General features: G+C 37.9%; 1 protein-coding gene across 4 annotated transcripts; it reads left to right on the forward strand.

Moving 5' to 3' along the window:
• The first annotated feature begins 252 nt into the window (after nucleotides 1-252).
• Nucleotides 253-50,061, forward strand: SAMD9 (sterile alpha motif domain containing 9). Of its 4 annotated transcripts, XM_082633010.1 has the most exons (6): nucleotides 253-355; nucleotides 15,739-15,815; nucleotides 17,260-17,392; nucleotides 26,637-26,732; nucleotides 35,910-36,175; nucleotides 43,995-50,061. In XM_082633010.1, the coding sequence occupies exon 6, from the start codon at nucleotides 44,003-44,005 to the stop codon at nucleotides 48,749-48,751; it is 4,749 nt and encodes a 1,582-aa protein (XP_082489136.1). In that variant the 5' UTR covers nucleotides 253-355; nucleotides 15,739-15,815; nucleotides 17,260-17,392; nucleotides 26,637-26,732; nucleotides 35,910-36,175; nucleotides 43,995-44,002; the 3' UTR covers nucleotides 48,752-50,061. The 4 variants fall into 4 exon arrangements, with proteins under 4 accessions (XP_082489136.1, XP_082489137.1, XP_082489135.1 ...); XM_082633011.1 differs by lacking the exons at nucleotides 253-355; nucleotides 15,739-15,815 and having other exon boundaries at nucleotides 17,258-17,392; XM_082633009.1 differs by lacking the exons at nucleotides 253-355; nucleotides 15,739-15,815; nucleotides 17,260-17,392 and having other exon boundaries at nucleotides 26,037-26,732.
• Nucleotides 50,062-72,089: the final 22,028 nt, after the last annotated feature.

Here is a 72,089-nt window from a genome sequence, read left to right on the forward strand (position 1 = left end):
TTATTGCTTCCGTTGTCTGCCCTCTGGTGGATGACGCTATATAAGAGGCTTGTGCAAGCTTCCTGATAGGAGGGACTGGTGGTGAGTAGAGCTGGGTGTTACTCTTGTGGGCAGAGCTCAGTAAAACTTTAATCTGCTTGTCTGCTGTTGGGTGGGGCTGGGTTCCCTCTGTTGGTTTTTTGGCCTGAGGTGACCCAGCACTGGAGGCTACAGGCTCTTTGGTGGAGCTAATGGTGGACTCCAGGAAGGCTCATGCCAAGGAGTACTTCCTAGAACTTCTGCTGCCAGTGTCCTTGTCCCCGTGGTGAGCCACAGCCAGCCCCCACCTCTGCAGGAGACCCTCCAACACTAGCAGGTAGGTCTGGTTCAGTCACCTATGGGGTCACTGCTCCTTCCCCCGGGTCCTGATGAGCACACTACTTTGTGTGTGCCCTCCAAGAGTGGAGTCTCTGTTTCCCCCAGCTCTGTCAAAGTCCTGCAGTCAAATCCCACTAGCCTTCAAAGTCTGATTCTCTGGGAATTCCTCCTCCTGTTGCCGGACCCCCAGGTTAGGAAGCCTGACATGGGGCTCAGAACCTTCACTCCAGTGGGTGGACTTCTCTGGTATAATTGTTCTCCAGTTTGTGAGTCATCCACCCAGCGGTTATGGGATTTGATTTTATTGTGATTGCGCTCCTCTTACCATCTCATTATGGCTTCTCCTTTTTCTTTGGATGTGGGGTATCTTTTTTGGTGTGTTCCAGTGTCTTCCTGTCGATGATTGTTCAACAGTTAGTTGTGATGTTAGTTCAACAGTTAGCTCTCGCAAGAAGGAGTGAGCACATATCCTTCTACTCTGCCATCTTGAACCAATCTCCCTATCTTTTCTTATTTAACTTCTACATTTTTCATAATTTCTTGTTGTATTTGTGGATATTATCTCTTCATTTCTCTTTGATAATCCTAAACATGCTTATCAAAATTCTAATTATTTTTGTTTGGAATTTATGTATAGTTAATTTTGTTGTCCGTCTCTTTGACATTAGCTGCTTTCTGTGTTTTGGAATCTTGGTTTGTGAATTCATTTTAAGTGAATTCGTTCTCTCTCTCTCTCTCTCTCTCTCTCTCTCTCTCTCTGTCTCCCTCTATCTCTTTCTTCACCAGCTTATCATTACCACTTTGGCAAACTTGCAGTTGCTTCCACCTGGCATCCAGAATCCCACTGTGGTGATGAAGTTGTCACTGATGGAGTCCTGGGCCAGTTGTGTTGGTTCCGTTCCTGGTTGGTTTCTGGTTATAAGATGATGTTTGTGTTCTCCCAATTCCCTGAGTAGGCTCAGCTTCACAGAGAGCCTGACCCCATCCCTGCCTTATGTGCTGTAGCTGTGCAATTACCTTGTGGCCTTTTCTTTCTGTGTGGGTGATTCTCAGTTTTAGCTAGAGAGTGGCCCATGGGATTTCCTCATAGCTCCCTGGTGGAAGCGATCTTGAAGAGTGGGCAATATAAACTGATCCCCCAACATCACCTCTTATTTATCAAGTCACCTCTTGGTGCTGGCACAGTGGAACCCTTTGCCAGGTCATTTCACAATGCTTGAAATTACAGTCCTTTGGGGGCCAGAGCCTATTCCTTCCTGGCTATCAGCCCTCATGCCCTGGGCTCTACTCCTACTATCCCAGGGAGTAGGAGGGAGCTTCTCCCTGCCCTTCACTCTCTCTCCTGAGATTATCTCAGGAGATACTTTCCTCCAAACCCTTCTCTACCTTCTCCCATCCAACTCCGAGATATCCTTGATTCCAGAGCAGGGTAATTTTTTTTTTAAATGATTTGACCTGATGCCATCTAATTTTAAATTCTCAATAGTCTGCACTGTCCCTTGAAATCTGACACAGGAAAATTGAACTTTTTTGAACATTGAAGCTAAAATGAGTAGTACCTTTTGGTTGCTGGGTTCTAATAGCCACCACCCTCAACATATGCTCCAGGGAAAATGGTGATAATGGATCCCCTTTCCTCCAAAAATCATGATTTGGCTGGGAAACATCCTTGGCAAGGAAGAAAAGTACAGTATATCATTTTATTTTTCCAGTTATTTGTTTCTACAGAGCCTAGCTTGCCATTTAAATAAAACATGCCCAGAAGCTCACATGAAAAGTTTAATACATGCCATGTTTAAAACTGTTATGTTTTCTGAGAGGGTATTAATACATTTATTTATTACATTTAAATCATTGAGTCATCTGCAATTTAATTTAATGTAAGGAGATTTAAGTGATCTAATTTTATTTGGTCCTGTATCAGGAAGCATGCTATGTAATGGACACTATATGGAAGGGGTGCTATTAGCATCATTCTCTTAATCAGGTTAAGCCCAGAAACATTGATTCCAAGAGAGACCATCCCCATCTACCCTGAGATAGATTCCATAGTTATTGTATTTCAAGTATATATACATATTTTTTTCAGAGTATTAGGTCACCTTTAAAGTGCCTTTTTTTTCACTTGACTCTTCATCAACTGTTCTCATTCTCTTCATAGACAAAAAGAGAAAAAGAGATGAAACCTATAGATTATAATTACTGATCTGAACTGTGTGTGAAAAGATAGACTTAACAAAAGCTCTCTGTGTACCATACTTTCCAGTGTGTAATGCCCTCCATGGATCTTACCTATTACTTTCCTTTTTCGTCTTTCATTGCTAGAGATATTTCACTGAAGGAAAAATCGGATTTTTCTGCCATCTCTTTACTCTCTGGTTAGGGTAAGGATGAAGACATTGAGATGATAGGAAAGGGCTTTTTTTGCATCATTCCTCTTGGTTGCCTGCTGACCTATTTGGTTCTCCATAGGCTAATGAAATTTTCCAGATTTATTTTACTCATTCTTCCCTCATTTTGAATTTTAAAAGTAGATGCCACATGTAAATTCTTTTATTATTGTCTCTTTCTCTTCATGATTAACACTTTAAGTTTATGGAATAAGCTTGTACCATTTCCTTTGTCTGTATGTGGTTAGAGATTTTTCCTCTGATTTTTATTTTCTCTTATTCATTTTATTAAGCTTTGAAAAAGGAAAATTCTTTAATTTGGTTTAAAACTTCTATGCACAAAATTTTAAAAGTCCAAAATAGCCAAGACAATTTAAAAAAACACACGCAAGCTAACAGGACTTTCCTTACCTGCCATCAACACATAAAGTTGTCATAATAAAGTCATGCAGGGGTAGTCAATACACAATTGAACAAACTATGAAGCCCGGAGATAGGCCCACAAATATTTTGATACTTGAAATATGGTATGATTTTGCAGGTCAGTAAGAAAGGGATGGATTTTTAAAGATATGGTGCTGGGAAATTTTGTTAGCCACGTGGAAGTGAACCCCTTACTTCATGCCCAGTAGAAGGCAAAACTAGAAAGCATTTACAAAATAACATGGGAAAATATCTTATGACCTCAAAGTAGGGAAGATGTTCTAAATAAGACACAAAAAGCATAAGCCACAGGAAAAGACTCATAAATCTAACCACATTGCAATTAAGAACTTCTGTTTATCACCACAAAGTAAGTGAAAAGAGAAACTAAAAGCTAGAATTAAAATTGCAGCACATATAGTGAATAAAGGATTAGGATTTAAAACATCTGAAAACAAAACAAAACAAAACAAAATATGACCAAACTGATTAAAAAACGTGCAAAGAACAGGAATTAAGAGGAAGCATAAATAGCCCTAAACATATGAAAAGATTTTCAGCCTATTAGTAATGAGGGAAATGGAAATTAAAATCACAGCAAGATGCAGTTTCACACCGACTTGAATGACAAAAGTTAGAAAGTCTCATAATACCAAGAATTATCAAGGACGTAGAGTAAGGAGAACTCTTAATCCAGTACTCATAGGAATGTAAACTTGTACAACTTTGAGAAACACTTGAGTATTATTTAGGAATGTTGATTGCGTGCACCAACCAGGATTCCCCTCCAGGCAATATTTTCTAGAATAGCTCTTGTTCATGTGCATCAGAAGACATGCACAAGAATGTTCAGAACTACATTATTCCACCTTAATATTCATCAACAGAAGCATGGATAAGTCAATATGACAAAGTCAAACAATAGAATATTAAATAGCAATGAAAAAAATTAACTACAGTTACATCAATGTGGATGAATCTCAGAAGAAATGCTGAGTGCATGAGTACATACAATCCAGTTCCAGTAGACAAAACTAAGCAGTATATTGTATGTGGATGTTTTTATGGGTGGTAAAATCTCCAAAGAAAATCCAGGAATTCTAAACCTCAACCTATTTGCATACTGATGGGAAAGATGCCATTTAAAGTGAGAAATTTTAATTTGGAGTTAAGTCCCTGAGAGTGAAGGAGAGAATGAACTTCAGTTTACTTCTTTCTTTTATTGGGGATTATGAGTGTTATTATACAGGTGATAATTGTATGATTCCTTTTTTATTTTTAATAATCACCAACTTGTAACCTACCAATCAAAAACTTACAGATTGATAGGAAATGCAAGGACAAAACTTTTTAATGAACAGTTTGAGTAAGATATTGAATCACCCTCCAGTACTTCAGTGTGTATTTCAACAAACAAGGAAATTCTAGCCACAGTATAAGGAAAGCTAATCACAACACAACCATCCAAATCAAGATGGTTAACTTAGGATGGACACTTTCTTTCTTTTTTTTTGGTTTTGTTATATTTTATTTCTTTTTTTTTTTTTTTTTTTTTTTTTTTTTTTTTTTTTTGCTGTACGCGGGCCTCTCACTGTTGTGGCCTCTCCCGTTGCGGAGCACAGGCTCCGGACGCACAGGCTCAGCGGCCATGGCTCACGGGCCCAGCCGCTCCGCGGCATATGGGATCCTCCCAGACCGGGGCACGAACCCGTATCCCCTGCATCGGCAGGCGGACTCTCAACCACTGCGCCACCAGGGAGGCCCATATTTTATTTCTTAAAAGAAAAATCTGAAGCAAATAATGCAAAATGTGCAGATTTAACAAAGCTGGACTGTATTTGCTGTTGGTTATATAATTTCTGAACACGACACATTTTTTTTCTTTTGAATGCATTCCTTTTATTTTTTATCTTTTTTTTACATTTTATTTTATTTATTTATTTTTTATACAGCAGGTTCTTATTAGTCATCCATTTTATACACATCAGTGTATACATGTCAATCCCAATCTCCCAATTCATCCCACCACCACCACCACTGCCACCCTCCCCACTTTCCCCCCTGGTGTCCATACGTTTGTCCTCTACATCTGTGTCTCTATTTCTGCCTTGCAAACTGGTTCATCTGTACCATTTTTCTAGATTCCACATATATGCGTTAATACACGATATTTGTTTTTCTCTTTCTGACTTACTTCACTCTGTATGACAGTCTCTAGATCGATCCACGACTCTACAAATGACCCAATTTTGTTCTTTTTTAATGGCTGAGTAATATTCCATTGTATATTAACTTAAATATTAATGTTGATTGCGTTCATCTAATCCTCACACTTCATTCAGGTTTCACCAATTGTCTCAACAATGTCTTTTATAACAAAAAGACCCAGTTTGGAAGCATATGTTGCACTTAATCTCCTCCAGTCTGGAACATTTCCTTAACCTTTCCATGATATTTATGACCTTGACACTTTTTAAGATGACAGGCCAGTTATTTTGCAGAACATCCCTCAATTTAGGTTTGTATAATGTTTCAAGATTATTAGAATTAAGCTCTGCATCTTGGCAGGAATATCACAGGAGTGATGCTATGTACTCATTGCATCCCATTATGTGCTATGTACTCATCCCATCCCATGCCATCTCATTTGTCCCATATTGATGTTGTTCACCTCAGTGACTTGAAAATACCACTGAAAAAAGGGCATACAGGCCAAACTTCTCCACTGTAAAGCTAAGTCTTTCCCCATTTGTCATTAGTATTTGGTGGAGAGGTAATTTGAAACTTTGTAAATACACTATTTCTCACCAAATTTTCCATCTATTCATTTACTTATCTGTATGGACTCGTGGTTTTCCATTTCATTCAGTGAATTATCTGATTATTCAGTGGATAATCTGTTACTACACTATTTATTTTGATGCTCCAATTGTCCTAGATTTAACTAGTAGGAGCTTATACAAGTTGACTAGACCTTTTAATGTTGTCCGTATCTTTCTTTGACTTCTTCCTTGCTTTCTGAACAAAAGATGTTCCAAGCTTATCTAATACTTTCTCTGTCCCATCTCTGGAATCAGCTGTCTTTCCAAGGGGCCCTGGTTCTTCATAGAAAAAATGGCATTTAGAAGACACCATCTGAATGCTAGTTGTGTTCATTGCTATTATGGTGTCTCTACTCCCTCTCAGTCAGCAAGCCTAGACAATATATTCACAGGTATATTTATTTCTGTACCTAAAGATATTAAAAAACCATGAGTTCACACAGATATCTCCAATTGTAGTTCCATACTGCAAGTTACTCTCTTCTCATATTTGTAAGCCACTTCTCCAACAGTGAGAAATATGGCTTTCATTTCCTTATATATTTCCTTATTTGAGCAATCCCTCTGTGTAATCAATCTTCTATCTCAATGCCCAGCAATCCCCTGCCCAGCACAGGTGTGTTCCTCTCTCAACTCAGATCTGACTCTTGACCAAAGTGGCCTTTAACGATCCCCTAAGCTTTACTAAACTTTGGACAGGCATCTTCTAGATTATAGGTCCCTGACTAAAGGCCTCCCTTTCCTTAGAGCATTTACTTTAGAGAATTTGTAATTGCAAATTTTTTCTCTGTCCCTTTAAAATGTATGTAAATCTTGGGACTTCCCTTGTGGTCCAGTGGCTAAGGCTCCACACTCCCAATGCAGAGGGCCCAATTCGATCCCTGGTCAGGGAACTAGATCCCACATGCCGCAGCTAAAGATCCCACATGCTGTGACTAAAAAAGATCCCGTGTGCCACAACTAAGACCCGCTGCAGCTAAATAAATAAATGTAAAAATTTTTTAAATATTAAAATGTATGTAAATCTTCTCCCACCCTGTTGCCAGTTTTATAACCCAGGATTGTCTTTCTCAAGCACCAGGGAACCAGGTATTTGAAATGTAAACATCAAAGAAGATAGCACCCCTGTCTCCCAGTATCAGTAGGAGGGTGGAAGCCTGACTTGGATGCACATCAACTAGCAAACCCAGGTGGCCTAATCACAGAGAAAAACGTTTGCAAACAGGAGCAATCCATGCGCTTGACACACCCCACTGACCAACCTACCTGATAGTACTCCAGTTCTTTTCCACTAGTTCATTCCAGGGCTTAAAAACCTTCCCATGTTTTACTTCAGCTGAGTTGAGTTCAGTCTATCTCCCTTCTACTACCATAGTCTTGAATAAAGTTTTCCTTGCCTGTTTAACTTTGCTCAGTGCAATTTTTGACATTCTTCATTTTAGGATCTTCTCCCAGAAGAACATTGTCTTTTCTGCTTGAGCTCTGATATCCCACACCAGGCCAACTCTCCATTTAGACACTTTGCTCACTGTGCTTGGGCTCTGACACCCACACCAGGCTGCCCCTGTATACCCTCCATGCCTCCTTCAGGCTCTTATTCCCAGCACTGGCTCACTCTTGCAGGTGGATACTCCCTTCACACTGTCCAGTTTCTGACTCCTCACTCCAGGTCACCTCTCTTCCTGGGCCCTGACTTCCCCACTCTCCTACCACAGACACCTACCTTTCTCTGCATATGTAATGATTTTAGGACGTAATTGTTTGAAAATGGAAGAGAAATAAAAAGGTAAGGAAAAGAAAGGGGAAGAGGAAGAGTTCATTTTATTCCAGACATTCTTGCCCTGTCTACATATTAGAACTGCTTAGGAAGCTTTTAAAAATTTATTGATATTTGGCCCTATCGCTAGAGATATATGACTGCCCAATAGCAGTCCTGGGCATCATCTGCCTTTTTTTTTAAGTATTTCTTTTTTTTGGTTGCGCCAGGTCTTAGTTGTAGCTGGTGGGCTCCTTAGTTGCGGCAGGAAGGCTCCTTAGTTATGGCATGCGAACTCTTAGTTGTGGCATGCATGTGGAATCTAGTTCCCTGATTGGGGATGGAACCCAGGCCCCCTGCATTGGGAGTGCAGAGTCTTAACACTGTGCCACCAGGGAAGTCCCATCATCTGCTTTTTTTGAAAACTCCCCAGATGACGTTATTGTGGAGTCTGAGTTGAGAACTGCTCTAGTAGGTACGGAGAGGAATGTAGGGGCACAGGTGGGTTTAGGGATCTGGAGAATGGAGCATGTGAGAAAGCCCACCTGATACCTTCAATTTTGTCCATTAGGTAGGAAGAGTTGTCATCAAGTGAGAGTGATGGAGGTCAAAATTGTCAGGGGGTGGGAAGTGGAGAATCCAGGAAACTATGCTTATTGAGAGAGGGAGACAAACTGAAATAAGAACGAAAGACTCTGAAAATAATGAATTTGACAAAAACTGTAGCAAGAGTCTTACTGGGGTGAATTGTTCATCTTTAGAATGTTGTAGTACACAGGAGCATGCACATTCTGAAAACCCATGCCTCACTTGGCTTTTAGAACAGCCAGCCAGTTTGGTAAAACAACTGGGAGTATCAGACATTATAGCACCTCAAACAGCTATAAAAATTATCTTCATTTAATAATGAAAAAATGTTCAAGACATTCTTAGAGAATTTTGTTTCTTAACAAGCTCACCAAGATTGTGTGTGTGTGTGTGTGTGATTCAGATTTTATTGCTTATTAATTATATCATTCCATACAATTTTAAGTAAACAGTCTGAGAAAATATACTGGGAGTATTAAACAGCTGATGGCAATATTGATGAGAATGTTCAAGTGTTTTACATAAGGTAGTAGGAGGCATCACTGCCACTATCACCCCCCCAAAATTTGTGCATTTCATATAAAGGAGTAAAAATCATTCTTTGGAATTTAACTAGCATTATTCTTTGTAATCTATGAACCACGATACACCTGAACAATTTCAGAACTTCAAAGCAGAACAAAGCATTTTCTTCCACTAGCAGATGTAACAGTTTGTTTCTTTAAAAAAAAAATTAACAGGGGCTTCCCTGGTGGCGCAGTGGTTGAGAGTCCGCCTGCCGATGCAGGGGACAGGGGTTCGTGCCCCGGTCTGGGAAGATCCCACATGCCACGGAGCGGCTGGGCCCGTGAGCCATGGCCGCTGAGCCTGCGCGTCCGGAGCCTGTGCTCCGCAACAGGAGAGGCCACAACAGTGAGAAGCCCATGTACCGCAAAAAAAAAAAAAAAAAATTAACAAAAACTGTACACACAACCCCAAAACAAAAGTTGGCATATTCCAGTGGTCCTGAATTTTGATGTTCATATCATATTAATTCAAGAAATAAAATGTAATTCAGCTTTTACCAGGCACTGTTCACTACCTATTTGAAGTTATATGTTTCAAGGTTTGGTAAAATTTCCCAAATATTAAATTTATATTTTTTTAATGTATGAATAGAAAAAAATACAATGGAAAATAGAGATTACATTTGGATAATATGGTTCTCCCTGCTTCTTTCCATATTCTGTATTTCTTAAGTTTGAAAATGAATTTTAGCCATATTCATAATGAAAAAACTAATGTTTTAATTTTCAAAAAATAATGAAATTAATGACGACCCAGCACACAGAAGTATTAGTTTGCTGGAGCTGCCATAATAAAGTACCACAGAATAGGTGGCTGAAAAATCAGAAATTTATTTGCTCCCAGAGGCTAGAATTCCAAGATCAAGGATTTGGCAGAGTTGGTTTCTTTTGAGGCCTTTTCCTTGATTTATAGATGGCTGTCTTCTCCCTGTGTCTTCATCCAGTCTTGTGTGTATGTGTGTGTGTGTGTGAGAGAGAGAGAGAGAGAGAGAAAGGGAGCATGCAAGTGCCAATCTCTTCTTACAAGGAAACCAGTCATATCCGGATTAGGGTCCACCCTAGTGACCTCATTTTAACTTAATTAACTCTTTAAAGACGTTATCTCCAAATACAGCCACATTCTGAGATACCGAGGGTTAGGGCTTCAACATGTGAATTTGTGGACGGGGCGCAATTCAGTCCATAACAGGCACTTGGATCACAGTGAGTTTTTAATATTTTCCCAGTGTTTTTTTCTATAGGTGTTTTTTCACTTTGATTTCTTAACTCTTATAACTTGAAACTCTGGTGTATAGTTTCTCAGCAATGGTTCAACTTTATTGGTAATTTTTTGTGATGTTAATCTTTTAATATTTTATAACCATTAAAATATATTTACATATATTATAAATATATTTAATATTTTATAAACCTAAATAAATACATTCTGAAGCAAAACTGAAACTGTTTGCATTTCTACTTCCTCATTCTGCATCAGCACAGAGGCAGGGCATCAGGAGACCAGTAAACTTCACAACTTAAAGGCTTATTTTTTTAAAAAGGATCCTTACAATCATACATCTCCTACCCATTAGAAGAGGAATAAGAAAGTAAAGATTAAAAACCAACTGTTTGAAGTTTCTGACATAAGAAGAGGAAGTTTTCAGAAAAATCCTGGTAAGTTTCTGAATCATTACCCTTTTATTTTTTATGCTTATGAGGAGACAGCTATTTTCATAAACTCCAGCTGTACTTCTTTTTATAGTAAAACGTGTTTGTGCATAAGCCAATTTACTTGTAAAACTAATGAAAGTAATTAGACATTTCAATGGGTTAAATGCATATCAGTATTTCTAACTGAAGCTAACTTTGTAAATGCTCTTCTGCAAAGAAATGGAACATTAAGTATACATAAGGTGGCGAGAGTGTTTCTGGTCATGTAGGGCAGTGGGAAAAATGATACAGAAACAATGCAAAGAAGTTCAGGAAGTTAAGCATAAAAGATTGTAAAGGAACCTGTGGTTGTGTGCAATTATGCAAAATTCTGTCTTCCGGAACTTGAGATGTTACTAGAAGTTTTACATTTAATCAGAGATAATGTCCCACAGAGGCTATTTTTCAATGTAAGTGCTTCCTTAACATCCATGTCATACAACAATCTGGTTTAAAAATTAAAATAAAAACTTATCCTCAGGAAAATAAAACCTAACTTGGCTTATGTGTGGTTTCAGTTCATCAGACCATCAGAGGAGTGTGTGTGTAGCCTTCCTGGGCAAGAGCCAGGATTCTGAATTGTCTCTCCCCACTATCAGCTCTAAGTCCTGTGGAGCAGAACAACTCCTCAGGGCATGGATATCTGGGGTGCTACTGAGGATGCCCCTGAGATGAGGGTGGGTGGACTTATCCCTAAGAGTACTTGTCCCTAAGAGCTCTGCTGATTTGTTACTTCTTGTTTAATACCTCGAGAGAGAAAACTGGAGGAGTCACTTGGGAATGGCATCCTATAGCTCCCTTGCCAATAATTAATGTTACTACTAATAAGAAGATTTGTGTTCGTGATTATTTCAAAACAGGAAGATGAGGGCCCCTAGGAAGCCAGGAGTTATATCAAGGCATTCTCAAAATTTGTCCACACCAGTCGTTTTAATCTTTATTTAACTCCAACAATATATGTACATATGCTTTTAAAATTAATAAAGTATAAACTAGTTTAAAAGCATTCCTGATAGGACTTCCCTGGCAGTGCAGTGGTTAAGAATCCTCCTGCCAATGCAAGGGACATGAGTTCGATCCCTGGTCCAGGAAGATCCCACATGCCGTGGAGCAACTAAACCCATGCGCCACAACTACTGAGCCTGTGCTCTAGAGCCCGCGAGCCACAACTACTGAGCCCACATGCCACACCTACTGAAGCCCGTGCACCTAGAGCCCGTGCTCCACAACAAGAGAAGCCACTGCAATGAGAAGCCCGCGCACAGCAACGAAGACCCAATGCAGTCATAAATAAATAAATAAATAAATTTATTTTAAAAAGCATTACTGATAGAATATGTTCAAATCATTATATGTTCACAACAGCTCTCATGTGGGGAGAGGGGAGTTGAGCAACTTTTGACATTATAATCAGTCCAAGGATATTATTGAAGAGTTTAGTATATAATATTGAGACCAGGTATTCCTGATGTTTCCATTTAACAGAAGAAAAGACTCCATACTTGAGGAATAAATGTCAGTGACCTTATTTGAGAAGAATATTTCTATTTCCCTGGTATCTATTGGCAGAATCAGAACAAAAGGAAGTAACAGAAAACTGTCCCCTGTTAGATGGCACAAAGTTCCCTTTGCAGCATCCCCTACATTAGACACAGCACACAGTGAGTCACTGGTGGTATAGAGGCCAAAGAGGTGTAAGAATAAGGGATGGACTGCAGAGGGAAATTCCTGATGCGCTGCTTCATTTCCAGAAGGTTGGGCCCTATTGGACTTTTGTAGTCACTGGTTAAACCAAAAGAGAAAATCTGGAGTCTGTCCTCTCAGTCTTTAGGATATGCAGAGAGAGGGGGGATGGTTAAATTACTGAAAGAAGACTGTGGCTAAGAGAAGGTATGGCATCAGACCTAAACAGAGTGTGTCTGTGGAAAGGGGCAGGCCCCTCACCTGGAGATCAGCTTCCCAGAGCAGAGGCAGGAGATTAAAACAGCAGAGGTGTTGAGGACCCAGAGGAAAAAGGAACCCATGCCGGGGAAAACCTGGTATGACAAATGACTTCATTTGGGGACTGAGAATGACACAGCACAAAACTGATATGGGGTATTATGGAGCTGGGGTACCTAGAAGGACTGGGGGAGGAAATATATTCATTTTGTTTTCCTTTTGATAAAAACTTTTTTTTCCTTTTATTTTTTATATCTTTATTGGAGTATATTTGCTTTACAATGTTGTGTTAGTTTTTGTTGTACAACAAAGTGAATCAGCTATAAGTATACATATATCCCCATATCCCCTCCCTCTTGAGCCTTCCTCCCATCCTCCCTATCCCACCCCTCTAGGTGGTCACAAAGCACTGAACTGATCTCCCTGTGCTATGCGGCTGCTTCCCACTAGCAATCCACTTTACATTTGGTAGTGTATATATGTCAATGCCACCCTCTCGCTTCATCCCAGCTTCCCCTTCCCCCCGTGTCCTCAAGTCCATTCAATAAGCCTGCAGCTTGGCTCAGCGGCCATGGCTCACAGGCCATGTCTCTTCAGACGGCTGCTTGCCAGTGAGATTTTCTGAATACCCTATTTAAAATTTCCAGAATTTCCAGAATGTGGCTATCACGTTTGTTGATATTCATTTCCATAATTGAATTGATATCTAATATGATATACAATTTATTTTCTGTTTATTATCTATGTAACCCTATTTGACACATACACATTATGCAACCAAATGAGAGCAAGGAGAGCAAACCACAACGGACTTGTATGTGGTGGGCACATATTAGGCAGTAACTAAACATATGGGAGATGATTGGATTACTAGTTTAATTGGACTCACACTAGTTTTTGGTCTCTGTAGAGCTTATGTTTAACTTCCTGAGAATCTCAAATCATTCTGGCAAAAATGTATGCCTTGAATGTTATTAAACTGTGATAACTGAAAGGAACACTAGTCAGGCAGGTGTTTTCTATTTAATATTCTCTAATTCTTTAAAGTATTAGAGTTAATAGACATAATGAACATTTGGATAGATGGTGTCTTTTAAACATTTGCCATCTCAAATTAAATGTAATTGGTTTTGTAAACATGATGTTTGTTATGTTAAAGATTAACCCCTTTCATATATAATTAAACTCTAAATTAATATACATTATGTTTTAGTTGTTTATAGAGGCAGATTGTCCATTTTATATTAACCTTGTCCCAAGAAGCATGTTTATATGAAATAAATAAAAGATGTTGCATCTATAGTATCCCCCCAAAATATCAGTGTATTTGGGGATAATCTGCATGTATGTTTTGAGATTAATTCATCAAATCAGAAGTATACCATTCATTGCTGAAAATATCTACAACTTTATTTAAATATCTATTAACTGTGTGATGAATTTATGCTTACCCCAACATCCAACATGAAATAATATGCCTTTGATTTATCTTATTTGTAGGTATTGTGCATAAATTTTTCACTATGTTACCAACTATATTCAACGTCTCCTTCCATTATTAGCTCAGTTTCTAATTTTGTTAATATTAGTTATAATTATTTGGACTGAGTACCATCATCCTAAAAAGTTACAGTGTTTAAAGAAAATTATAATAGAAAAATAAATACATGTACTTATTATACTTGAAAAAAAAATAAAAATAAAAAAAATAAGCCTGCAGCTTTATTCCTGCCCTGCCACTGGGTTCTTCCGTACCGTTTTTATAGATTCCATATATGTGCGTTAGCATATGGTATTTGTTTTTCTCTTTCTGACTTACTTCACTCTATGACAGACTCTAGGTCCAACCACCTCATTAAAAATAACTCAATTTCATTCCTTTTTATGGCTGAGTAATATTCCATTGTATATATGTGCCACATCTTCTTTATCCATTCATCCGTTGATGGACACTTAGGTTGTTTCCAGCTCCGGGCTATTGTAAATAGTGCTGCAATGAACATTGTGGTACATGACTTTTTGAATTATGGTTTTCTAAGGGTATATGCCCAGTAGTGGGATTGCTGGGTCATACAATGGTTTTATTTTTAGTTTTTTAAAGAACCTCCATACTGTTCGCCATAGTGGCTGTATCAATTTACATTCCTACCAACAGTGCAGGAGGTTTCCCTTATCTCCTCGCCCTCTCCAGCATTTATTGTTTGTATGTTTCTTGATGATGGCCATTCTGACCAGTATGAGGTGATACCTCACTGTAGTTTTGATTTGCATTTCTCTAATGATTAGTGATGTTCAGCATCTTTTTTTTTTTTTTTTTTTTTTTTTTTGCGGTATGCGGGCCTCTCACTGCTGTGGCCTCCCCCGCCGCGGAGCACAGGCTCCGGACGCGCAGGCCCAGCGGCCATGGCCCACGGGCCCAGCCGCTCCGTGGCACACGGGATCCTCCCAGACCGGGGCACGAACCCGCATCCCCTGCATCGGCAGGCGGACTCTCAACCACTGCGCCACCAGGGAGGCCCGATGTTCAGCATCTTTTCATGTGTTTGTTGGCCATCTGTATGTCTTCTTTGGAGAAATGTGTATTTAGGTCTTCCACCTATTTTTGGATTGGGTTGTTTGTTTTTTTCATACTGAGCTGCATGAGCTGCTTGTATATTTTGGAGATTAATCCTTTGTCAGTTGCTTCGTTTGCAAATGTTTTCTCCCATTCTGAAGGTTGTCTTTCTGTCTTTTTTATGGTTTCCTTTGCTGTGCAAAAGCTTTTAAGTTTCATTAGGTTCCATTTGTTTTTGTTTTTGTTTTTTTGCGGTACGCAGGCCTCTCACTGTTGTGGCCTCTCCCAAAATGGAGCACAGGCTCCAGACGCGCAGGCTCAGCGGCCATGGCTCATGGGCCCAGCCGCTCCGTGGCATGTGGGATCTTCCCGGACCGGGGCACGAACCCGTGTCCCCTGCATTGGCAGGCGGACTCTCAACCACTGCGCCACCAGGGAAGCCCCATTTGTTATTTTTGATTTTTATTTCCATTACTCTAGGAGGTGGGTCAAGAAAGATCTTGCTGTGATTTATGTCACAGAGTGTTCTGCCTATGTTTTCCTCTAAGAGTTTTATAGTGTCTGGACTTACATTTAAGTCTTTAATCAATTTTGAGTATTTTTGTGTATGGTATTAGGAAGTGTTCTAATTTCATTCTTTTACATGTAGCTGTCCAGTTTTCCCAGCTCCACTTATTGAAGAAGCTGTCTTTTCTCCATTGTATATTCTTGCCTCCTTTGTCAAAGGTAAGGTGACCATATGTGTGTGGGTTTATCTCTGGGCTTTCTGTCCTGTTCCATTGATCTATATTTGTGTTTTTGTGCCAGTACCATACAGTCTTGATTACTGTAGCTTTGTTTCAATCTTTTGTGACTAGATGATTGAAACTAGAGTTAGTTCTGGCCTAACAGGCAGCACAGAAAAGAAAGTTCCCCAGATTTCAGTCTGAGATTCAAGCCAAGTAAAATAATTGACCTAGTGAAATGAGCAAAATCCCTTGACCCATAGACACTGCTAACTCAAGGGTTTTCAAAAATTCATTATTTTTTACTACTCTAAGAGAATATGTTATTTATTCGACAAATTTTTGTTAAGAAGCTACTATGTGTTAGGCACTGTAAAATAAGTGAACAAAACACACAAAAATGTTTGTCCTCATGAATCACACAGAATAATGGGTGGGGAGAAAATAAACAAGGCAAATACGTAAAACTATATGGAATGGAATACTTGATTGTGGTAAGTCTTAACTAGATTTTTTTAAAAGCCAGATGAGGGATAGGAGACCTTGGGAGATGGGATAGTTTTCAGTAGGCTGGCAGAGCAGTGCCTCTGTGAGAAGGTGGCATTTGATAAAAGACCTGAAGGAAGTGAAGGAGTGAGCCCTGCAGGTGTCTAAGGACATTCCAGGGAGAGGAAACAAGTGTAGTGCTAGAAGCAGGAGCAGGTGCCACATGTGAGGAGCAACAAGGCAGCCAGGGAGCTATACCATATTTAGAGAGAGGAAAAATAAAACTAACATGTTATGTCAGAGGGGTAACAGGGTGCCAGGTCATATAAGGCCTTGTAGTTCATAATAAGGAGCTCAGCTTTCACTCCAAGTCAAATGGAAAGCCACGGGAAGGAGTGAACCAAATATTGATATGTTATTTACATTTGAAAGGATCACTCTAGCTGCTATTTTGAGAAGCTCCCAAAGGGATCAATAACAGCAAGAGGGAAACTCCTGAGACAGCCACTCCTATAATTCAGGAGAGAGACATGGGGACTTGGACCAGCTGGTGGGAAGTGGTAGCTGGTAATCAGATGCTTGTTTTGAAGCAACCTATAGGATTTTCTCCACATTGAATGTAGAATGTGGGAGAAGAGAAAGAGAAAGTATGCCTGCAACATATTTTGAATGTTTATTTTTTTTATTAAAAGTATCAGTATTTAGGAATATAGGAAGAGATGCCATCTAGCTGAAGGATGTTCTTTTGAATCTTCTATGTTCAAACATTTTTATAGTAGAAAGTTAAGGGGAAAATCTGTCCTATAAACAATTTCTAAGCAACAGTCCAATCAACTACATTTTAATTTTGCTGTGATATCTTTTTTTTTTTTAATGTAGTAGATTCTCAACAAATATACCCTCAGGTAAAACTAGGAAATGACCAGGTCTATTCTTCTCACATATCTACTTCCTCATAGATGCTTTCCGGGATGTGGCTCCTGCAAATTCACAAGAAAATGCAACTCATCTAACTGCTGGAGATCAAAGAACCTCTTGAAGAACTATTTCAAGTTGATGATATAAAAAGTAGAAGTTTTCAGAAAAGCTCTGGTAAGTTTCTAATCATTAAATATATCTGTTTCATCAACTTTCTTTCAAAGCTATCTTTAAAAACTAATTCTAAAAACTAAAGCAGAACTTTGGAAATGAATATACTTCCAAGTGTACATAAGCCATTTCTAGCAAAATGATTCTAAAAGGAATGAGAAATCTCACTGCTTTCATATACATATCGCCAGATGCCACTTGTGCTGACTACAGAGTTCTTCAAAAAAAAAATCTTCCAGCAAGCAAGGTGCAGAATGTTTCTGATGGTGGAAGGCTCTGGAGATGAAGCTAGAAGACCTAAGTAAAATGTAGTTCAGAAGATCAGGAATTCAAGCATACGAAACTGTGTAGAAAATTGTGACCACATGCAGCTATGCAAAATTCTGTCCTATGTAACTCAAGATGATATCAAAAGTTTACATCTAGTTAAAGATGAAACCCTCCAAAGTTTAATCAACATTTTATTTAAGGCTTTCCTTCACAATTAGCTTGTACAGAGACTCTGAGAAGAATTACATAATTTTAATGTAGTTAAACCTAGTTCCAGAAAAGGAAAGTAGCTAGCTTTGTAGTTTCACTCCCGAAGAACATCAGAACAGGGTATAAGCCTGCTGAGCTCCAGCCAGGACTTCGAGCATCCTTCCCTGGAGGCATGACTACCTGCAGGCTGCCAAGGCCCAGCCTCCTAGAGATGGGGGTGGGCACTGGTTCTCACCCTGAAAGCTGCTAGTTTGATCCTTCCTTCTCACCCCCCAAAGAGAGAAAGTAAAAGTCCTTAGGGAATGGATCCTGAAAGTAAGTACTCATAAGGAGACCTCTAGGGTTCAAAATTTTCCCAGAACAGAATAAAGAAGGTAAAGTGTAATTCTTCCCCCAGTTCCAACCAGAGCAGTTCCACCTTTACCCATTTAGACACAGAAGTTTCATGTGCATTTCTTTTGAAGAAGCAAAACAAAAACAAACAACAAACAACACTGGTTCTGGTCCAGTTCCCCTATACGCACAATGAATGGGAAAACAGGTTGGCTGAGAGGAGACATAATTTAATTATGACATAGTTTTCCTGATCACAGCTCCTCCCCCTTTACTTACACTATGCAGCTTCTTGCCAAACATAAAGGTCCCTCATGTTAAAAAATATACCAACATTCCAGAACATAAATCTGATCAGATAATGTTCATGAAAGGACTTTGTAAGCCTCAGAACAGTGAACTATATTAAAGTTCTATATAAATATTAACAAACCATCACTAAAAAAAAGGTTGAAGACACTGATGGGCCAAGGAGTTATGCCAAAGCATTATAACCTTTTTGCTCAAATCATTCTCACCTTGAATTAAATACATAGCTCCAAACCAAACATAGATCAGAGACCACATAAGTTGCTCATGTAATTGACAGAATACAAAATTCATCTGAAAGGGTTACCAAATGTATAGTGGCTTCAGATCATTATATATCTTCTCAGCTCCCATCATAGGGTGGCAGCTGAGAAATTTTTTAATGTTATAAAGGGTCTTCATCTTTGAATAATGGGGGAACCTTTGAGATAAGGTAGAGATAAAAAGACAGGCTTGGGCTTCCCTGGTGGCACAGTGGTTGAGAGTCCGCCTGCCGATGCAGGGGACACGGGTTCGTGCCCTGGTCCGGGAAGATCCCACATGCCGCGGAGCGGCTGGGCCCATGAGCCATGGCCGCTGAGCCTGCGCGTCCGGAACCTGTGCTCCGCAACGGGAGAGGCCGCAACAGTGAGAGGCCCGCGTACCGCAAAAAAAAAAAAAAAAGGCTTGGGGAGAACAGATGTCAGTCACCCTATTCCATCTCCCTGGATAGAATTCCTCGGAGAATTGAAACAATAAAGGAGAAAGCAAGAAGGAACCTGTTTCCCTGTGAGGTGGCGCAAAGACAAGCCCTCCCACCATCTCCATGTTACACACAGGCACATGCGCGCGCCCGTGGACACGCACGCGTACACACGTACAATGTCTCTGGGCAAGTATAATAATAGCCGGTAAGCCGGAAGTCCTTCATATGCTGTTTCTAGAATGCTGGGCTCACGGGCAATTGCTGCAATCACTGGCTCAGACAGGAGAGAAAACCTAGAGCTTCTCTTTACAGTCTTTGGGGCGCCCATTGGAGCCGGTGGGTAGGTTACTGAGAGAAGACTCTGGCTAAGAGAAGATAGTGCCTCGGACCTGGGCAGAGCAAGTCTGTGGAGAAAGATAAGAGCATCTCCAGAGGAAAGTCCGTTTGCCTAGGACAACCAGAGCAGTTCAAACGGCAGAGGATAATGCAGAGACCCTGTGACTCGAGCTCACTGAGAACCTGGAGTATAAAACTCTGGAAGCAGTGTGACCCAAGACAGCCAGTGGAAGAAGCTTATACTTAGAAAATAGGCTTACAATGCAAGCTCACTTGTACCAGTCATCCATCAAGTGAGTGTACACAGGTAAGTTAGAACCCTGTTTTCTCATTTGTCAAATGATAATAAACTTTGTTTGCAAGCGTCTGATAAGGATTAAATTGGATAGCATAAGTTACATATCTGGCACTTGGAAGGTTCTTATTAGGCAAATTTATTGAGATAATTCACATACCATAAAGTTATACAATTCGGTGGGTTTTGGTGTATCCACAGAGTTGTGCACAATCAATCTTAGGACACTCTCATCACCCCAGAAGAATTCCTGTACCCATTAGCAGTCAATCACCATTTACCCTATCCTCCAGCCCCTGGCAACCACTAATCTACTCTCTTTCTCTATGGAGTTGCTTATTTTGGACATTTCATATAAATGGAATCACACAATATGTGTTTATTTGTAAATGGTTTCTTTCACTTTGCATGTTTTCAAGGTTCACCCATGTTGTATTATCATGATTTCATTTCTTTTTACTGTCAAACAAATTCCATTATATGGATATACCACATTTTGTTTATTCAGTCATGAAAGGCAATTTATTTTTATGAAGCACTAAATGAATATTGCTTTATTGATCTAAGATGGGTGTGTTTTACCAAGTTCGCTGAGGCCTTCTTGAATTTAAATAATAGCTGTCCTTGTCACTCCATTTCAGTCTTTGGTTAAAGAAAGTTATTCACTGACACTCTAGTTCAAGCCCTTTCCCCTAAACATACAACCTTAGTTTTCTCAAACTGTGTTGTTTACCCCTTTTCCAATGCTCATCTTCACATGTAGATATGTTGCAGTACATCAGTTTATATGATTTTAAGTAAAAACAATATTTTCCCAGTAGTTGGAAAACTAATTATCACATTGGAAACAGGGAAATGAACAACTGGATGAAAAAACAAAAAAGAAACCCATAGGTTTTTTTAGTTCATTACTCATACCTAAGTTAAGTATAAAGTGAAAAAACAATTATACCCCAGAATGTTTCTTCAAACCATTTAAATGTTTTATTTTTTCATTTTTATTTGAGAAAATAAATATCATTCCTGAATATCAAATATGCATGAATTATCTAAGAGCCAGAATATCTTTAAACATGGTTGGCTTCTACTGAGCACTGTGAAGCCATGTTACAACAGTTCCTGAAGGATGGATAAATACAGGCCCTTCGGATCAGCAAATCCTTTAGGGAACAATCATTCTATTTTCCAATATTAACAATACTTCCAATGTTTCCTCAAAACACATGACTAGATAAACAAAGAGACTGGATTAGAGAAAAACTTACAGTAAGCTTGGTATCACTCTGAAGTGATCACTGGTATATTAGTTTGGAAATACCTATAATAAGAAATGCACGGGCTTCCCTGGTGGCGCAGTGGTTGAGAGTCCGCCTGCCGATGCAGGGGACGCGGGTTCGTGCCCCGGTCTGGGAAGATCCCATACGCCGCGGAGCGGCTGGGCCTGTGAGCCATGGCCACTAAGCCTGCGCGTCCAGAACCTGTGCTCCGCAACGGGAGAGGCCACAACAGTGAGAGGCCCACGTACCGCAAAAAAAAAAAAAAGAAATGCACGCCCAACGTGGAATTTTAAATCATGTAAATAGTATTTTAAGTTACCAAAAAGACTCTTAGCAAAGAGATATGTAACAAGAGGCAAGAAAAAAAAAATTTTTTTGGCTGCACCACGCGGCTTGCAGGATCTTAGTTCCCTGACCAGAGATCGAACCCAGGCCCCGGCAGTGAAAGCACCGAGTCCTAACCACTGGACCTCCAGGGAATTCCCAGGAAGAAATTTTTAAAGAAACGTCAAAGGTCAAAGGTCTCTGCTTAAAGCTGAGTAACCCTTCGGTAAATAAAGCATACCTGTATGCTCTGAGTTTAACCAATTTTTTTTTTTTATTATGTGGAATAGAGACTCTGTTGTCCAAACATGCCTAGTCCCTGTGGGAAAATTGGGCCTTCCAGGTGGACAGGTGGCAATGTGTTATCTTTTGCTCATAGGATATAAGCCAGTTCCTGAATGGAGCCAGCTCTTCAAGGAGCTTCATGTGTCCAAAAGACTGAAGATGTGTATTGGGTATAAATAGCCACAGGAATATTCAATTTGTTCTTACAGTCTTAGAAAAGTGGAAAGTAGCATTCAAATGAGTCATGGCATACAATTTATAAGTCCATCCAGAAAGAAAAAATTAGTAATAGTTAGAGAGTTAATAGGAAATATCCATGTGGTCTGCGGTTATTTAAAAGATATCCATTGTGTGCGAAGGAGCAAGAACTGCCTAGTAGGATACATTATCCATATGTGACCCTTATAATGTCACTTTACTTTGTTCTTTCAACCAATTGTATTAAATTTCCATCTGCCTGCTCAATATGTATAAAGCAGATTCGCTTTGCTGGCTCATCTTGGAAGTCCTGAAATGATGTTCATTACAGCTATTGTAAAAATATAAACATTGACTAATGAGTGCCACATCTGACCACTCCTAAGATGATGAGAACATATTAGACAGTTCTGACATCAGGCCAGATATCATGGGTACTAATTAAAGTAAACCCCTTTTACTCACAGGTGTTGTGGGGTAAAATTGTGATGTCTGGCAGCCTCAGACTTTTGATACGGATGTGCCAAGTATCATTATTTCTTTATCCCTAAATTTGCCAGGTGAGATTACACCAGTTCCTTATTTCACTTTGACTGATAGAGTCGCCTGATACAAAGACTCACCATGCCTTAAAGAGTATTGCTTCTGGTACCAGTTTGGACAAAGCCTTAACAGTTTTTTATAAAGTTAAACACGCACCTATTTGATCCAGCAATTCCTTGCCAGGGTTATTTACCTAAGAGAAATGAAGATATGTGTCTGCACAAGACTTGTACAGAAATAGTCATAACAGCTTTCTGTGTGACTGCCAAAAATGGAAATAACTCAAATGTCTATTTAAGGACATTAGATAAGTGTGGTATGTTAATAAAACAGAACACTATTCAGCAATAAAAAGAAACAAACTATAGACACATACAACATTTAGACCAATCACAATGACATCACGTTGAATAAAAGAAACCAGTCACTGAGGAGTATATTCTATATGATTCCAGTATCTCAACACTTAGATCAGGTAAAGCTAATCTATGGTGAAAAAAAAAATCAGCAGAGTGGTTTCCTCTGGAGGGGGTTAGGAGTAACTGAGAAGGGACATGGGGTAACAGAAATGTCCTATATCTAGATTGGGGTGGTTTGTCAAAATTTTACATTTAATATATGTGCACTCCAGTTTTACCTCAAGAGTAGCAGAATGTAAAAAAGAATAGCAGAAAGCTAATAGCTTTGAAGCTGAGTGATGACTACAAGGGGATTCATTATGCTGTCCTGTTTACTTTGTTTGTATTTAAAATTTTCCAAAAAAATTATGCCATAAAAGTCTATTTCGTGATGTGGGGAAACAGAAGCTATATTTTGCTAAGTAGAAGAACAAAACATTATAAGGCATATGCTTCTACTATTGGGCAAATATTTATCTGAGAGATTATCTATAAAGGACCGAGAGATTGTATACCAAAAATGTTCATAACTATGAATGAGGGATGGGATTCAGGTAGAGCTTGTTTTTCTTCTTTTTTCTAGTTGTTTCTGATGTTTTTAATTGAATACATATTAGCTTTTTAACTAGAAAAATATACTATAAATATTACTTTCTTAAAAATGACCAATAATAACAACCAAAAAAAAAAAAGACTCAGTCCTAATTACTCTGAATCAATAACAACAAGGGAAATGTGCTCCGGACACTTGCAAAAATCCTGTCTCATGGACTAAGAGGCTTCTTGGTATTATAATATGGCAATACTTCCTTCATCTGAGAGAAAGAGGAACATGATTGAATGTAAAACTTTTGGTGGTTCTGTTCCTTTGATAAATTTTATAAAAAAGAAGGAGAATGGAATGAAAGCATGAGATATTCTACAGAGTGTTTCTAGATCATGACACATTTTTCTGTGCTTGCTACATTATAATAATTTTATTAGAGTATAAGGACCCCAAATGAGTTAAAAGAGAAACATTGATCAGATAGTATCCAGGGAGCTTAACTTTGAGCACACTTCTCTTAAGAAAGGGATCCTCACTCTTTGGATTATTGAAATAATTTAAATGAAAGAGTTTAAAAGAAGACCTGGAAAAGAGAAGGAACTTCCCCTGATCTTCACCAGAGAATTCCTCTCAAATATAGGACGTGTCCTCTAGTGAGACAGCCCACATCCCAGGATTATTCAGAGGCTTACTTGAAGGAGAGGGCTGATGGGTGAAGAACCAGACTGAGATCCTAGAGCGCAGGAGGAGAGGGGGAGCTAGGCAACATCAGAATTCACCAGCAGAATCCATCCCCTTAGGTGGAAAGGGATAACTGGTTTCCCTTTTCTATAGGACTGTTTCAGGAAACAGTTGGCCCAAGAAGTTCGTATGCAATAGCAGGACTGAACCAACATGGTGGGTGAAGTAATGAGGAATCCAGGCAAACAATATATGCAAGTCTAGATCATGCATTCTCAACTGGGACACTATCACCTCCAAGGAAATAAAAATCCGTTCTTGGAAGCAAAAAAAAAAAAAAAAAAAACCTTTCTTTAAAATAGACTTTATTTTTTTAGAGCAGTTTTAAGTTCATAGCAAAATTGAGAGGAAGGTACAGAGATTTCCCATATACCCTCTGGGGGAGAGGGTATATATTTTCAGAACGTTCAAAGTTAATCTCCCTCACTATCAACATCCCTCACCAGAGTAGCTCATCTGTTACAACTGATGAACCTACACTAACACATCATCACCCAAACTCCATAGTTCACATTATAGTTCACCCTTGGTGTTGTATCTTCTATGGGTTTTGGCAAATACATATATAATGGCATAAATCCGCCATTATAGTGTCATATAGAATAATTTCATTATCTTAAAAATCCTCTATGCCCCACCAATTCATCCTTACCTCCTCCCTAACTCCTGGCAACCACTGATCCTTTTGCTGTCTCCAAAGTTTTGCCTTTCCCAGAATATCATATAGTTGGAATCATATAGTATGTAGCCTTTTCAGATTGACTTCTTTCACTAAGCAATATGCATTTAATATTCCTCCACGTCTTTTTATGGCTTGACAGCTCAATTCTTTCTGGCACTGAATAAAGATTCCATTGTCTGGATATACCAGTTTATTTATCCATTCACCTACTGAAGGACATCTTAGTTGCTTCCAAGCTTTGGCATTTATGAATAAAGCTGCTATAAGCTTCTTTGTGCAGGTTTTTGGTGTGGATATAAATTTTCAACTCCTTTGGGTAAATACCAAGGAGTGTGATTGCCAGATCATACGGTAAGAGTAGGTTTGCTTTTGTAAGAAACCACCAAACTGTCTTCAAAAGTGGCTGTACCATTTTGCATTCCCCCAGCAATAAATGAGTGTTTCTGTTGCTCCATATCCTCACCAGCCCTTGGTGGAGTCAGTATTCTGGATTTTGGCCATTCTGATGGGTGTGTATTGGTATCTCATTGTTTTAAGTTGCAATTCCCTAATGGCATATGATGCTCTTTTTTATGTATAAAGCACAGATATACATAAACAGATATACAGCATATCTGTAGTATTACAGTTTCAAGGGAGGGGACAACTAGGTTAAAATTCCCCTCCTTAAGTGGTAAATAGTCTAATAAAGAAATGGAAAAGCACTGTCTGGGTGGTCAGAGAGGCAGCGTGAGGAGGGCGACACAGGCTAGAAGAGAAAGGTTGCTCATGCTGAAGACCTGGAACCTGGCCTCACAGGGAATGTGAGCAATGAGATAAGCTAGGGGAATAAGACTGCTCTGAGATAGCAGAAAAGTTAATTTTTATAACCTGTTTGTATTAGGATTCCCCAGAGAAACAGAACCAGTAGTACATATTGGAGAAAGAGAAGGAGGGAGGTGGGGGGAGAGAGAGAGATTATTTAACGTCTCTGCGCCTCAGTTTCTTTAGCTGTAAAATGGAAATAATAATAGCATCTACCTCAGAGGATTGCTGTGAAGAGTAAATAAATTAATATAAAGCACTTGGAACAGTACCTGGTACATAGTATGTGCCCAATAAATGTTTAAAAAACATGAAGCCAGTGTGAATCAACAGTGGAATGTGGAAACCAAAAGCTAACTGAGCACACACAATAAATTTTAACACTTGATATCAATTTTTTAAATGCTAACTATTTTCTTCACTCTCACTCAGGCTGTTCTGTGCCTGTCCCTGAGGCTGACATTAGAAAAGAAAATACCTGCAATGTGGCCACTAGGGGTCCCACCCTGGTCTGCCCTGCAGAACTAACCCAGAGGAATTTAGCATTTATAGGGAGCTCCAAAAAGTCCCCGAAAGCCATTCCTTTACATTATCTTTAGGAAAACAGAGATGGATGGATAGTCCACCCAGGAAGGCCAGTGAAATGCCAACATAAGCTCTTCCCTACCCAAGTTCTGGGCTCTCTGCAGCCCTCAAAACTCAAGCAAAGAACAGATTTTAAACCTTTGGCTTCTAACCAAACACACCAGAAGGTGGAAGAGTAATGGCTTACCAAAAAAAAAAAAAAAAAATCATTTCAGAGAGAAAAGTCACTTCAGTAAATTCAGATCTAGGAAAACGAAACTGAAATCAATTCTGCAGGCTTCCTCCTCCCCCACCTTCCAGTTTCGGCACACCCATTACTGAGAAACACTGTCCTTTCTGAGCCGATCAGAGTTCAGATTGAAGTGGAAGCAGAGGAGAAGCTTTCATAAAAACTGGAGTGAAAAAAGTATTTTTCTCTAACATAGTAGGAAGAAGAAAACACAGATGTTTGAATGTTTTCTACACCGAAATACATGGTTTTTCCCTCGTTTATGTAGAAGAACTTCGCAAGAAAAATCTGGGTAAGTACAATATCTGCTATTTATAGTATTATTACTCTCTGTAGCAGCATTTTATTGACTAGGAAGGAATCTACTTCTCAATTAGAAAATTGAAATATACTCCAAAAATAATATTTTAAGCCTAAAAATATTTTAAGCCTAGACTGTTCATTGCTGTGACAGAGTCTGCTTTATATTAGTTGAGGAAGGAGTCACAACATTCCATAAAAGATGCAGTGGAAAACTAGAGGCACTTTTATTGATGAAATCCCCTAAGGCGTTAGGAGCATCTTCAGAAAGAACATATAATGAAATTTTAAAGATGTACTTTACATTAATCAAAGATCCCTTCCACCATCTACTCTAAGGAGTTGCCAGAAAATAAAATTCCCTGATAACTTCTCAGATATTAGTGTCAAATTATATGTATAAGACACAGACAGACAGACAGAGACAGAGACAGTGATAGAGATGAAGACAGACTACTACAGGAAGTACTTGAAATTATGACAGCTTTCTTATTTCTTCCTAAAAATCCTGGGTTTACGTCTGGTTTCCCCCAAAGTAAGGAACAAGGTAATACAAAGAGTTGGGGGAAATACAGTTTAGATTAAAGGCCTGCTCTTCAACTTCCTTTAGTAAAGCTAACAAGCCCTACAGTTAACCCTACAGTTCATAAATATATGTGGGTTTGATCAATCATGTAACAAATTATGTTTCCATTTTTTATGGGGTTGCTAAGAAGCTCAGAATGAAATTTTCAGGCCAATTCTAGTAAAGTATATAGAATTGAAAAGTTATTTTAGGCACTAACTTTACTCCATGGCTTCACCTTCTTTCCTCTTCTACCCATATTTAGCCTTCTCCCTGATTATTTTTCTGACTTTTTAATTTCTTTCTTCCAGTTTATTAAGATATAACTGACATATCTTATATGTCATATAAGTTTAAGGTATATAGCATAATGATTTGACTTACATGCCTCATGAAATGATGAGCACAATGAGTTTAGTGACATCCATCATCTCATGTAGATACAAAATAAAAGAAAAAGAAAACAATACTTTTTCCTTGTGATGAAAACTCTCAGGATTTACTCTCTAAACATCTTTCATATATAACATACAACAGTGTTAATTATATTAATCATGTTGTACATCACATCCCTAGTACTTATTTATCTTATAACTGGAAGTTTGTACCTTTTGACCACCTTCAAGCCACTTTATCCATCTCCTCTGGTAACCAGAAATCTTATCTCTTTTTCTATGAGTTTGTTTTTGAAGTATAATTAGTTCCTGGTACACATCATAGTGATTCAATATTTCTATACATTACAAAATGATCACCACTGTAAATCTAGTCAGCAAAGATATTACTATTGATATTATTATTGACTATATTCCCCACACTATGCATTTCATGCCCAACACATTTATTTTGTAACTGGAAGTTTGTACTGCTTAATCTTCCTAACCTATTTCACTCATCCTCCCACCCCTCTCCCATATGACAACCACCCATCTGTTCTCTGTATATATGACTCTGTTTCTGTTTTCTTATTTTTGTTCATTTGTTTTGTTTTATAGACTCCACCTGTAAGTGAAATCATATGGTCCTTGTCTGACTTATTTCACTTAGCATAGTACCCTCTAGGTCTATCCATGTTGTCCCAAATGGCAAGATTTCATTCATTTTTGTGGCTGAGTAATAGTCCATTGTGTGTATGTGTATGTATGTACATACCATATCATCTTTATACATTTATCTGTTGATGGACACTTACGTTGCTTTCATGTCTTGGCTATTGAATATAATGCTGCAATGAACATAGGAGTGATTATCTTTTCAAATTAGTGTTTTTGTTTTCTTTGGAAAAATACCCAGAAGTGGAATTGCTAGATAATATGGTAGTTCTATTTTTAATTTTTTAAGGAACCTCCATACTGTTTTCCACAGTGTGTGTACCAATTTACATACCCACCAGTAGTGTACAAGGGTTCCCTTTTCTCCACATCCTCTTCAATACTTGTTTCTTTTTCATAATAGCTGTCCTAATTGGTGTGAGGTGTTATCTCATTGTGGCTTTGATTTGCATTTGCCTGATGATTAGTGATGTTGAGCATCTTTTCATCTGTCTGTTGACCATCTGTATGTCTTTGGGAAAATGTCTATTAAGGTCCTCTGCTATTTTTTATTTGGGTTGCTTGTTTTTTGATATTGAGTTGTATGAGTTCTTTGTATATTTTGGATATTAACCCCTTATCATATATGTCATTTGCAAATATCTTCTCGTATTTAGTAGGCAGACTTTTTGTTTTATTGATGGTTTCCTTCACTCTACAGAAGTGTTTTAATTTGATTCTCATTTGTTTATTTTTGCTTTTGTTACACTTGCCTGAGGAGGCATATCCAGAAAAATATTACTAAGACTGAAGTCAAAGAGAGTATTGCCTATGTTTTCTTCTAGGAGTTTTATGGTTTCAGGTCTTTCATATATGTCCTTAATACATTTCAAATTTATTTTTATATATGGTGTGAGAAAGTAGTCCAATTTTATTCTTTTGCATGGAGCTGTCCAGTTTTCCCTACACCATTTATTGAGAAGGCTATCTTTTCCCCATTGTATATTCTTGTTTCCTTTGTTGTAGATTAATTGGCCATATAAGCATGGGTTCTTCTCTGGGTTCTCTCTGTTCCATTGATCTATATGTCTATTTCTTTGCCAGTACCATACTGTTTTGATTACTATAGCTTTGTAGTATAGTTTGAAATCAGGGAGCATGATACCTCCAGGTTTGTTCTTCTTTCTCAAGATTGTTTTGGCTATACAGGGTCTTTCATGGTTCCACACAAATATTAGAATTATTTGTTCTAGTTTTGTGAAAAATGCTATTGGTATTTTGATAGGGATTGCATTGAATCTGTATATTGCCTTGGGTAGTATGATTATTTTAAAAATATTAATTCTTTCAGTACATGACCACAATATATTTTTCCATCTGTTTTTGTTTTATCAGTGTCATATAGTTTCCAGTGTACAGGTCTTTTACCTCAGATTTATTCCTAGGTATTTATTATTTTTGATGCAATTGTAAATGAGATTGTTATCCTAATTTCTCTTTCTGATAGTTCATTGTTAGTGTATAGAAACACAACAGATTTCTGTATATTAATTTTATATCCTGCAACTTTACTGAATTCATTTATTAGTTCTAATAGTTTTTTGGTGGCATTTTAGGATCTTCTATATGTAGTATTATGTTATCTGCAAACAAGGACAGTTTTACTTCTTCCTACCCAATTTGGATGACTTTTATTTCTTTTTCTTGTCTAACTGCTGTCACTAGGACTTCCAATACTATGTTGAATGAAAGTAGCAAGAGTGGGCATTCTTGTCTTGTTCCTGATCTTAGAGGAAATGCTTTCAGCTTTTCACTACTGAGTATGATGTTGACTGTAGGTTTGTCATATATGGCTTTTATTATGTTGAGGTATGTTCCCTCTGTACCCACTGTGTTGAGAGTTTTTATCATAAATCGATTGTCAGAAGCTTTTTCTGAATGTATTGAGTTGATCATATCATTTTTATTCTTAAATTTGTTAATGTGGTCTATCACATTGATTGATTTACAGATATTGAACCATTCTTTCATCACTGGGATAAATCCCACTTGATCATGGTGTATGATCCTTTCAAAATATTAGTGAATTTGCTTTGCTAATATTTTGTTGAGCATTTTTGCATCTATGTTCCTTGGTAATATGGGCCTGTAGTTTTTCTTTTGTTGTGGTATCTGCCTGATTTGTTATCAGGGTGATGCTGGCCTCATAATTCAGAAGCATTCCTTCCTCATCAATTTTTTGGAAGAGTTTGAGAAAGATAGGCATTAACTCTTCTCTAAATGTTTGATAGAAGTCACCTGTGAAGCCGTCTGATCCTGGGCTTTTGTTGTGAGGGTTTTTTTTTTATTACTGATTCAATTTCATTACTGGTAATCAGTCTGTCCATATTTTTTCATTTCTTCCTGATTCAGTCTTGGGAGATGGTATGTTTCTAGGAATTTATATATTTCTTCTAGGTTGTTCATTTTATTGGCATATAATTGTAGTAATCTCTTATGTGGTATGTTTCTAGGACTTTATACATTTCTTCCAGGTTGTTCATTTTATTGGCATATAATTGTAGTAATCTCTTATGTGGTATGTTTCTAGGACTTTATACATTTCTTCCAGGTTGTTCATTTTATTGGCATATAATTGTAGTAATCTCTTATGTGGTATGTTTCTAGGACTTTATACATTTCTTCTAGGTTGTTCATTTTATTGACATATAATTGTAGTAATCTCTTATGATCTTTTATATTTCTGTGCTGTTGGTTGTAACTTCTTCTTTTTCATTCTGGTTTTATATATTTGAGTTATCTTTTATTCTTGATGAGTCTGGCTAAAGGTTTATCTATTTTGTTTATCTTTTCAAAGAACCAGCTCCTAGCTTTATTGATCTTTTCTATTGTTTTTTTAGTCTCTATTTCATTTATTTCTGCTCTGATCTTAATGATTTTTTCCTTCTATTAACTTTGGGTTTTGTTTGTTCTTTTTCTAGTTCCTTTAGGTCTAAGGATATGTTGTTCATTTGAGACTTTCCTTGTTTCCTGATGTAGGCTTGTATTCTATAAACTTCCCTCTTAGAACTGCATTTGCTGCATCTCATAGATTTTGGATTGTTGAGTTTCCATTTTAATTTGTCTCCAGGTATTTTTTATTTCCTCTTTGATTTCTTCAGTGATCCATTGGATGTTTAGGAGCATATTGTTTACCTACCACCTGTTTGTGTTTCTGCAGTTTTCATCTTGTAGTTGATTTCTAGTTTCAGAATGTTGTAGTCAACAAGATGATTGACATGATTTCAGTCTTCTTAAATTTATGTAGACTTCTTTTGTGGCATGACATGTAATCTATCCTTGGTAATGTTTTATGTGCACTTGAAAGGCATGTGTATTCTGCTGCTATAAGATGAAATGTTATATATATATATAAAGTCCACCTCACTTAACGTGTTGTTCAAGACCAGTGTTTCTTTATTGATAGTCTGTCTGGATAATGCGTCCACTGATATAAGTGGGATGTTAAAAGTCCCATACTATTATTGTGTTAGTAACAATTTCTTTCTTTATGTTTGTTAATATTTGCTGTATGTATTTACATGCTCCTATGTTGGGTGCATATATATTTGCAACTATTATATCTTTTTGTTGGATTGATCCCTTTATCTTTTTTTTTTTTTTTTTTTGTGGTACGTGGGCCCCTCACCACTGTGGCCTCTCTTGCTGTGGAGCACAGGCTCCGGACGCACAGGCCCAGCGGCCATGGCTCATGGGCCCAGCCACTCCGCGGCATGTGGGATCTTCCCGGACTGGGGCACGAACCAGTGTCCCCTTCGTCGGCAGGCGGACTCTCAACCACTGCACCACCAGGGAAGCCCCCCTTTATCTTTATATAATGTTCTTTTTTGTCTTTTCTTACAGTCTTTCTTTTAATGTCTATTTTGTCTGATATAAGTATTGCTACTCCAGCTTTTTTTTGTTTCTATTTCCATGGAATACCATTTTCCTCCCCCTCACTTTCAGTCTGCCCATCCCCCTTCCCCACTCCAGCACCTGGTAGCCACTGTTCTCTGATTTCAACTTTGGGATTGGTGGGGGGCGGCGGGGGGGAGTTGTTTTTTACATTCCACATATAAATGAGATCATACGGTATTTGTCTTTCTCTTTCTGGCTTATTTCACTTAACATAATGTCCTTCAGTTTCATCTATGTTGTCACAAATGGAAGGATTTCCTTCTTTCTCGTGGCTGAATACTGTGTGTGTGTGTGTGTGTGTGTGTGTGTATCACACTTCCTTATCCATTCATCCATTGACAGACACTTAGGTTGTTTCTTTATCTTGGCTATTGTAAATAATGCTACAATAAACATGGGAGTGCAGCTATCTCGTCAAGATACCTATTTCATTTCCTTCTGACATATAGTCAGAAGTGAGATTGCTGAATCATGTAGTAATTCTGTTTTTAAGTTTTTGAGGAATCTCCATACAGTTTTCCATAATGGCTGTACCAATTTTCATCCCCAGTAACAGTCTACAAGGGTTCTGTTTTCTCCGCATCCTCACCAACTCTTGTTATCTGTTTTATTTTGGATAAACACCTTCTAACAAGTGTGAGGTGATAATCTCATTTTGGTTTTAATTTGTATTTCCCTGATGATCAGTGATGTTAAACACTTTTTCCTATATCTGTTGGCCATTTGTGTGTCTTCTTTTGAGAAATGTCTATCCAGGTCCTTTGCTTATTTTTCAAATAAGTTTATTTATTTTCTTGCTATTGAGTAGTTTGAGTTCCGCATGTATTTTAGATGTTAACTCCTTATTAGATATGGTTTGCCAATATTTTCTCTCATTCCATAGGTTGCCTTTTCATTTTGTGGATTGTTCTTTTGCTGTGCAGAAGCTTTTTAGTTTGATGCAATCCCATTTATCTATGTTTTCTTTTACTGCATGTGCTTTTGGGGTCATATCCAAAAATCATTGCTCAGACCAATGTCAAGAAGCTTTTTCTCTATGTTTTCATCTATAGTTTTTTGGTTTCAGGTCTTAGATTTAAGTCTTTAATCAAGTTTGAGTGGATTTTTGTATATGGAGTGAAATAAGGGTCCAATTTCATTCTTCTGTTTATGGAAAATCAGTTTTCCCCAAATTATCTAAAGAAGAAACTGTCCTTTTCCCATTGTGTGTTCTTAACACCTTTGTTGAAGATCAATTGATCATTAACCTGTGGATTTATTTCTGGACTCTCTATTCTATTCCATTGGTCTATTTGTCTGTTTTTATGCCAGTACTATGCTGTTTGAACTATAGCTTTATAGTATATTTTGAAATAAGGTAGTGTGAGGCCTCCAACTTTGTTTTTTCTACTCAAGGTTGCTTTAGTTATTCATGGTCTTTTGTAGTTCCATATGAATTTTATGCCTATTTTATCTATTTCTGTGAAAAATGTCATTGGAATTTTGATAGATATTGCATTGAATCTCTAGATTGATTTGGGCAGTATGGACATTTTAATAATATTCTTCCAATGCATGAACACAGGATACCTTTCCGTTTATTTGTATCTTCTTCAATTTCTTTCATCAATGTTTTATAGTGTTCAGTGTACAGATCTTTCTCCTACTTGTTTAAATGTATTCCTGAATAGTTTTTATGCTATTGTTAAGTGAGACCGTTTTCTTAATTTTTTTTCAGATAGTTTACTGTTAGTGTATAGAAATGCAACTTTTTAATATTGATTTTTTTTTTTTTTTTTTTTTTTGCGGAACACAGGCCTCTCACTGTTGTGGCCTCTCCCGTTGCGGAGCACAGGCTCCAGACGCGCAGGCTCAGCAGCCTTGGCTCACGGGCCCAGCCACTCCACAGCATGTGGGATCTTCCCGGACCAGGGCATGAACCTGTGTCCCCTGCATTGGCAGGCGGACTCTCAACCACTGCACCACCAGGGAAGCCCTTTAATATTGATTTTTTTTGTATCCTGTACCTTTACCTAATTTATTTATTAGGTCTAACAGTTTTTTGGGGGGTTTTTTTTGGTGGTGGTGTCTAAGGTTTTATGTGTATAATATCATTGCAAACAGACAATTTTACTTCCTCCTTTTCCTTTTTGGAGGGCTTTTATTTCTTTTTCTGCTAATTGATCTGGCTAGAACTTTTAGTTTTATATAGAATAAAAGTTGTGGGAGTGGGAATCCTTGTCTTGTTCTTGATCTGAGAGGAAAAGCATTCAGCTTTTCACTACTGAGTATGATGCTAGCTGTGAGCTTGTCGTATATGGCCTTTATTATGTTTAGGTACATTACTTCTGTACCTAATTTGTTCAAGGTTTTTTGTTTGTTTGTTTGTTTTTTTGCGGTATGCGGGCCTCTCACCACTGTGGCCCCTCCCACTGCGGAGCACAGGCTCCGGACGTGCAGGCTCAGCAGCCATGACTCACGGGCCCAGCCACTCCGTGGCATGTGGGATCCTTCCAGACCGGGGCACGAACCCGTGTCCCCTGCATCAGCAGGCAGACTCTCAACCACTGCGCCACCAGGGAAGCCCCTGTTCAGGGTTTTTGTCATGTAATAGTGTTGAATTTTGTCAAATACTTTTTCTGGATCTATTGAGATGATCATATGATTTTTATCCTTCATTCTTTTTTTTTTTTTTTTTTTTTGTGCTATGTGGGCCTCTCACTGTTGTGGCCTCTCCCGTTGAGGAGCACAGGCTCCGGACGCGCAGGCTTAGTGGCCATGGCTCACGGGCCCAGCCGCTCCGCTGCATGTGGGATCTTCCCGGACCGGGGCACGAACCCGCGTCCCCTGCATCGGCAGGCGGACTCTCAACCACTGCACCACCAGGGAAGCCCTATCCTTCATTCTTTTAATGTGATATATCACATTTATTGATTTGCATATATCAAACAATCCTTGCATCCCAGAGATAAATCACATTTAATTATGGTATAAGATCTTTATAATCCTTATAGTGTTCTGTTGAACTTGGTTTGCTAGTATTTTATTGAGGATTCTTGCATTTATGTTCATCAGTGATATTGATCTGTAACTTTCTTTTTGTTGTACTGTCTTTATCTGGCCTTGGTATCAAGGTTATGCTGGCCTCATAAAATGTGCTTATAAGTGTTCCCTCCTCTTCTATTTTTTGGAAGAGTTTGAGAAGGATTCATATTAATTCTTCTTCAAATATTTGGCAGAATTCACTGGCGAAGTCATGAGGTCTGAGGCTTTTCCATCTTGGGAGGTTTCAGTTACTGATTCAGCCTCCTTACTCATTATTGGTCTGTTCAGATTCTTTATTCATGATTCAGTCTTGGTAGTTTGTATATTTCTAGGAATTTATTTATTTATTCTAGACTGTCCAGTTTGCGGGCATATAAATGTTCATAGTACTATCTTATGATCCTTTGCATTTCTGTAGTATCAGTTGTAACATCTCTCTTTCATTTATAATTTTATTTATTTGAGTCTCTGCTCTTTGTTTCTTAATCTAGCTAAAGGTTCATTAATTTTGTTTACAAAAAACAGCTCTTAGTGGTAAGAGAAGATGGATGCCTTGGTCATTAATTTGGCTGGTCTCCTTTTCTCTCTGCAGTGTTATTTCCTTCATGCCCAGCTGCTCTGAGATACAACTATTTTTAAGAAACTTGGTATCAATGGGAAGGTCTTCTTTTGAAGAAGGTGGAGTAGAAGGACCCTAAGCTCATCTCGTCTCAAGAGCACACCCAAATCACAACAATCCACAAAACAACCATCATTGGAAAAGACCGAAACCTACCAGAAAAGATCCTCTACGACTAAAGACATAAAGAACCACAATAAGACTGGTAGGAGGGGAGGACTAGTGATATAATCACCCAGGTAGGTGACCCACAGACTGGAGAATAATTATATTACAGAGGTTCTCCCACAGGAGTGAGAATTCTGAGACCCATGTCAGGCCCCGCAGCCCGGGGGGTCCAGCACCAGGAAGGGGTGACCTTTTCTATTGTTTTTCTAGTTTCTATTTAATTTATTTCTGCTCTGATTTTATTATTTCATTCCTTCTGTGAACTTTAGGTTGAGTTTGTTCTTGAGGTGTAACATTAGGTTGCTTATTTGAGATCTTTCTTTTTTCTTAAAGTAGACATTTATCACTATTAACTTCTGTCTTAGAACTGTTCTGCATTTCTTAAATTATGGTATGTTGTGTTTCCATTTTTAACAATCTCAAGATATTTTTTGATACCCCTTTTGATTTTTTCTTTGACCTGTTGGTTTTTCAGAAATGTGTCATTTAACTTCCACATATTTATAAATTTTCCAATTTTCCTTCTATTATTGATTTCTCATTTTATATCATTGTGGTCAGAAAAGACATTTGATATGATTTCAAAGTTCTTAAATTTGTTAAGAGTTCTTTTGTGGGCTAATATATGATCTATCCTGGACAGTGTTCCATGTGCACTTTGAAAGACTGTACTCTGTTGCTATTGGATGGACTGTACTGAATGTGTCTGCTAGGTCTATTTGATCTATGGTGTTGTTTAGGCCTGCTGTTTCCTTATTGAATTTCTGTCTGAATGACCTATCCATTGTTAAAACTGGGATATTGAAGTCACCTACTCTTGTTGTATATGTCTATTTCTCCCATTAGTTCTGCTAATATCTGCTATATTTTTAGGTACACTGAAGTACCTAAGTTTGGGTGCATTGTATATTTACAATTGTATATCATCTTGATGAATTGACCCCTTTATCATTATGTAGTAACCTTCTTTGTCACTTTTGACAATTTTTGACTTAAAGTCTATCTTGTCTAATTATAATCACTCCTGCTGTCTTTTGGTTACCATTTGCTTGGAATATGTTTCTCCATCCCTTCACTTTCAGTGCATGTGTGTCCTTAAATCTAAAATGAGTCTCTTGTAGGCAGCATATTACTTTTGGATCTGATTTTTTTAATCCATTCAGCCACATTGTATCCTTTGATTGGATAATTTAATCCTTTTACATTTAAAGTAAATATTGATAGGTAAGGATTTAATATTGCCATATTGTTCATTGTTTTCTGACTGCTTTATAATTCCTTCATTTTCCTTTCTTCCTTTCTTTCTGTCTTCCTTTGTGATTTGATGACCTTTTGTAGTGATATGCTTTGATTCCTTTCTCTTTATTGTTTGTATATCTACTACAGGTTTTTTATTTGCGGTTACAATGAAGTTTACATTATTCATCTTATAGATATAACAGTCTGTTTTACGTTTATAACAACTTAAATTCAACCACATACAAAAACTCCACACTTTAACTTAACTTCTTTCACATTTTATGTTATTAACGTCACAGTTTACATCTTTTATATATGTTGTATCCATTAACACATTATTTTATTTTACCTATAGTTATTTTTAATACTTTTGTGTTTTACTTTTTTTTAAAGATTTTTTTTAATGTGGACCATTTTTAAAGTCTTTATTGAATTTGTTACAATATTGCTTCCGTTTTATGTTTTGGTTTTTTGGCCACAAGGCATGTGATATCCTAGCTCCCCAACCAGAGATTGAACCCACACCCTCTGCATTGGAAGGTGAAGTCTTTAACCACTGGACCGCCAGGGAAGTCCCTATCTTTTATACCAGAGTTAAGAGTGATTTATCTAACACCATTACAGTATTAGAGTGTTCTGAGTTTGACTATGTTCTCACCTTCACTATGTTTCATACTTTCATATTCTTTTCATGTTGTCAGCATACTTTTGTTACAACTCAAAGACCTCCCTTTAGCATTTCTTGTAAGACAGGTCTAGTGGTGAAGAATTCAACTTTTTTGTTTGTTTGTTTGTTTTGGTCTTGGAAAGTCCTTATCTCTCCTTCATTTCTGAAGGACAACTTGTAAGGTTCTTAAGTATTCACGGTTGACAGTTTCAGCACTTTGAATATATCATCCCACTCTCTACTGGCCTATAAGGTTTCTGCTGAGGAATCTGTTGATAGTCTTATGGAGGTTCCTTTGTATGTGGGAATTTTTTTCTCTTGCTGCATTTAAAATTCTTTGTCTTTGATTTTAGGTAGTTTAATTATTATGTGTCTTAGAGAAGATCTTTTTGTGTCGAAACTTTTGGGGCACCTATGAGCTTCAGGAACTTGGATGTCCAAATCTCTCCCCACATTTGGGAAATTGACAGCCATGATATCTATAAATAAGCCTTCTGCCCTTTTCTTCCTCTATTCTCCTTGAACTCCAACAATAGTAGATTTTACTGTCAGTGGTATCCCATAATTCACATAGGCTTTTTTCACTCTTTTTCATTCTTTTTTCTTTTTTGCTCCTCTGAATGGAGAATTTCAAATGTACTGTCATCAAGTTCACTGATTCTTTTGCCTAGATGAGTCTGCTTTTGAAGCTTTCTGTTGAATTCATCAATTCATTCACTGTGTTCTGCAACGCTAGGATTTCTGTTTGTTCATTTATATGTTTTTAATGGTTTCTATTTCTTTGCTGAACCTCTCATTTTGTTCATGCATTGTTTTACTAATTTTGTTTAACTATATATCTGTGTTTTCTTGTAGTTCACAGACTTTGTTTATGAAGATTATTCTGAATAATTTGTCAGGTAGTTCATAGATCTTCATTTCTTTAGGGTCATTTATTGGGGCTTTATTAGTTTCCTTTGTTGGTGTCATGTTTCATTGATTATTGGTAATTCTTCTGGCCTTGCTTGTTTCATTGATTATTCATAATTCTTCTGGCCTTGCATTATTGTCTGCACATTTGAAGAAGTAGGCACCTCTTTCAGTCTTTACAGACTGGGCTTAGGCCAGAAAAGCCCTTCACCAGTCAGCTTGTCCAGAGATTGTGGGTGAATTGTCTGGTAGATTCTGAGGATGAGCTTGATCCTCAGGTGGGAAGGTCTGCTGCCTGGGTCAGTGTCTGGGCTGAACTAGTGCTTGGATCTACAGAGGTAGGCTGGCATTTGGGTCCATGGGGTGGACCTCGCCCCTGAAGTGCTGGTGATGGGCCTGGATTCTGATGCCACAGGAGTTGGCCTATAGCCTTGGGGTACAGGTGCTGTCCTGAAGGTTGGGTCCATGAGGTGTAGCCTGACACTGGGGCTGGCCATGTGCCTGGGTCCTCGGGAGCCAACCTGGAGGCTGGGGCAAGCCAGGAGCCTGAGTCTATGGGAACCAATCTGGAGTCTGTGTCCATGGAACCCAACCCAGCACCAGGACAGGCAAAGAGCCTGGGTCTGTGGGAGCTGGCCTTGCACTGGAGTGAGGCAGGAGCCTGGATCTGCAGGAGACTTCTTTGAGCCTGGGGCCTCAGGGACTGGCTTGGCACTGGGGCGAGGCAGGAGTCTTGGTCCATGGGAGCTCACCTGAAGGCTGGGTTTGCAGAGGCTTTGCTAGTAGGGTAATACAAGCTTCATAAAATGAATTGGGAAGTATTCTCTCTTTTACTGTGTTCTAGAAGAGGTTATATAAAATCAGCATTAATTCTTTAAATGTTTGGTAGAATTCTTTAGTGAATCTGTCTTGGCCTGGAAATTTTTCCTTGTAGGGAGATCTTTAAAATAAAAAATCCAGTTTTCTCTAAAGTATGGGACTATTCAAATCATCTGTTTCATACTGAATGGACTGTGGAAATTTGTTTTTTGAGGAATTGTTCTATTTCATTTGAGTTGTCAAATTTGTGTGTGTGAAGTTATTCATACTACTCCCTTCTTCCCTTTTGATGTCTATACAGTTCAAAATTATATCCACTGTTTCACTTCTAATATTGGTAAGTTGTGTCTTCTCTTTTTTATTCTTTGTCAGTTTTGCTAGAGTTTTGTCAATTTTACTGATCTTTCAAGGAAGCAGATTTTGTTTCATTGATTTTCTCCATTGTTTTTTGTTTTCAAATTAATTGATTTCTGCTCTTATCTTTATTTCTTTCCTTCTGCTTGCTTTGGGTTATTTTACTTTTCTTTTTCAAGATTTTCTAAGTTTTTGAAGTAAGATCTTAGATTATTAATTTGAGACTTTTTTCTCTAATGTATGCATTTATTGCAACAATTTTTTCAATACTGCTTTAACCATGTACCACAAATTTTGGTATGTTGTATTTTCATTTTCATTCACTGCAATGTATTTTTTTTATTTCACTTGAGACTTTTCTTTGGCCCATGAATTATTTAGGAGTGTAGTTTTAGTGTTTAGTGAGTTTCCTCTTATCTTTCTGTTATCAGTTCCTAATAAGATTCCATTGTGGTTGGCAAACATATTCTGTATGATTTCAATTATTTTAAATTTGTTGAAGCTTGTTTTATCATTTAGGTTATGGTCTATCTTGGACACTTAAAAAGAAAGATTTCCTGCTGTTGTTGAATGGAGTGTTCTATAAATGTGGTTTGGTACCTGTTGGTTGATGGTGTTGAGTTCTTCTGTAACCTCACTAACATTCTGTCTAATTTTTCTTTCAATTATAGAGAGAAAGGTGTCAAAATATCCAGCTATAAATGTGGATTTGTCTAAAACTGAAAAGTCCTGTCATTATTTGTTTCAAACATTTTGAAACTTTCTTCTTTGGCACATACACTTTTAGGATTGTTATGTCATCTTGTTGAATTGAACATTTTATCATTATGTAATATGCCTTTGTCTCTGGTAATTTTCTTTTCTCTGAAGTCTACTTTATCTGACATTAACATAACCATTCCTGTCTTTATTGATTAATATTTATATTATATATATTTATCCATATTTTTCTTTTCAACCTATTTATATCATTATATTTCAAGTGAGCATCTTATAATATATCCCAACAGGATATAGTTGGGTCATGTTCTTAATCCACTTTACCAATTCTGTCTTTTAACTTCTGTATTTAGGCCATTTATATTTAATGTAATTATTTATGTTAGGACTTATGTTTTTCAATTTTCTATCTTATTTTCCTGATGTCCTGAGGGTTACTTGAAAGTTTTTTTACAATTCCACTTTTATCTAGTGGAATTGAGTGTATCACTTTTGAGTGTATCACTTTGTATGGCTTTTTTATTGATTGCTCTAGATGTTTCATTATACATACATAACTTATGACAGTCCAATAGTGTTTTTTTTTACCAGTTTGAGTGAAGCATAGAAATCTTACTTCCCTTCATATCCCTTTACCCTATCCACATATAATGGTCTTAAATATTTTCACTGCATACATTTAGAACCATATCAGCCAGTGCTTCAAAAATCAAACGTAATTTTGAAAACCAAAGAGGAGAGGTCTATTATATTTACCAATATTTTTGCTTACTGTGTTCTTTTTTCTTCCTAATGTACCAGGATTCCTTCTCTTATTATTTTCTTTCTGTTTAGAAAACTTCCTTTAACCATTCTCTTAACGTAGGTTGTGTAGGTTGTATCATTTTACATTCCCACCAGTAGTGCACAAGGGTTCCTCCAATTTCTCCACATCATCTTCGCTAATACTTGTTATTTTCTGGGGTTTTTAAAAATAGTAGTCATCACAGTAGATGTGAAATGATATATCACTGTGTTTTAGGTTTGTATTTCTCTAATGATTAGTGATGTTGAACATCTTTTTATATGTTTGTTGGTCATTCATATATCATCTTTGGAGAAATGTCTAAATCCTTTGCTCACTTTTAATCTGGTTATTTGTCATGTCATTGAGTTGCAGGAGTTTTCTAAAATATATTTTAGATATTAACCCCTTATCAGATCTATGATTTGAAAATATTGCAAATATTTTCTCCCATTCCATAAGTTGCCTTTTCATTCTGTTCATTGTGTCCTTCAATGCATAGTTTCTAAGTTTGATATAGTCCCACAAAAGGGGCTTAGTTTAAAAAGCAGTACACTTAAAACAATTTCCCACCTCCACTCTTTTCTTTCTCCCCAGCTTATTTTAAATTTGAGCTTCTTAATCTCTACAGGTCAAATAACTGAAAGAAATTTCACCTAGTTCACTTTTTTTAGAAGGCATTAAATCTCCATGGTTTCTGATTGTCATAGTATTGTAATAGAGTAAAATTTCCATCCGTTGTGCATATCTTTGCCTATTTTTGTATTAAGGTAGCTGTAAGGTATATCTTTTATTAACTTAATATGAATGCAGGAGTTACTAACCAAAAAATAATAGCTTTAACTTTAGACCATTGCTCTGGCAGCTTTATGTCTGGACGGGAAGGTAAATCCTAACCTTGATTTTTTATGTACCACTGGTAGGTAATATTCCTATGTATTATTTCATGGAAGTGTGCCTATATAATCTACTTTCCACTATTCTCCAGGCTTATCTTCTCTGTTGATTTGATTTCTCCCATGGTGACTTTATAGGAATGGCTCACGTTATTTGAGCCATTTTTGGATTGTACTTAAAGCTGACTATTATTATCTGGATTCTATTGTGTTTTTTTCTAACCATTGCTATATTTCTGCAACCCAGATGGCCAATAATTTTTCCAAATAGTAGTCTTTCAATCTGAATACCAAATAGTAATGCCATTTGTTACTGCCCAGGAATTAGCTATTATCAAATATTATGTGAAAATTTACATGGATATAATAGTAGCCTCCAAGTTCACTACCCAGCCAGCTATCCCAGAAGTCATGGAACAGAATGGCTCACAGATCAATTTAAGGTATTTGAGACACATCTTTATTAAATCAATTAAGATACACAACAAAAAACGGGGGGAAAGAGCTGGGTAACACACTTTGGATAAGGTACAAGAGGGGTGGAAGGATCTCATTACCTGAGTTATACAAGTTTATATATCCTCTCTCTCCCTCTCTGCAGTATCAGCATTCTCCACTGATTGTGTGATTTTGAGAACCAGAGTTGAGGTCTGTCCAAGGGGGATCAACAGATACAAGACACCTGTGTCAGTGACATACACTTGCTCCAATCAGAGAGATGCAGAGGGGCATATATGCCTGACCACAGCTCTAACTCATCAGTTAGCCTGATAAGCTACTCTGTATTTTATTTATGTCTTTTAATTAGAGTATATAAAGGATCAGAATGGGTGTCAACAGTAGGTGGACCAATTAAGATGTCAAAAATATAAAGTGCTTCAAGTGTGCCTCATGAATATTTAATATCTATTTGGCCATTCTTTCTCTTCCTAACTATGTTTAATGTTCATATGCTCTATTTACTTTATCTATGTCTATCATAACATGTTTCACAAACTACTTGCTTCTATACCTTGTTTCATATATCCTCCTCATATCATAATCCTTCTCTCTTTAGTTTCATATAGGCTCCTTTGTTTTTCTTATTTTCTATAGCAGAATTGAATATTTATAAACAATAGAGCTAACACACATTATAGAAAACAACCATTAAGAAGGATGAAACATCTCTCTATATATATATATATTGACTGGAAGCATCCCCAAGATACAGTTAGTGAATAAAGCAAAGCAAAGAGAATTGAGTATAGTATGTTGCCATTTGAATGGAAAAATACTACCAAATACAAATGCATTTGTATTTGGTAGTATTTCTCTGAAAGGATATAGAAGAAACTGATAATGGTAATTTCCTCTCAGGAGGGTAATTAGATGGAATATATATCCTTTTGAGCGTTTTCAGTTTTATAAGACATGTACATATTGTCTATTGAAAAATTAACTGATTATTTTTAAAATTTACTTATAAAAATACTAAATAATTTTTCTTTTTCTATAAATAGGTATCAGAATGGCAGCACAACTTAACTTACCAGATAATACAGATGAATGGACAAAAGAGGATGTAAATCGGTGGTTAGAAAGTCATAAAATTGACCAAAAACACAGGGAAATTTTGACCGCACAAGATGTGAATGGCGCAAACTTGAAGTACTTAACTAAAGATCACCTTGTTGCTATGGGCATAACATTTGGACCAGCTATCCAAATAGAACATCTCTTCAAAGAGTTCCTGGAAACATCCTCTGGAGATCCTTTTCAGACAAGTAAGAGGGGGAAAGGCAGTAAAAATGTTCCTAAAAAACAGGAGAAAAATGGAGAAACTTCAAAGCAAAAACAAAAGGAGAAAGAGAAATCAGACATGGTTAATGACTGTACAATAAGCACAGTTACTAAAGGTTCTAAGTCACTAAAAAATGAGTTCATGAACGATGAAATAGATGACACGAAGGAAGAGCAGCCATCCGTAGAACTGACATGTGTATCGTACCCTTTTGATGAATTCAGTGATCCATATCGTTACAAATTAAATTTTAATCTACAGCCTGAAACAGGACCACTCAATCTCATTGATCCAATACATGAATTCAAAAGCTTCACGAATACAGAAACAGCCACAGAAGAGGATGTTAAGATGAAATTTAGCAATGAAGTTTTCCGGTTTGCTTCAGCTTGTATGAATTCACGTACCAATGGCACCATTCATTTTGGAGTCAAGGACAAACCCCATGGAAAAATTGTTGGTGTGGAAGTCACCACTGTCACCAAGGAAGCCCTCATTGACCACTTCAATCTGATGATCCACCAATATTTTGAAGACCATCAGGTCCAAAAAGCAAAGAATTGCATTCGAGAGCCAAGATTTGTAGAAGTTTTAATGCCAAATAGTACTCCATCTGACAGATTTGTTATTGAAGTGGATGTTGTTCCAAAATATTCTGAATGTGAACATGATTATTTCCAGATTAAAATGCAAAATTACAGCAAGAAGACATGGACACAAAGTCCAAAATTCTCAGTCTTTGTGCGCGATGGGGCCAGTTCTAAGGACATCATGAAAAATAATGCATATTTCACATCATTTAAATTAGATTTAAAAAGACTGGCAGAATCTAGGAAAGAAGCAGAAGAAAAATGCAGAGTAAAAACAAATAAAAAAGAGAGTGAGGGACCAAAGCTTGTTAATCTGTTGACAGGAAATCAGGATTTGTTAGATAATTCCTACTATGAATGGTACATTCTTGTAATAAATAAATGCCATCCAACTCAAATAAAACACTTAGATTTCCTAAAGGAAATTAAATGGTTTGCTGTGTTGGAGTTTGATCCTGAATCTGTGAGCAATGGTGTGGTCAGAGCTTACAAAGAAACCCGAGTAGCAAACCTTCACTTCCCAAGTTTATATGTGGAAGGGAAAACCACAGATGAGAAGATTACTAGTCTGAATCTTTATCAACAACTCAGCTGGATTTTCTGCAATGGCAGGTTAGACCTTGACAGTGAAAAATATAAACCCTTAGATCCAAGTTCCTGGCAAAGAGAAAAAGCGTCTGAAGTCAGGAAACTGATTTCATTTCTTACACATGAAGACATAATGCCAAGAGGGAAGTTTTTGGTGGTATTTCTATTACTCTCCCCTGTGGATGACCCAAGAGACCCCCTCATTGAGACCTTCTGTGCTTTCTACCAAGATCTCAAAGGAATGGAAAATATATTGTGTATTTGCACACATTCACACATATGTCAGAGATGGAAAGATCTACTTGAAGCAAGATTAACAAAACAGCAAGATGAATTATCAAGCCAATGTGTTTCTGCTTTAAGTCTTGAAGAGATAAATGGAACTATTCTTAAGCTAAAATCTGTGACTCAATCTTCAAAGAGATTTTTACCATCTATTGGTTCATCTACTGTCCTTCTGAAAAAAGAAGAAGATATCATGACTGCTCTGGAAATTCTCTGTGAAAATGAGTGTGAAGGTACACTCTTAGAGAAGGACAAAAAAAAATTACTTCAACTCAAAGCATCAAAAGAGGAAGACTTCTATCGAGGTGGCAAAGTATCATGGTGGAACTTCTACTTTTCTTCTGAAAACTATTCTTCCTCTTTTGTCAAAAGGGATAAATATGAAAGACTTGAAGAAATGATTCAAAACTGGGCAGATTCTTCTAAGCCAACATGTGTCAAAATTATTCATCTGTTTCATCATCCAGGCTGTGGTGGGACTACCTTGGCCATGCATGTTCTCTGGGAACTAAGGAAGAAATTCAGATGTGCTGTGCTGAAAAATAAGACAGTGGATTTTTCTGAAATTGGAGAACAAGTGACTAATTTAATAACCTATGGGACAAAAAATAATCAGGAATACTTACCTGTACTACTGCTTGTTGATGATTTTGAAGAACAAGATAATGTCTATCTTCTGCGGGCCTCTATTCAAACAGCTGTAGCTAATAGGTATATTCGATATGAGAGGCCTCTAGTGATCATCCTAAATTGCAGGAGATCACAGAATCCTGAAAAAAGTGCAAAGATCTCAGACAGTATTGCCCTAATACAACAACTATCTCCCAAAGAACAGAGAGCTTTTGAGCTTAAACTGAAAGAAATTGAAGAGCAACATAAAAACTTTAAAGATTTTTATTCCTTCATGATTATGAAAACCAACTTTGATAAAAAGTACATAGAAAATGTGGTCAGGAATATTCTGAAAGGACAAAACATTTCCACCAAGGAAGCAAAGCTCTTTTCTTTTCTGGCTCTTCTTAATTCATATGTGCATGATACCACCATTTCACTATCACAGTGTGAAAAGTTCTTAGGAATCACAAACAAGAAAGCTTTCTGGGGAACAGAAAAGCTTGAAGACAAGATGGGCACCTACTCTACAATTCTAATAAAAACAGAGGTGGTGGAATGTGGGAACTACTGTGGCGTACGCACTATTCACCCTTTGATTGCCATTCGCTCACTGGAAGAATTGAAGATAAGCTATGACTTAGATAAAAGTCAAATTATGCTGGATATGCTAACAGAAAATGTGTTCTATGAAACTGGTATAGGAAAAAGCAAATTTTTAGAAGACATGCAAACACTGCTGCTCACAAGACAGCGCAACGAACATGAAGGTGAAACGGGAACTTTGTTTTCCCCATTCATTGAAGCATTACATAGAGATGAAGGGAATGTGGCAGCTAAAAATGTATTACTTGAAGGTATTCATCGGTTCAACCCAAATGCATTCATTTGCCAAGCCTTGACAAGACATTTCTACATTAAAGAGAAGGATTTTAACAGTGCTCTACATTGGGCAAATAAAGCAAAAAAGATAGAACCTGACAATTCTTATATCTCAGATACACTGGGTCAAGTGTACAAAAGTAAAATTAGATGGTGGTTAGAGGATAATGGAAGAAACAGGAACATTTCAGTTGATGATCTATCTGATCTTTTGGATTTAGCAGTGCATGCCTCAAATGCATTCAAAGAATCTCAACAGCAAAGTGAGGATAGACAGTATGAAGCAAAGGAAAGGTTTTATCAGAAGTCGAAAAGGCGGTATGATACTTACAATATAGCTGGGTATCAAGGGGAGATAGAAGTTGGGCTCTACACAATCCAGATTCTCCAGCTCATTCCTTTTTTTGACAATAAAAGTGAACTATCTAAAAGAGATATGATCAATTTTATATCAGGAAGTAATGATATTCCTGGAGATCCAAGCAATGAATTTAAAGTAGTCCTCAAGAACTTTATTCCTTATCTAACCAATTTGAAATTTTCTTTGAAAAAGTCCTTTGATTTTTTTGATGATTACTTTGTCCTTCTAAAACCCAGGAACAATATTAAGCAAAATGAAGAGGCCAAAACTCGGAAAAAGGTGGCTGGATATTTTAAGAAGTATGCAGATATATTCGGTCCCTCAGAGGAATCACAGAACAAAGATCTTGGACCAAAGCTTAGTTTGCCACTTCAAGTAGAGCTGTATCGGAAAAGCCTAGAAGTTCTAAAAGCAGACAAGTTTTCTGGGCTCTTGGAATATCTTATCAAAACTCAAGAAGATGCTATACACACCATGGAAGATATAATTAACAAATATACTTTTCTCTTTGAGCAGTGCACTGTCAGAATCCTGCCAAGGGAAAAGCAAAATTTCATCTTGGCCAACATCATTCTCTACTGTATTAAACCTACCTCCAAAATAGTGAAGCCAATTAAAAAACTGAAAGATCAGCTTCGAGAAGTCTTGCAACAAGTAGGAATGACTTATCAATTTCCAGAACCTTATTTCCTAGCTTCCCTGTTATTCTGGCCAGGAAACCAACAACTAGATCAAGATTCTAAACAAATGGAAAAGTATGCTTGGTCACTGGAAAATTCTTTCAGGGGGCAATATAAGCATATGTATCGTACAAAGCAACCAATTGCATATTTCTTTCTTGGGAAAGGTAACAATATGAACAGACTTGTTCACAAAGGAAAAATCGATCAATGTTTTAGAAAGATAGCTGATAATTCCTTGTGGCAGAGTGGAGATGTATGGAAGGAGGAAAAAGTCCGAGAACTTTTGCTTCGGTTAAAGGGAAGAGCTGAAAATAATTGTTTATACATAGAATATGGAATAAATGAAAAAGTCACAATACCCATCACACCTGCTTTTTGGGGTCAACTTAGAAGTGGTAGAAGCATAGAAAAAGTATCTTTTTACCTGGGGTTTTCCTTTGGAGGCCCACTTGCTTATGACATTGAGGTTATTTAAGAGTTTGATCTTCTCCCTCCAGGAATGTGGACGCAAAAGCACTTAATTTTTTTAGACCCAAGATCTGTACTTTAAATTGGCAAATTTATAGATACAGCCTCTGACTTTTCAGCCCTGTACATACAGTATTTATGTTTCCTCTTAAGCATGTTGTGAGTCCCAAATAGACTGTGGTGGAAAAGGAAGGAATGAGAGATGTGGAAACTATCAAATATCTACCTTGGCTTGGACAACACCATCGAGGGCAAAATAAGGAGCTATGGATGGAATTAGGAGTGGTGAATGTAATCATTCAGCCACACAGAATCCCACCACTTCCCTCAATTAACCAACAAAGGCATGGATTGAGGAAGACTGTCTACTTTCTTCTTAAATGTGAAAAATTTTCAGAATTGAAAAACGATAGTTATGGTACCAAGACATTACAATATCTGGGAAACCGTTTCACAAAAACAGGTGAAAACTCTCAACATAAACATTTATTCCTACCAGGCAGACCAGAAAGGTACCATGTACTTGGCACTGAAGGGTCTTTCAAAGGAGAGGACCAACCAGTTCTCTGAAGGTCATACCCATAGAGGTCTGCAGATCTTACCAAAGTAAGTAGGCTGGAGAATTAGGCTTCCTTTTCATGCAGTAGCAGGCAGTTGAGCAAAAATGAATTTTGTTTCTACAGCTGATAAACTCATAGACCTCCAAACAAACAAAAGTACACCAAAATTCCAAAGCTAATGAATAAAAAGGACTCTTGTGAAAAGACTAATGAGTCTCCAATCCAGGGGATCCCAGTGTTCTAGCATGTATACATATAACCTATGCACAGCTAGTGAGAGGTAATCAAAATGTAATTTTTCCTAATATAATTATGGATTTGGGAAATCATCAGTGGTTGCTAAAGCTGATAAAGAACTATAACAGATGAATCAAACTGTCCTAAATCCTGATCAATATTAACATTGCTGAGAGAGAACCAGACATCATGGGCCTGGAAGTCCTGTAGGAGTGCACACAACACCTGTGAGACAGTCTCACCAAATAATTGAAACTGAATCTGATCAAGCCTCTGGATCTTACTTCCAATTTAAAGGAAATACAGACGTTGGATATGCTTCAAAGTAATTCTGTGTATGGGGTATGGGGAAGGTGAAAGGAGGGTAGATGGGCAGTATAGTTGCAACAAGATTCAACAGGAGTTAACAATTGCTGCATTATGAGGACATGGGAGTTCATCAGACTCTTCTCTCTTCTTTGGACTGTGCTTTTGAAGTTTTCTGTTATAAAATATTTATAAAAACAAAAGAAACAAGAAATGCTATTTGTTTTGTCTTTACAATCCCATTCAAATATTTTCACTGGAGGAGGTTTTTCCTTTGCTCCTGCATGAAATTTCAGCTTCATAACTTACCAATTCACTCTTGGCATAAAAAAATCCTCTGCTCAAACACAGTCTCAGTTTAGAGATGAGAATGTCCAGTTGCATTGTTTTCTCTGGAGCCACTTCCCACTCTGCTCCAAGTTTCGTTCTACTCTAAAGAGAACGGTCTCTGTTGGAGTCCTCTTACCTTCCCAGGTGATCCTTTTGAACTCAAATTAAACCAGCTTAGGCAGATGTTCTCTCCCCCATGATCTACCTGGGGTGCATGAGAAACACTAATGGATGTCTGTTCTACCATTGGTAGGGAGTGCAGCTAACGTCCAGTCTTGGGAACAACATGCCTCATAAAGTCAAGAGGATGCATCAAGCACTCCACGTGGTCCTCTTGAAGCCACCCTCTCTCTAGGCTCAGGATGAGGTTCTTGTGGTGGTTGGGAGAACTTTCACCAAAAGAACCTCTTCATAAACCCTCTCTTCCTCAATGCCAGCAGTGGGCAAACTACAGCTTGTAGACCAAATGCAGCCTGTCTTTTACTTTTAAATACAGTTTTATTGGAACACAGCCACGCTCATTTTTGTAAGTATTGGCTTTGGCTGCTTTTTCATTGCAACAGAGTTGAGTAGTTGCAACAGAGACCATACAGCCCACAAACCTAAAATATTTACCATCTGGCTCTTTACAGGAAAAGGTTGCCAACCCCTGCTCTATGCTGTCAATGCTTTTATGTCTTTATTGTAGGTCAATTGTTTCTTGGACATTTACTTTGAAAATACACATTTTGGTGTATCGCCTAACTTTGGTATCTGATTTCTATCGCTTTAGGGCCAAAGTTAAAATTTAACAACATTTTTGTCTCACTGAATCTGTTTTTCACAGATAAATCTGAGTATTCTTCAGGCAGGGGCTCTGTCTGTATGCCTTACTTGTCCACCCTCAGAAAGTCAGGGCCCCAGGCCAGCCCCATGCTACTGCCTCTCCCTGTTTTGGACTTGGGAGGTGGCCCTGCCAGTGCATCTCTCCCTTGCAAGAAACTCTAGACCATCTCTGGAGAGCAAATGGCTATGATGGGGTGAGGTGGGGTGGGGGCTTGTAATGATGTGCCAACACATCTGCTTTTTAGGCTGCTATTTACTGAGGTGGCTTTGGTGGACCCTCCCTTGCAGCTGCAGTAACTCATGGGTCCTTATCGAGGTGGTGGTCTTGGGGTAGAATCCCTCTTTTATTTTACCACTTGATACAAAACATTTATTTTTGACTAGGCCTGTGGCTTCCATTAGCAATATATTTCCTTCCCCTAATATGCAGATACTGGCTTTATTTGCTCAGTTTTGTGAGTGCTTTGGAAGTTAGATGATTGTATAACTCAAGAAGATCACTATCACTTTTTTATCTTGCTCAAAATAATAATGATGATAATCATCATCATCATCATCATCCAAGCCCACTTTACCAAGGAACAGCAGAGTAATAAGTGTGTCAGTTTTTCTTTTGCAAATAAAACATAGCTGAACTACACTGGAAAAATTTGACAAGCATATTGATTTATCATAATTCTCTTTATTTAGCTTTATATTTTCCTTAGGTCCATGGAATTTGGTCTTGAAAAATAGAAATTTGGAATGTAAGATTTAAATATTAATAATTTACTATTCATAAGCCAGCAGTTCTCAGCTGAACAGAATTCCCCGAGAGGTCTTTCCAAATTGCCTATTCTGTCTCCCAATTCAGATAGAGCCTACCTAGAGTGAGAAGGCATCAGATATTTTTTTAACTTGAGAATCATTGATTAGGTCATTGTAATACAAAAGTTTCACAACTCAGTGTTCAAAAGGAAATGTTAATCAACACTCTCAAAACGAATGGTGACCAGAACAAATGAGCTTTGGAAACTGCATGGGATTCTGCTTCTGGCTATTTGGAATGTGGATTAGCAAAGAAAACTCGCCAAAAGTAATCCCAAAGGGAAGTTCACTTTTGTATAGACTAAGTTATTTCTCTTAAAAAATTTTATTTTCCCACTTTTTTTTTTTCCGGTACGCGGGCCTCTCACTGTTGTGGCCTCTCCCACTGCAGAGCACAGGCTCCGGACGCGCAGGCTCAGCGTCCATGGCTCACGGGCCCAGCTGCTCCGCGGCATGTGGGATCTTCCCGGACCGGGGCACGAATCCGTGTCCCCTGCATCGGCAGGCAGACTCTCAACCACTGCACCACCAGGGAAGCCCCTCACTTATTTTTATATTTCTTGCTCCTTCAAAGGTCTTCCTGCTGCACAACTTAAAACATACTAGAAAAGAGTTCATATGCACTGAAATATTTATAGATTTTTCACCTTCTCTACTGTCAAGAAGCCCAGCTCTAATTAAAGTATGTGTACTATAATTCTCTGTTCTTTTCTGTATTTTTAAAACTTAAATATGTATGTATACCATCATCATAACGTTGTAGACGAGTTTCCAATTCCAAGGCAGGCTTTATAGCCTGAGAGTCCTATGTCACCACTGAATACATTCCAAGTAAGTAAAAAATTGCATCTTCTTTCATTAGTGGAAGGAGACAATTGTTCAGTTTGAAATCCAGAAATATACCCTTTAGTGAAATGCTATCATCATCTCATCCTTGTTGCCGAAAATATAGTTTAAGCCCGTATTTTAGTGATTTACTTAAGATGTGTGTCACTTGGCTAGGGCAAGGTACCCAGATATTTGGCCACCCACATATTATATCAAACAGCCATCTAGATGTTGCTGTGAAGGTAATTTTTTTAGATAAATAAATTTATTTATTTATTTTTATTTTTTTTATTTTTTGGCTGTGTTGGGTCTTTGTTGCTGCGCGCAGGCTTTCTCTAGTTGCGGTGAGCGGGGGCCACTCTTCATTGCGGTGTGTGGGCTTCTCACTGTGGTGGCTTCTCTTGTTGTGGAGCACGGGCTCTAGGCACGCGGGCCTCAGTAACTGCGGCACATGGGCTCAGTAGTTGTGGCACACAGGCTTAGTTGCTCTGCAGCATGTGGGATCTCCCCCGGACCAGGGATCGAACCCATGTCCCCTGCATTGGCAGGCAGATTCTTAACCACTGCGCCATCAGGGAAGTTCCAAAGGCATTTTTTTTAAAAGATAATGTTAACATTTAAATCAGTAGACTTTGAGTAAAGCAGCTTGTCCTCCATAATGTGGGTGAGCCTCATCCAATCAGTTGGAGGTCTTAAGAAAGAAAAGACTGAAGTCTTCCAAGGAAGAAGAAATTCTAGAGAGGCTGCCTTCAGACTCCAGCTGCAACATACATGCACACACACACAATAAGTGAGTGTAGAGTGTGTGTGTATACATCTCTCTATATATATATACATCCTATTGGTTCTGTTTCTCTGGAGAACTGACTATCACAGTCCTTAAACCAAAAATCAGCCATCAGGAGTCTCAGATATCCCAGAAACCAGCCTTCCTTAGTATTCTTGCTTTGATAAATCATTGGCTGCAAGAAGCCCATGGAATTTGCCTTGGTTCAAATGCAAGAATGGATTTCAAAGCCCAGCAGCAAAGGCCCTTGGTCAGTTAAGCTCCCTACGGTTAGTGATCTGCAAAGTGCATTCCCATGGCTATCACAAACACCAAACTCAAATGAAACAAAATTAAAGCAGTTCCAAGTCCTAGATAAAAACAGATCCCATTTACTAAACTAAGACAATCTGATTTCTGAATGTCTACACAAAGAGATGTTTCCAAATATAAATATCTGTAGAGAAAGCTCCAAGTGAGCTAAGTGTTTAAAAATAATTTAGCATTAATTCAAAATCATGATACAGAAAAAAAAGCATTATAGCTAGTTTATTGGATAAGAAAGAAGTTGATCTGCACATAGTTCAGATTCACTGGCCCATGGTAATGACTAGATATAGGATGAGAGGAATCATAAAACAAGGAAAATTAGCCATTCACAGAAATGGGCTGTTTACTTCATTCTGTTAGTGTGTTTCATTCAGCATTATATTCTGCGATCTGAAGTAGGGCTTTAGGATTTCATTGGTTCTTTGAACAAATCCAAACACAGGATCAGCAATAGAAAAATGATAAACAAAAAGGTAGCAATAATGTTCTTTTAATTTATTTTAGCCTACATTAAATATGGCATCAATAGTTCAGGTATCTTTAGAGTTAGAAAATCTGTTGCAGTTTACGTTCTCCTGAAAGCAGACTCAGACACGTTTTACTGATGTGACCAGTCCCCGAGTCTTCAGAGTGTTTATCTCCCATCCTCTGGGGCACTTGTTTCTTATCAAACCTTCTAATGTACTGGCCAGCTTGTGCTCATCTGACCTGATTAGCATGATGTTGTCAACATAAGGGATCACAGTGATGTTCAGCAGGATGTCCAGATATGTGCAACTGATATCATGACAGAGGGACCAAGAGTTTATGTAGTCCTTGGGCAAAACTATTGACTGTATACTGCTGTCCATTTCTGATCCTTTTTTCTGATAGGGCTAGAATATAAGGCATTGGTTAAAGCAGTGCCCTCATACCATGTGCCTGAGATCATTCTAATCTTCTCTAGGAAAGATACCACAACTGTCAATGAAATTGCAATTAGGGCTACTATTTGGTTGAGTTTCTGGTAATTTATTGTCTAGAGAGGAGGTCTTATCAACTTCAAATAATAAGCGATGCACATTCTTGGACTATAATGCAAGGAAGTCTGAAGTGGATAATAAAAATAACTAAATAGAAGCACCCTTATATATTTGGAAATTTAAAATCAAACCAAAAAACTTATAAGCTAAAAAAAAGGAAATTTTAAAGCACTTATAACTGAATAAAAATTAAAACATTACATTTCAAAACTTGAGAGATGAGGCAAAAGTGTTGCATGGAGAGAAATGTATGGCCTTAATTGCTTATTCCAGACAATAAAACATAATGAAAATCAATTAGGTATAAACTTAGGAAATTAAAAAAATAGAATATCTCAAAGAAAAATTTTAAATATATTACAATAAAGATAAAAGCAGAAATTAATGATATAAAAAGAAAACAGAAGAGCTCAATAAGCCAAAAACTGGCTTTTTGAAACAAACTAACAAAATACACAAACTTCTGGTATGATTGATCATAAAATAATTAAAGAAAAAGAAACATAATTACAGATAAAGCTAAAAATACAGATTTCAGCTTTTATGAAGATGGAGTAGGTACATTTTCCCCTATTCTTTTCACTAAGTACAAAAGATGTCAAAAGATGGCTTTTAAAGGTAGAGAATGGAAGGTAAAGTAGCTAGGGACCTAGAGATAAAAAGAAACAGCATGATGCAGGGTGTTATCAGCACCAAATGGGAAACCAGAACTCTCACCCTTGTTCAGTAGTAATGCCCCACTCAGGTGTTAATGGAAATCAAGTGGGAAAGCTGGATTTTTATCCCCAACTGGGAGGAACAAGGCAAAGGGCACCGCCATTTTCCCTGACAGAGTGATGTCACAAAAGCCAATTAAAACAGAAGCTTTAAATAAGATTTAGATCCTCATAACAGAGTACCCAAAATGTACAGGTTTCAATAAAAAAAAGTCACTCATCATACCAAGAACCAAAAAAATAAAACCTCAAAATGAATGAAAAAATACAATTGATTGATGCCAACACCAAGATGCCAGAGAGAATCAAATTCTCTAACAAAGACTTTAAAACATAGTAAAAGTGCTTCAGTGAGGAACTGTGAAGGCACTTGAAACAAATGAAAAAAGTTTCAGCAAACAGATTCAGCAAACAAATAGAAGATGTAGAGAATAACCATATGGAAATTTGAGAACTAAAAACACAATAGTTAAAATAGGCAACACAAAGGATTGACTCAACAGAATTCAGGGGACAGAGGAAAGAATTAGTGAACTTGAAGATAGAATAATAGAAATCACCAGTCTGGGGCTTCCCTGGTGGCACAGTGGTTAAGAATCTGCCTGCCAATGCAGAGGACACGGGTTCAAGCCCCAGTCCGGGAAGATCCCACATGCCGCGGAGCAACTAAACCCATGTGCCACAACTACTGAGCCCGAGTGTCACAACTACTAAAGCCCACGCACCTAGAGCCCATGTTCTGCAACAAGAGAAGCCACCCAATGAGAAGCCCATGCATCACAACAAAGAGCCCTCGCTCGCCACAACTAGAGAAAAGCCCCTGCACAGCAACAAAGACCCAACGCAGCCAAAAATAAATATAAATAAATTAATTTTAAAAAAAGAAAGAAAGAAAAGAAATCACCAGTCTGAAAAAATGCAGAGAGATTCAGGAACTGTGAGACCATAAAAAAGAAAAAAAAAATCTATTATTCATTTAACAGTAATCGTAAGAGTGGAGAAAGAGGGTGGGACTGAAAAATTACTGGAAGAAATAATGGCTACCAACTTCCCAAAGCTGGCAAAATATATAAATCTACAGATTAAAAAAGCTGAGCAAAGGAAACCTCACTTGAATAAACCCAAAGAAAACCACACCAGCACATACTAGAGTCAAAGATAAGAGCAGAATTCAGTGAAACTGAAATCAGAACAATAGAGAAAATCAACTTTTAAAAAGCTAGTGATTAGAAAAGATCAATAAAATTGACAAACCTCTAGCAAGACTGACAAAGAAAAAAAAGAATTACCAATATCAAGAATGAAACAGGGATATCATTATAGACTCTGAAAACATTAAAAGGATAATAAGGGAATACTATGAACATCTCTACACAGATAAATTTTACAACTTAGATAAAGTTGACCAATTCTCAGAGAAGTACAAACTACTATATCTTATCCAGTGTAAATTAGATCATTTGAATAACCTTATAACCCCTAAGGAAATTGAATATAATTTTTAAATTCCCAAAAATGAAGTCCCCAGGCCCAGATACTTTCACTGGAGAACTCTACCAAACAAGTAAAGAAAAATTAATGCCAATTATATACAATCTCTTCCCGAAAATAGAAGAACCATTCCTAGTTGATTTTATAAATCTAGAATTACCCTGATGCCAAAACCAGACAAAGAGAGTGCCTCACCCAAAGAAAAGACCAATATCCCTCATGAACGTAAACACAAAAGATCCTTAACAAAACATAAGCAGGGCTTCCCTGGTGGCGCAGTGGTTAAGAATCCGCCTGCCAATGCAGGGGACACGGGTTCAAGCCCTGGCCTGGGAAGATCCCACATGCCACGGAGCAGCTAAGCCCGTGCGCCACAGCTACTAAGCCTGCGCTCTGGAGCCTGCGAGCCACAACTACTGAGCCCGCGTGCCACAACTACTGAAGCCCGCATGCCTAGAGCCCATGCTCCGCAACGAGAAGCCACCGCAGTGAGAAGCCCACACACCGTGACAAAGCCCACGCGCAGCAACCAAGACCTGACACAGCCAATAAATAAATAAGTAAAATAAATTTATTAAAAAAAAAAACATAAGCAAACAGAATTCATCAATATATAAAAGAATTATATACCATGGCAAGTGGAGTATATACCAAAATACAAGGGTGATTAAATATTCAAAAATTAATCAACTACCATATTAACAGGCTAAAGTAGAAAATTACATAACATGCCAACTTATAGAGAAAAATCATGTGACAGTATTCAACATCCATTTGTGATAAAATCTCATTGAAAACTAGGAATAGAGGAAGACCTCCTCAACTTAATAAAGAGCATCTACAAAAAAACATACAGTTAACATCATACTTAATGGTAAAAGACTAATTGTTTATATCCCAAGAATGAGAACAAGGCTAAGATGTGTGCTCTTACCACTTTTATTCAACATTGTACTGGAAGTTCAAGCTAATGCAATAAAGCAAAGAAAGGAAATAAAAACATACAGATCAGAAAGGAAGAAATAAAAACTGAAAATTATGTGATTTTCTACATACAAAATCCTATGGAATCTACCAAAAAAACCCACCTAGAACTTATAAGCGAGTTCAGCAAGGTCACAGTATACAAAATTAACATACAAAAATAAATAGTCTTTCTATATATGAGCAATAAACACATGGACACTAAAATAAAATATCAATATCTTTGATAATCACTCAAAAAAGTGAAATAGTTCAATTTAAGTCTAACAAAACATGTGCATAACTCTTTTTTTTCTTTTTTCTTTTTTTAACATCCTTATTGGAGTATAATTGATTTACAATGGTGTGTTAGTTTCTGCTTTATAAAAAAGTGAATCAGCTATACATATACATATATCCCCATATCTCCTCCCTCTTGTGTCTCCCTCCCACCCTCCTTATCACTCTTATATTGAAAACTACAACATGCTGATGAAAGAAATCAAAGATTGACTACATGGAGAGACATACTATGTTAAAGGATTAAAAGACTCAACATAATAAATGTATCCATTCTCCCCAAATTTATACATTTTTAGTGAAGTTTCTATTAAAATTCCAGCAAGATTCTTTGTATAGACAAAATTGTTATAAAATTTATATGGAAAGGCAAAAAAAGTAGAATAGCTAAAAGAAATTTTTAAAGAATTGAGAGGAATCGACTTACCTGATTTCACGTCTTATAAAATAGTCAAGGCTGTGTGACAGAGAAAGAGACACATAGGTCAATGGGACAGAATAGAAGGCTTATAGACTCATAAATATGCTCAACTGATTTTTGACAAAGCTGTAAAAGTAATTCAATGGAGGAAGGATAGTCTTTTCAACAAATGGTGCTGAAGCAATTGATCATCCACAGGTTTTTTTTTTTTTTTTTTTTTTTTTTTTTTCTTTTTGCTGTATGCGGGCCTCTCACTGTTGTGGCCTCTCCCGTTGCGGAGCACAGGCTCCGGACGCGCAGGCCCAGCGGCCATGGCTCACGGGACCAGCCGCTCCGCGGCATATGGGATCCTCCCAGACCGGGGCACGAACCCGTATCCCCTGCATCGGCAGGCGGACTCCCAACCACTGCGCCACCAGGGAGGCCCATCCACAGGTTTTAAAATGAACTTAAACCTAAACCTCACACTTAATGCAAAAATTAACTCAAAATGGATCACAGGTTTAGATTTAATTATAAGTTTTTTAAATTTTATAAAATTATAAAACTTTTAAGAAAAAAAAACAGGAGAAAGTATTCGCTATCTAGGGCTAGGCAAAGAATTCTTAGACTTGACACCAAAAGCACCATAAAAGAAAAGTTAATAAATTGGACTTAATCAAAATCAAAAATTTTGTTCTGTGAAGATCCTATCATGAGGATGAAAAGATAGATACAGAATGGAAGAAAATATTTACAAACCACATATTTAACAAAGGATTATTATCCTGAATATATAAAGAACCCTAAAATATCACCTGTTAAAAACACCCAATCGGATCAGAAATGGGCAAGGGACATGAAAAAACATTGAGACATTTAATCAAAGAGGATATATAGATGGCAAATAAGCACATGAAAAGATGCTCAACATCATTAGCCATTAGGGAAATGCAGGCTCAAGAGAGAGGGAATATGGGGATATATGTATACATATAGCTGATTCACCTTGTTGTATAGCAGAAATTAACACAACATTGTAAAGCAATTATTCTCCAGTAAAGATATTTCTAAAAGATCAAAATGTGTTATCACTAAATGCTTATCAGAATGGCTAGCATAAAAAAGTAGTGCCAACACTATATTTTGGAAGGAAGCAGAGAAACACATGTAATGTAGATGGGTTATAAAATGATATAGCCAATCTGGAAGATGGTTTGGCAGTTTCTTTCTTTTTTTTAATTTAAAAATATTTATTTATTTAAAACTAATAAAGTAAACCCATTGCATATTAACATATTTTTATGAAAAAAATTATATTTTCCAAAATAAAGTAGGGAGAAGCGTGATATTATTTTACATTTTTGCAAATCTCTTTGATGTTAGGCTTATGAGAATCCAGGTGGGTTTTTGTGGGGTTTTTTGTTTTTTTAATAGATCTTTATTGGAGTATAATTGCTTCATGAGACCGTGTTAGTTTCTGTTGCACAACAAAGTGAATCAGCCATATGCATACATGTGTCCCCATATTCCCTCCCTCTTGAGCCTCCCTCCCATCCTCCCTATCCCATCCCTCTAGGTCATCGCAAAGCATCGAGCTGATCTCTCTGTGCTATGCTGCTGCTTCCCACCAGCCAACTATTTTACATCCGGTAGTGTGTATATGTCGATGCTACTCTCAATGTGCCCTTCCATCCATGTCATCAAGTCCATTCTCTATGCCTACCTCTTTATTCCTGCCCTGCAGCTAGGTTCATCAGTACCATTTTTTTAATATACATTCCATATATATGTGTTACCATACGGTATTTGTTTTTCTCTTTCTGACTTACTTCACTCTGTATGACAGACTCTAGGTCCATCCACCTCACTATAAATAACTCAATTTCATTTCTTTTTATGGCTGAGTAATATGCCATAGTATATATGTGCCACATCTTCTTTATCCATTCATCTGGCAATGGACATTTAGGTTGCTTCCATGTCCTGGCTATTGTAAATAGTGTTGCAGTGAACATTGTGGTCCATGTCTCTTTTTGAATTATGGTTTTCTCAGGGTATATGCCCAGTAGTGGGATTGCTGGGCCGTATGGTAGTTCTATTTTTAGTTTTTTAAGGAACCTCCATACTGTTCTCCATAGTGGTTGTATCAATTTACATTCCCACCAACAGTGTAGGAGGGTTCCCTTTTCACCACACCCTTTCCAGCATTTATTGTTTCTAGCTTTATTGAAAATGGCCATTCTGAGAGGTGTGAGGTGATACTCATTGTAGTTTTGATTTGCATTTCTCTAATAATCAGTGATGTAGAGCGTCTTTTCATGGGCCTCTTGACCATCTATATGTCTTCCTAGGTGAAATGTCTATTTAGGTCTTCCACCCATTTTTTAACTGGATTGTTTGTTTTTTGATATTGAGCTCCATGAGCTGTTTGTATATTTTGGAGATTAATCCTTTATCTGTTGTTTCAATTGCAAATATTTTCTCCCATTCTGGGGGTTGTCTTTTTGTCTTTTTTATGGTTTCCTTTGCTGTGCAAAAGCTTTTAAGTTTAATTAAGTCCCATTTGTTTATTTTTGGTTTTATTTCTGTTACTCTAGGAGGTGAGTCAAAAAAGATCTTGCTATGGTGTATGTCAAAGAGTGTTTTTCCTGTTTTCCTCTAAAAGTTTTATAGTGTCTGGTCTTACATTTAAGTCTTTGATCCATTTGGAGTTTGTTTTTGTGTATGGTGTTAGGTAGTGTTCTAATTTCATTTTTTTACATGTAGCTGTCCAGTTTTCTCAGCACCACTTATTGAAGAGGCTGTCTTTTCTCTGTTGTATGTTCTTGCCTCCTTTGTCATAAATTAGGTGCCCATATATGCATGGGTTTATCTCTGGGCATTCTATCCTGTACCATTGATCTATATTTCTGTTTTTGTGCCATAGTGTCTTGACTACTGTAGCTTTGTGGTATAGTTTGAAGACAGGGAGCCTGATTCCTTCAACTCCATTTTCCTTTCTCAAGATTGCTTTGGCTATTCAGGGTCTTTTGTGTTTCCATACGAATTGTAAGATTTTTTGTTCTAATTCTGTGAAGAATGCCACTGGTAGTTTGATAGGGATTGCACTGAATCTGTTGATTGCTTTGGGAAGTATAGTCATTTTCACAATATTGATTCTTCCAATCCAAGAACATGGTATATTTCTCCACTGTTTATGTCATCTTTTGATTTCTTTCATCAGTGTTCTGAGTACAAGTCTTTTGCCTCCTCAGGCAGGTTTATTCCTAGGTATTTTATTCTTTTTGTTGCAATGGTAAATAGGAGTGTTTCCTTAATTCCTCTTTCTGATTTTTCATTGTTGGTGCATAGGAATGCCAGAGATACCTGTGCATTAATTTTTCATCCTCCAACCTGACCAAATTCATTGATTAGTTCTAGTAGTTTTCTGGTAGCATCATAGGATTTTCTAGGTATAGTATCATGTCATCGGCAAACAGTGACAGTTTTACTTCTTCTTTTCCAATTTGAATTCCTTTTATTTCTTTTTCTTCTCTGATTGCTGTGGCTAGGACTTCCAAAACTATGTTGAATATGAGTGGCAAGAGTGGACATCCTTGTCTTGTTCCTGATCCTAGTGGAAATGCTTTCAGTTTTTTGCCATTGAGTATGATGCTTGCTGTGGGTTTGTCATATATGGCCTTTATTATGTTGAGGTAGGTTCCCTTTATGCCCATTTTCTGGAGAGTTTTTATCATAAATGGGTGTTGAATTTTGTCAAAAGCTTTTTCTGCCTCTATTGAGATGATTATATGGTTTTTATTCCTTAATTTGTTAATGTGATGTATCACATTGATTGATTTGCATATATTGAAGAATCCTTGCATCCCTTGGATAAATCTCACTTGATCATGGTGTATGATCCTTTTAATGTGCTGTTGGATTCTGTTTGCTAGTATTTTGTTCATGATTTTTTCATCCATGTTCATCAGTGATATTGGTCTATAATTTTCTTTTTTTGTGATATCTTTTTCTGGTTTTGGTATCAGGGTGATGGTGGCTTTGTAGAATGAATTTGGAAGTGTTTCTTCCTCTGCAATTTTTTTGGAAGAATTTGAGAAAGAACAGTGTTAGCTCTTCTCTAACTGTTTGATAGAATTCGCCTGTGAAGCCGTCTGGTCCTGGACTTTTGTTTGTTGGAAGATTTTAAATTATGGTTTTGGGCTTCCCTGGTGGCGCAGTGGTTGAGAATCTGCCTGCCAATGCAGGTGACACGGGTTCGAGCCCTGGTCTGGGAAGATCCCACATGCCGCGGAGCAACTAGGCCCGTGAGCCACAACTACTAAGCCTGCGCGTCTGGAGCCTGTGCTCCGCAACAAGAGAGGCCGTGATAGTGAGAGGCCCGCGCACCGTGATGAAGAGTGGTCCCCGCTTGCCACAACTAGGGGAAGCCCTCGCACAGAAACGAAGACCCAACACAGCAAAAATAAATAAATTAATTAATAAACTCCTACCAAAAAAAAAAAAAAAATTATGGTTTCAATTTCATTACTTGTGATAGGTCTGTTTATATTTTCTAATTCTTCCTTGTTCAGTCTTGGAAAATTGTACCTTTCCAAGAATCTGTCCATTTCTTCATGGCTTTCCATTTTATTGACAGATAGTTGTTTGTAGTAGTCTCTTATAATCCTTTGTATTTCTGCAGTGTCTGTTGTGATTTCTCCTTTTTCATTTCTAGTTTTGTTGATTTGCATCCTCTCCGTTTTCTTCTTGATCAGTCTGGCTAATGGTTTACCAGTTTGGGTTATCTTATCAAAGAACCAAATTTTAGTTTTACTGATCTTTGCTATTGTTTTCTTCATTTCTATTTCATTTATTTCTGTTCTGATCTTTATGATTTCTTTCCTTCTACTGACTTTGGGTTTTCTTTGTTCTTCTTTCTCTAGTTGTTTTTTTATTTTATTTTTTTTTATTTTTTTTAAATTTATTTTATTTTTTTGCTTTATAACAAATTTAATCAGTTATACATATACATATGTTTCCATATCCCCTCCCTTTTGCGTCTCCCTCCCACCCTCCCTATCCCACCCCTCCAGGCGGTCACAAAGTACCGAGCTGATCTCCCTGTGCTATGCGGCTGCTTCCCACTAGCTATCTACCTCACGTTTGGTAGTGTATATATGTCCATGCCGCTCTTTCACTTTGTCACAGCTTACCCTTCCCCCTCCCCATATCCTCAAGTCCATTCTCTAGTAGGTCTGTGTCTTTATTCCTGTCTTACCCCTATGTTCTTCATGACATTTTTTTTTCTTAAATTCCATATATATGTGTTAGCATACAGTATTTGTCTTTCTCTTTCTGACTTACTTCACTCTGTATGACAGACTCTAGGTCTATCCACCTCATTACAAATAGCTCAATTTCATTTCTTTTTATGGCTGAGTAATATTCCATTGTATATATGTGCCACATCTTCTTTATCCATTCATCCGATGATGGACACTTAGGTTGTTTCCATCTCCGGGCTATTGTAAATAGGGCTGCTATGAACATTTTGGTACATGTCTCTTTTTGAATTATGGTTTTCTCAGGGTATATGCCCAGTAGTGGGATTGCTGGGTCATATGGTAGTTCTATTTGTAATTTTTTAAGGAACCTCCATACCGTTCTCCATAGGGGCTGTACCAATTCACATTCCCACCAGCAGTGCAAGAGTGTTCCCTTTTTTCCACACCCTCTCCAGCATTTATTGTTTCTAGATTTTTTGATGATGGCCATTCTGACTGGTGTGAGATGATATCTCATTGTAGTTTTGATTTGCATTTCTCTAATGAGTAAAGATGTTGAGCATCCTTTCATGTGTTTGTTGGCAGTCTGTATATCTTCTGTGGAGAAATGTCTATTTAGGTCTTCTGCCCATTTTTGGATTGGGTTGTTTGTTTTTTTGTTATTGAGCTGCATGAGCTGCTTATAAATTTTGGAGATTAATCCTTTGTCAGTTGCTTCATTTGCAAATATTTTCTCCCATTCTGAGGGTTGTCTTTTGGTCTTGTTTATGGTTTCCTTTGCTGTGCAAAAGCTTTTAAGTTTCATTAGGTCCCATGTGTTTATTTTTGTCTTTATTTCCATTTCTCTAGGAGGTGGGTCAAAAAGGATCTTGCTGTGATTTATGTCATAGAGTGTTCTGCCTATGTTTTCCTCTAAGAGTTTGATAGTGTCTGGCCTTACATTTACGTCTTTAATCCATTTTGAGCTTATTTTTGTGTATGGTGTTAGGGAGTGATCTAATCTCATACTTTTACATGTCCCTATCCAGTTTTCCCAGCACCACTTATTGAAGAGACTGTCCTTTCTCCACTGTACATTCCTGTCTCCTTTATCAAAGATAAGGTGACCATATGTCCGTGCGTTTAACTCTGGGCTTTCTATCCTGTTCCATTGATCTATCTTTCTGTTTTTGTGCCAGTACCATACTGTCTTGATTACTGTAGCTTTGTAGTATAGTCTGAAGTCAGGGAGCCTGATTCCTCCAGCTCCATTTTTCGTTCTCAAGATTGCTTTGGCTATTCGGGGTCTTTTGTGTTTCCATACAAATTGTGAAATTTTTTGTTCTAGTTCTGTGAAAAATGCCAGTGGTAGTTTGATAGGGATTGCATTGAACCTGTAGATTGCTTTGGGTAGTAGAGTCATTTTCACAATGTTGATTCTTCCAATCCAAGAACATGGTACATCTCTCCATCTATTTGTATCATCTTTAATTTCTTTCATCAGTGTCTTATAATTTTCTGCATACAGGTCTTTTGTCTCCTTAGGTAGGTTTATTCCTAGATATTTTATTCTTTTTGTTGCAATGGTAAATGGGAGTGTTTCCTTGATTTCACTTTCAGATTTTTCATCATCAGTATATAGGAATGCCAGAGATTTCTGTGCATTAATTTTGTATCCTGCAACTTTACCAAATTCATTGATTAACTCTAGTAGTTTTCTGGTAGCATCTTTAGGATTCTCTATGTATAGTATCATGTCATCTGCAAACAGTGACAGCTTTACTTCTTCTTTTCCAATTTGGATTCCTTTTATTTCCTTTTCTTCTCTGATTGCTGTGGCTAAAACTTCCAAAACTAGGTTGAATAAGAGTGGTGAAAGTGGGCAACCTTGTCTAGTTCCTGATCTTAGTGGAAATGGTTTCAGTTTTTCACCATTGAGGACGATGCTGGCTGTGGGTTTGTCATATATGGCCTTTATTATGTTGAGGAAAGTTCCCTCTATGCCTACTTTCTGCAGGGTTTTTATCATAAATGGGTGTTGAATTTTGTCGAAAGCTTTCTCTGCATCTATTGAGATGATCATATGGTTTTTCTCCTTCAGTTTGTTAATATGGTGTATCACGTTGATTGATTTGCGTATATTGAAGAATCCTTGCATTCCTGGAATAAACCCCACTTGATCATGGTGTATGATCCTTTTAATGTGCTGTTGGATTCTGTTTGCTAGGATTTTGTTGAGGATTTTTGCATCTATGTTCATCAGTGATATTGGCCTGTAGTTTTCTTTCTTTGTGACATCCTTGCCTGGTTTTGGTATCAAGGTGATGGTGGCCTCGTAGAATGAGTTTGGGAGTGTTCCTCCCTCTGCTATATTTTGGAAGAGTTTCAGAAGGATAGCTCTTCTCTAAATGCTTGATAGAATTCGCCTGTGAAGCCATCTGGTCCTGGGCTTTTGTTTGTTGGAAGATTTTTTATCACAGTTTCAATTTCAGTGCTTGTGATTGGTCTGTTCATATTTTCTATTTCTTCCTGATTCAGTCTTGGCAGGTTGTGCATTTCTAAGAATTTGTCCATTTCTTCCAGGTTGTCCATTTTATTGGCATAGAGTTGCTTATAGTAATCTCTCATGATCTTTTGTATTTCTGTAGTGTCAGTTGTTACTTCTCCTTTTTCATTTCTAATTCTATTGATTTGAGTCTTCTCCCTTTTTTTCTTGATGAGTCTGGCTAATGGTTTATCAATTTTGTTTATCTTCTCAAAGAACCAGCTTTTAGTTTTATTGATCTTTGCTATCATTTCCTTCATTTCCTTTTCATTTATTTCTGATCTGATTTTTATGATTTCTTTCCTTCTGCTAACTTTGGGATGTTTTTGTTCTTCTTTCTCTAATTGCTTTAGGTGCAAGGTTAGGTTGTTTATTCGAGATGTTTCCTGTTTCTTAAGGTGGGATTGTATTGCTATAAACTTCCCTATTAGAACTGCTTTTGCTGCATCCCATAGGTTTTGGGTCGTCGTGTCTCCATTGTCATTTGTTTCTAGGTATTTTTTAATTTCCTCTTTGATTTCTTCAGTGATCACTTCGTTATTAAGTAGTGTATTGTTTAGCCTCCATGTGTTTGTATTTTTTACAGATCTTTTCCTGTAATTGATATCTAGTCTCATAGCATTGTGGTCGGAAAAGATACTTGATACAATTTCAATTTTCTTAAATTTACCAAGGCTTGATTTGTGACCCAAGATATGATCTATCCTGGAGAATGTTCCATGAGCACTTGAGAAAAATGTGTATTCTGTTGTTTTTGGATGGAATGTCCTATAAATATCAATTAAGTCCATCTTGTTTAATGTATCATTTAAAGCTTGTGTTTCCTTATTTATTTTCATTTTGGATGATCTGTCCATTGGTGAAAGTGGGGTGTTAAAGTCCCCTACTATGATTGTGTTACTGTCGATTTCTCCTTTTATGGCTGTTAGTATTTGCCTTATGTATTGAGGTGCTCCTATGTTTGGTGCATAAATATTTACAATTGTTATATCTTCTTCTTGGATCGATCCCTTGATCATTATGTAGTGTCCTTCTTTGTCTCTTCTAGTAGTCCTTATTTTAAAGTCTATTTTGTCTGATATGAGAATTGCTACTCCAGCTTTCTTTTGGTTTCCATTTGCATGGAATATCTTTTTCCATCCCCTTACTTTCAGTCTGTATGTGTCTCTAGGTCTGAAGTGGGTCTCTTGTAGACAGCATATAGATGGGTCTTGTTTTTGTATCCATTCAGCCACTCTGTGTCTTTTGGTGGGAGCATTTAGTCCATTTACATTTAAGGTAATTATCGATATGTATGTTCCTATTCCCATTTTCTTAATTGTTTTGGGTTCATTATTGTAGGTCTTTTACTTCTGTTGTGTTTCTTGCCTAGAGAAGTTCCTTTAGCATTTGTTGTAAAGCTGGTTTGGTGGTGCTGAACTCTCTCAGCTTTTGCTTGTCTGTAAACGTTTTAATTTCTCCATCAAATCTGAATGAGATCCTTGCTGGGTAGAGTAATCTTGGTTGCAGGTTTTTCTCCTTCATCACTTTAAGTATGTCCTGCCACTCCCTTCTGGCTTGTAGAGTTTCTGCTGAGAGATCAGCTGTTATCCTGATGGGGATTCCCTTGTGTGTTATTTGTTGTTTTTGCCTTGCTGCTTTTAATAGGATTTCTTTGTGTTTAATTTTTGACAGTTTGATTAATATGTGTCTTGGCGTATTTCTCCTTGGATTTATTCTGTATGGGACTCTCTGTGCCTCCTGGACTTGATTAACTATTTCTTTTCCCATATTAGGGAAGTTTTCAACTATAATCTCTTCAAATATTTTCTCAGTCCCTTTCTTTTTCTCTTCTTCTTCTGGAACCCCTATAATTCGAATGTTGGTGCGTTTAATGTTGTCCCAGAGGTCTCTGAGACTGTCCTCTGTTCTTTTCATTCTTTTTTCTTTATTTTGCTCTGCAGCAGTTATTTCCACTATTTTATCTTCCACCTCACTTATCCGTTCTTCTGCCTCAGTTATTCTGCTATTGATCCCATCTAGAGTATTTTTTATTTCATGTATTGTGTTTTTAATCGATGTTTGATTCATCTTTAGTTCTTCTAGGTCCTTGTTAACTGTTTCTTGCATTTTGTCTATTCTATTTCCAAGATTTTGGATCTGGGAAATAGAATCTTGGATCATCTTTACCATCATTATTCTGAATTCTTTTTCAGGTAGACTGCCTATTACCTCTTCATTTGTTAGGTCTGGTGGGTTTTTATCTTGCTCCTTCTCCTGCTGTGTGTTTTTCTGTCTTCTCATTTTGCTTATGTTACTGTGTTTGGGGTCTCCTTTTTGCAGGCTGCAGGTTCGTAGTTCCTGTTGTTTTTGGTGTCTGTCCCCAGTGGCTAAGGTTGGTTTAGTGGGTTGTGTAGGCTTCCTGGTGGAGGGGACTAGTGCCTGTGTTCTGGTGGATGAGGCTGGATCTTGTCTTTCTGGTGGGCAGGTCCACGTCTGGTGGTGTGTTTTGGGGTGTCTGTGGACTTTTTATGATTTTAGGCCACCTCTCTGCTAATGGGTGGCGTTGTGTTCCTGTCTTGCTAGTTGTTTGGCTCAGGGTGTCCAGCACTGTAGCCTGCTGGTCGTTGAGTGAAGCTGGGTGCTGGTGTTGAGATGGAGATCTCTGGAAGATTTTCGCCGTTTGATATTATGTGGAGCTGGGAGGTCTCTTGTGGACCAGTGTCCTGAAGTTGGCTCTCCCACCTCAGAGGCACAGCACTGACTCCGGGCTCCTCAATTTGGAATGATGTGTTGTCTATTCATGTATTCCGCAGATGCAGGGTACATCAAGTTGATTGTGGAGCTTTAATCCGCTGCTTCTGAGGCTGCTGGGAGAGGTTTCCCTTTCTCTTCTTTGTTCTCACAGCTCCTGGGTCTCAGCTTTGGATTTGGCCCCGCTTCTGCGTGTAGGTCGCCGGAGGGCGTCTGTTCTTCGCTCAGATAGGACAGGGTTAAAGGAGCAGCCTCTTCGGGGACTCTGGCTCACTCAGGCCGGGCGGGAGGGAGGGGCACGGAGTGCGGGGCAAGCCTGCAGCAGCAGAGGTCGGCGTGACGTTGCACCAGCCCGAGGCGCGCCGTGCGTTCTCCCAGGGAAGCCGCCCCTGGATCCCGGGACCCCGGCAGTGGCGGGCTGCACAGGCTCCCGGAAGGGCGGTGTGGGCAGTGACCTGCGCTCGCACACAGGCTTCTTGGCGGCGGCAGCAGCAGCCCCAGAGTCCCACGCCTGTCACTGGGCTCCGCGCTTTCAGTCGCGACTCGCGCCCGTCTGTGGAGCCCCTTTAAGCAGCGCTCTTAATCCCCTCTCCTCGCGCACCAGGAAACCAAGAGGGGAGAAAAAGTCTCTTGCCTCTTCGGCAGCTCCAGAGTTTTCCCGGACTCCCTCCCGGCTAGCTGTGGCACATTAGCCCCCTTCAGGCTGAGTTCTCGCCGCCAGCCCCAGTCCTCTCCCTGCGCTCTGACCGAAGCCCGAGCCTCAGCTTCCAGCGCTGCGCGCCCCGGCGGGCGAGCAGACAAGCCTTTCGGGCTGGTGAGTGCCGCTCGGCACCGATCCTCTGTGTGCGGATCTCTCCGCTTTGCCCTACCCAGGTATGTGGGGAGTTTCTTGCCTTTTGGGAGGTCTGGGGTCTTCTGCCAGCGTTCAGTAGGTGTTCTGTAGGAGTTGTTCCACGTGTAGCTGTATTTCTGGTGTATCCGTGGGGAGGAAGGTGATCTCCGCGTCCTACTCTTCCGCCATCTTACCCGGAAGTCCTCTCTAGTTGTTTTAAGTGTAGGGTTAGATTGCTTATTTGAGATTTTTCTTGTTTCTTGAGGTGAGATTGAATTGCTATAAACTTCCCTCTTAGAATTGCTTTTGCTGCATCCCACAGGTTTTGGGTCTTCGTGTTTTCGTTGTCATTTGTTTCTGTGTATTTTTTAATTTCTTCTTGATTTCTTCAGTGATCTCTTGGTTATTTAGTAGTACACTATTTAGCCTCCATGTATTTGTGTTTTTTACAGTTTTTTTCCTGTTTTTGATTTCCAATCTCATAGCATTGTGGTCAGAAAAGATGCTTGATACGATTTCAATTTTCTTAAATTTCCGAGGCTTGATTTGTGACCCAAGATGTGATCTATCTTGGAGAATGTTCCATGTGCACTTGAGAAGAAAGTGTATTCTACCACTTTTGGGTGGAATTTTCTATAAATATCAATTAGATCTATCTGGTCTATTGTGTCATTAAAGCTTGTGTTTCCTGATTTATTTTCTGTTTGGATGCTTTGTCCATTGGTGTAAGTGGGGTGTTAAAGTTCCCTACTATTATCGTGTTACTATCAATTTCTCCTTTCGTGGTTGTTAGCATTTGCCTTAGGTATTGAGTTGCTCCTATGCTGGGTGCATAAACATTTATAATTTTTATGTCTTCTTCTTGAGTTGATCCTTTGATCATTAGGTAGTGTCCCTCCTTATCTCTTGTAACAGTCTTTATTTTAAAGTCTATTTTAGGGACTTCCCTGGTGGCACAGTGGTTAAGAATCCTCCTGCCAGTACAGGGACACAGATTCGATCCCTTGTCCCAGAAGATCCAACATGCTGCAGAGCAACTAAGCCCGTACACCACAATAGTGAGCCTGTGCTCTAGAGCCCACGTGACACAACTACTGAAGCCTGTGCACCTAGAGCCCATGCTCCTCAACAAGAGAAGCCACTGCAATGAGAAGCCCGTGCACTGCCACAAAGAGTAGCCCCCACTCCTGCAACTAGAGAAAGCCCACGCACAACAACAAAGACCCAACACAGCCAAAAATAAATAAAATAAAAAGTAAAATAAAGTCTATTTTAACTGATATGAGCATTGCAACTCCAGCTTTCTTTTGATTTCCATTTGCATGGAATATCTTTTTCCATCCCTTCACTTTCAGTCTGTATGTGTCCCTAGGTCTGAAGTGGGTCTCTTATAGACAGCATATATATGGGTCTTGTTTTTGTATCCATTCAGCCAGCCTGTGTCTTTTGGTTGGGGCATTTAATCCATTTACATTCAAGGTTATTATCGATATGTATGTTCCTATTACCATTTTCTTAATTGTTTTGGATTTGTTTTTCTGGGTCTTTTTCTTCACTTTTGTTTCCCACTTAGAGAAGTTTCTTTAGCATTTGTTGTAAAGCTGGTTTGGTGGTGTTGAATTCGATTAGCTTTTGTTTGGCTGAAAACCTTTTGACTTCTCCATGGAATCTGAATGAGATCCTTGATGGGTAGAGTAATCTTGGTTGTAGGTTTTTCTCTTTCATCACTTTAAGTATATCCTGCCACTCCCTTCTGGCCTGCAGAATTTCCAATGAAAAATCAGCTGATAACCTTATGGGGATTCCTTTGTATATTGTTTTTTGTTTTTCCCTTGCTGCTTTTAATATGTTTTCTTTGGATTTAATTTTTGTTAGTTTGATTAATATGTGTCTTGGTGTGTTTTTCCTAGGGTTTATCCTGTATGGGACTTTCTGTGCTTCCTGGACTTGGGTGACTATTTCCTTTCCCATGTTAGGGAAGTTTTCCACTATAATCTCTTCAAATATTTTCTCAGACCCTTTTTTTTCTCTTCTTCTTCTGGGACCCCTATAATTCGAATGTTGGTGCATTTAGTGTTTTCCCAGAGGTCTCTGAGACTGTCTTC

This window comes from Mesoplodon mirus, assembly GCF_964341445.2.
Source record: "Mesoplodon mirus genome assembly, chromosome: 9".
Lineage (NCBI taxonomy): Eukaryota > Metazoa > Chordata > Mammalia > Artiodactyla > Ziphiidae > Mesoplodon > Mesoplodon mirus.

Excerpts from the sequence above, each read along its gene's own strand:
- SAMD9 (XM_082633010.1), top strand. The coding sequence starts at position 44,003 with ATGGCAGCACAACTTAACTTACCAGATAATACAGATGAATGGACAAAA.